The 51407-nt window shown below is 37.4% G+C and overlaps 2 protein-coding genes and 1 long non-coding RNA gene across 3 annotated transcripts; 2 read left to right on the top strand and 1 right to left on the bottom strand.

Moving 5' to 3' along the window:
* Nucleotides 1-13772: 13772 nt before the first annotated feature.
* Nucleotides 13773-33411, bottom strand: ids (iduronate 2-sulfatase). Its single transcript, XM_038306280.1, has 13 exons — nucleotides 33251-33411; nucleotides 32778-32914; nucleotides 27854-28031; nucleotides 27661-27749; nucleotides 24533-24730; nucleotides 20709-20879; nucleotides 20494-20620; nucleotides 19058-19228; nucleotides 18589-18695; nucleotides 14951-15067; nucleotides 14676-14786; nucleotides 14083-14208; nucleotides 13773-14016 (listed from the first exon to the last, which is right to left on the bottom strand). The coding sequence occupies exons 1-13, from the start codon at nucleotides 33321-33323 to the stop codon at nucleotides 13936-13938; spliced, it is 1686 nt and encodes a 561-aa protein (XP_038162208.1). The 5' UTR covers nucleotides 33324-33411; the 3' UTR covers nucleotides 13773-13935.
* A 1342-nt stretch (nucleotides 33412-34753) lies between these two features.
* Nucleotides 34754-41274, top strand: dcps (decapping enzyme, scavenger). The gene is made up of 6 exons (XM_038306264.1): nucleotides 34754-35029; nucleotides 35754-35904; nucleotides 39226-39371; nucleotides 39447-39560; nucleotides 40649-40759; nucleotides 40848-41274. The coding sequence occupies exons 1-6, from the start codon at nucleotides 34826-34828 to the stop codon at nucleotides 41112-41114; spliced, it is 993 nt and encodes a 330-aa protein (XP_038162192.1). The 5' UTR covers nucleotides 34754-34825; the 3' UTR covers nucleotides 41115-41274.
* A 9369-nt stretch (nucleotides 41275-50643) lies between these two features.
* LOC119797266 lies at nucleotides 50644-51202 on the top strand. Its single transcript, XR_005282572.1, has 3 exons — nucleotides 50644-50740; nucleotides 50862-50912; nucleotides 51017-51202. It is a non-coding gene; the product is annotated as an uncharacterized LOC119797266 (long non-coding RNA).
* The last annotated feature ends 205 nt before the right edge of the window (nucleotides 51203-51407 follow it).

Raw genomic sequence — 51407 nt, 5'->3', positions numbered from 1 at the left:
ATCTAGTCCTATTGGCAGACATCCATTTAAAATGTAGGCAACGGCATGAAAAAGGTGTTTCTACTTTTACTTTTATACTTTAATTAAATTTACAAGCCTGTACTTTGGTACTTTTACTTGAGTAAAGAAGTTTAATCAGTACTTCCACTTTTACCAGAGTATTTTTTAACACAAGTATCTGTACTTTTACTCAAGTACGGAAAGTGAGTACTTTTGCCATCTCTGCCAAAGGCTAAAAAAATGCCCCTCTGAGACCACCAAAGAAAAATCTCCAGGAATTTTGTGGGAAAATTTATATCTTTCTCTCATTATATATTAATATTCATATTTACTCACTATAAAAGTTTTCACTCAGTCTGTTTCTCTCTCAAGGCCACACCATTCCCTGCAGAATGGTGTTTGTAGACCAGACATAGCTTCTTCCCATAACAATCCAGATTCTTTCTCAAGGTTTATTCATAACATGTTACTGTTAAGCAAAGTGTGTGTAATTTGTTATGACTCTGACTGCTTTCCATTGTTGTAACATAGGGGGGGACGAACCCTGCCCAGATCAGAACAGAGCAGAATGCTATGCCATGATGACTCTTCTCTCTTTGCAAAGATTATTAATAAATGTGCCGACTGAGTGAAATCCATCGATCTCCGTTTATTTAACTAGGATGAATAGTTGAATACTTTTTTCCCACGACAAGGAACAATGTAAATATACTGTAGTATCCTGTTGATTTATTATTATTAGCCACGGTATCACACATACGTACTTGATTCTTTTCTACTCAACTTTTTTTTCTTTGGACCATATCTATGTTTATGCTGAAAAAGGGAAGAAAGCACCATGGTAGAAAATTCTATTTAATTCTTTATTTCTCCCTCTGTGGGGGATTATATCAGCCATACAGTATTATCCCAGTAGAAGAAGATAGATAAACACTAGACAATGTAACACTTAATTGAAGACATGGAATGCTTAGTAAGATCTCCGGGTACTCTATGGAGTGAATTTTGATCCATTACTGTTGCAGGCAAGGAACACATTTTGTAAATGGACATTTAAAAAAAGAAAGAAATTTTTTTGTAAAAGCTATTTTTTAAGTGATTTTTTTTTAGAAATAAACCTGAAAAGATACAATCCAGGAAAGAAACTTAAAATGAAAAAAAAAAAACTTCTTAATACAAAAAAAAATGTTCAGTAACTTCTCTGATTCTCAGATTATATTTTTTTCAGTATTATTATGATAACTCATGAAATTATTTAATTTATTTTTCTATTTTGTGTTTTGCTTTTTCTTATTTTATTTTGTCAAATTTTTTATTAATCTTTTCTCACACGAGGGGGGTGGTTGCCTAGTGGTTAGGGCATAGATCTTGGAATGCTGAGGTTCTGAGTTCGAGCCCTACTACTACAGACTGCCACTCTGGGTCCCTGAGCAAGACCCTTAACCCCACACTGCTCCCCAAGTGGAATGGGTTAAATGCAGAGGTAGATTTCTCCAATGTGAGATCAATAAAGTTCAATTATTATATTGTATTTAAAGGTATAGAGCAGGGGTCTTCAACGTTTTCCAGGCAAAGGACCCCAAACTGATGGTGAGATGCAGCGGGGACCCCCTAATTATATTGTATAAAATTGGGTTCCATCAAACTGGTCCTATAGTCACTCTATTACAGATGCAGTAATGTAACAAAAGTAATTTCACCCTGGGATTATTAAAGTATTTCTGATTGTGATTCCTGGTTGATGGGACAGGTGTTGTGAATGAAACGGTGCCCAGCTTGAAAGAGTTCCTGTGTGTCGCTGAAAGTGTGCATTGATGACTGAAAGGCATGTTAGTGGAATTAGTGGAAAAAATTGCAGGGGGAATAAAAAAAAAAAAATTTTTTAAAAGCCTAATTAATCAAAACTTTTGCGACCCCGTGGACCCCCGAGGGGTTGCAGACCCCCTGTTGAAGACCACCGGTATAGAGGATAATATTAAATTTCTGGGTGGATCATCTAAATAAATGGTCCTCCTAATCGATCATCCTGGTGATATGTTTACGTAAGGCACACGTAAGGCAACTGATAACAAAGATGGTGCAGGCACCGTACGGTGGAGGAGGAGTTATGTGACCACTGGGGAACAAAAAGCAGTGAACATCTGTCCGAACGGTCAGTGAGTTCACTATACAGGTGCTGGTCATAAAATTAGAATATCATGAAAAAGTAGATTGATTTCAGTAATTCCATTTAAAAAGTGAAACTTGTATATTATATTCTTACATTACATACAAACTCATATATTTCAGATGTTTATTTTGTTTAATTTTGATGATTACAAATGACAACAAATGAAAATCTCAAATTCATCATATCAGAAAATTAGAATATTACTGAAGACCAATAAAAACAAAGGATTTATAGAAATGTTGGCCAACTGAAAAGTATGAACATGAAAAGTATGAGCATGTACAGCACTCAGTATTTAGTTGGGCCTCCTTTGGCCTGTATTACTGCAGCAATGCGGCGTGGCATGGAGTCGATCAGTCTGTGGCACTGCTCAGGTGTTATGATAGCCCAGGTTGCTCTAATAGTGGCTTTTAGCTCTTCTGAATTGTTGGGTCTGGTGTATTGCATCTTCTTCTTCACAATACCCCATAGATTTTCTATGGGGTTAAGGTCAGGAGAGTTTGCTGGCCAATTAAGAACAGGGATACCATGGTCCTTCAACCAGGTACTGGTAGCTTTGGCACTGTGTGCAGGTGCCAAGTCCTGTTGGAAAATGAAATCTGCATCTCCAAAAAGTTGGTCAGCTGCAGGAAGCATGAAGTGCTCTAAAACTTCCTGGTATGTGGCTGCGTTGACCCTGGACCTCAGAAAACACAATGGACCAACACCAGCAGATGACATGGCACCCCAAACCATCACTGACTGTGGAAACTTTACACTGGACTTCAAGCAACGTGGATGAAGTGCCTCTCTTCTTTTCCTCCAGACTCTGGGACCTTGATTTCCAAAGGAAATGCAAAATTTACTTTCATCAGAGAACATGACTTTGGACCACTCACCAGCAGTCCAGTCCTGTTTCTCTTTAGCCCAGGCAAGACGCTTCTGACGCTGTCTGTGGTTCAAGAGTGGCTTGACACAAGGAATGCGACAGCAGAAACCCATGTCTTTCATACGTCTGTGTGTGGTGGTTCTTGAAGCACTCACTCCAGCTGCAGTCCACTCTTTGTGAATCTCCCCCACATTTTTGAATGGGTTTTGTTTCACAATCCTCTCCAGGGTGCGGTTATCTCTCTTGCTTGTACACTTTTTTCGACCACATCTTTTCCTTCCCTTCGCCTCTCTATTAATGTGCTTGGACACTGAGCTCTGTGAACAGCCAGCCTCTTTAGCGATGACCTTTTGTGTCTTGCCCTCCTTGTGCAAGGTGTCGATGGTCGTCTTTTGGACAACTGTCAAGTCAGCAGTCTTCCCCATGATTGTGTAGCCTATAGAACTAGACTGAAAGACCATTTAAAGGCTTTTGCAGGTGGTTTGAGTTAATTAGCTGATTAGAGTGTGGCACCAGGGGCCATCAATTTTGAACCTTTTCACAATATTCTAATTTTCTGATATGATGAATTTGAGATTTTCATTTGTTGTCATTTGTAATCATCAAAATTAAACAAAATAAACATCTGAAATATATGAGTTTGTATGTAATGTATGAATATAATATACAAGTTTCACTTTTTAAATGGAATTACTGAAATCAATCTACTTTTTCATGATATTCTAATTTTATGACCAGCACCTGTATAGTGATTGAGGGGTTAAGGCAGATGTTCGGACACAGTAAGGTTGTATGAGCTACGAGAACAGCAACTTTTAAACAGCGTGCACGAGGAGAAATGGGCTCATGCATGCTCTGGCACATGCATTTTTTCTTAAGTGAAGAGGACGGGTCTTTTTTTAAAATTTGCAAAAATCCTCAACAATACCTTTGATTTACAGATTGAGCTTTGCAAATGGCATTTTTTTAAATGACGTTTTCCGGATCCCATTCTCTTCACTGCTGGGTGCGGGCGTTTACTTCAACAATGGTGACTAGCAATTTTTGGTAGCTTTTTCAAAAACTAAATATAGCTGTAAAAGTCTGATATAATATGAGTATGTAGCATAAGGTTTTTAGCTTTTAACCACAGACTGAATATTGGAAAAATGCAATTTGAAAAAAATAAAATCTAAGAAAAAAGCAGTAATTAAAAATATGTTTTTAGGATTAAAAATTTCAGGTTTATTTCTGGATTGCATTTGTTTCAAATGTTCTACAAAAATTGTTCTTTGCTTGCAACCATATCCGAGCAAAATCCCCTCCATTATGCTCTGATGGACTCCTAGTAAAAAATTGGGAGATTTTAAATCCTCTTTCACATAAAGCAATAGAAACAACCACGCTACCTCTGTGTTAAACGGCAGGAAATACGGTTGAGTACATGTTTTGCTTGCAGCCACACTGCATTGACAATCTGAAACTTTTACATTGTGTTTAATTTGCTTCAGGAGTGCATCTAATTAGCTGACTAGTCTAGAGCTCCAGCAGAGAAAATTAAAAAGCACAAAAACAAAAAAGAAAAACCCTCCTTTGTGACAAAATACTCCTCAAATCAACTTCTTTAAATCCTCCAAAGGTCGTTAACTATTCTTGTATTTTTCCTCACAGTAAACACACACACACACACACACCTCTGAGTCGAGGCCCTGTCTCAGAGCAGCTGAGCTAAGCGCTTTCCACTCACAAACACACACACATATATATATAGTCTCCCCCTCTAATGTGATTGTATGTCGCCACTGTTAACAGAAAGTCAGCGTGACCTGCCAGAGTATGAGCCTACAGCTGTAATGCAATTACCAGTGTATAAAACATAATGATAGATGATGAGCGTGAGACAAAGACGGAGCGGTTTGGAGAACAGGGGCAGGGAGAAGATGGGGGCACAGCCGAGGGAGGGAGGACAACAGCAGGTAAGCAGTAATGTAATTGCAATTACATCAATTTAATTGTGGGCAGAGATCACTGCTGGTGATGATAAATATTGATCCGATGAAACCGGTGGAGCAGAAATTTAAGCCGACAGGAATGTAAACGGCAGAAGGGAGGATGGTTACAGCTGCGCTGACTCAGACATCTTCACTACCTCTCAATAAACAGGTAGGAAACTCATGGGGATTGCAAGGGAGCTGCTGCCTTAAGCAAGTGTCTGACATCCACAGTGATTTCCAACATTTACACAGCCCTGTTAGCCCTGGAACAGAAAAACTGCAGAATACCACATGTATAGAATTGTTTTCCTACTATATGTGGAACCCTAAAACACCAAGGCTCTTGCCCTTCTCAGGAGAATCAGCAGGTTTTCTTAAAAACATCAATCTCTTCATTGTCTGAATAAGTTTATTCCTTTCTAGGGTCTTAGGGCTGGTGCTTACCCTTGGTAGTCTCTGGGTTAGAGGAAGCACAGATACACACAGCGATGCATGAACACCTTCTCTCCTGAAGGGATTTATCAAAGCCAGAACCTCCAGAAAAAAAGCCCACAGGCAGAGAGAAAACATGCAAACTCTGTGCACAAAAGGCTTGACTTAAGATTCCTACCCAGGAGTTTATTGCTGCAAGGGAACAGAGCCAACAGCTGCTTCAGTGGGCAGCCTTACCTTTTAGTAGCGTACCAATAAAAAAAAAAATGTTTTCTCCATAATTATAATTTCAGACATAAAATCCAATAGAAAATGCTACGGAAGAGGATTAGCGCCACTGAAAAAAAAGAAGAAGTGATTTTTAAATATAATTTCAGTTTAATATGGGACAAAAGTTAGAATTCTGACTTTAATCTCAGGATTAAGACTTTTTTCCTCAGAATTCTGACTTTAATCTCAGGATTAAGACTTTTTTTTCAGAATTCTGACTTTCATTTCAGGATTAAGACTTTTTTTCTCAGAATTCTGACTTTAATTTCAGGATTAAGCCTTTTTTTCTCAGAATTCTGACTTTAATCTCAGAATTCTGACTTTAATTTCAGGATTAAGACTTTTTTTCTCAGAATTCTGACTTTAATTTCATGATTAAGACTTTTTTTCTCAGAATTCTGACTTTAATTTCAGGATTAAGACTTTTTCTCAGAATTCTGACTTTAATCTCAGAATTCTGACTTTAATTTCAGGATTAAGACTTTTTTTTCTCAGAATTCTGACTTTAATTTCAGGATTAAGACTTTTTTTCTCAGAATTCTGACTTTAATTTCAGGATTAATACTTTTTTTCTCAGAATTCTGACTTTAATCTCAGAATCTTAATGTAGATGGGCACTGTGAAGGAAGAGATGTGGGAGCACTCAGATTCACTGAAAAAGATATGAGTTGTTTGGGAGGACCAGTAACATGGTGGAAAATGATGGAATTGGGTGACCTTTTTAAGTGCCCGAGGGGTCCCCAGTGATGCTGTTTCATTAACGGAAGAGCAGAAGGTGATTAAAACAGGAGAGAGTTTAGTCTCTAAATCAGACATGGCTACGGCTTGATGCTAACATGTTAGCTGTCAGAATTCAGTCAGAATTCTGAGATTAAAGTCGGAATTGTAAAAATAAAATAAAAAAAAAGGTCGGAACTCTGAGATTAAAGGATTAAAGTCAGAATTCTGACTTTTTTGTCATATTATACTGGAACAAATTTCAAAAGTCCTTTTTTTTTTCTTCTTTTTTTCCGTGGCCCCAATCCTCTTCTGTAAAATGCTGCTTAAAGTGGTGATTCCGTTTTAGTCCTAAAATTTCTTACCTTGATTTCTTTATTTTTTTTTTTCTCATTTGGAACACCAGAGTCCATTCAGCTGGTCAGTAGTTCCACATTCCACACAATAGTTTTTATCAAAGTCTTTAAATGATTTAAAACTTCTGTGATAAAACAAGATCCAAGTCAAAAGCTGCTCCCCCCACTTTATTTTAATTAAATTACAATAAAGTGTATTCACATCTTCTAATTTAAATATAAAAACCAGATAAGAGTTGCCTTACGAGTGCAGTCTGGTATGACGAGTTGCCCCTGGAAAGCTTGAGATAGGGTGACCACACGTCCTCTTTATCCCAGACATGTCCTGCTTTTCAGACCTAAAAAATGTCTCAAACACATTACATAGCCTACAGTTCATTGTGATTAGATTGCCATTAGATTACATCGATCTGTAAAAGTTACCATCCTGTAACTTTTTTTTCTCTCCTCTAACACATCAGAATCAAAAGGCCCAATCCCCTCATTTATCCCAGCAGAGGGATGGTAACGAGCCACTCATTTGATTCAGGTGTGTTAAAAATGGGGCGCATCAAAAAGTTGCAGGATGGTAACTCTTGAAGACCGGACTTAAGCATCAGTAGATATTTGCTTGCATTAACTCTACAGCAATCCCTCATACTGAGCAAGCATGCAAGAAAAAAAAACCTTTTAACAGAAAAAAACTCTGGTAGAAGGAGAACCAGGTCCAGTATGAGCGGCCAGGTCTATTTAGAGTTGTGGATTTGAATCTAAGTTTGTTAAATCGGCTTTGTGAAACAGACCCCTGAGGTTTATGTAATGATAGTAAGTATTTAATTTATTGTTGAGCTAAACTGATCCTCAGTTCATGAGCGGATAGAGGTGTCCACCCATCCATCCATCCTCTCCTGCTAATATATACAGGTGCTGGTCATAAAATTAGAATATCATGAAAAAGTAGATTGATTTCAGTAATTCCATTTAAAAAGTGAAACTTGTATATTATATTCATACATTACATACAAACTCATATATTTCAGATGTTTATTTTGTTTAATTTTGATGATTACAAATGACAACAAATGAAAATCTCAAATTCATCATATCAGAAAATTAGAATATTGTGAAAAGGTTCAAAATTGATGGCCCCTGGTGCCACACTCTAATCAGCTAATTAACTCAAACCACCTGCAAAAGCCTTTAAATGGTCTTTCAGTCTAGTTCTATAGGCTACACAATCATGGGGAAGACTGCTGACTTGACAGTTGTCCAAAAGACGACCATCGACACCTTGCACAAGGAGGGCAAGACACAAAAGGTCATCGCTAAAGAGGCTGGCTGTTCACAGAGCTCAGTGTCCAAGCACATTAATAGAGAGGCGAAGGGAAGGAAAAGATGTGGTCGAAAAAAGTGTACAAGCAAGAGAGATAACCGCACCCTGGAGAGGATTGTGAAACAAAACCCATTCAAAAATGTGGGGGAGATTCACAAAGAGTGGACTGCAGCTGGAGTGAGTGCTTCAAGAACCACCACACACAGACGTATGAAAGACATGGGTTTCTGCTGTCGCATTCCTTGTGTCAAGCCACTCTTGAACCACAGACAGCGTCAGAAGCGTCTTGCCTGGGCTAAAGAGAAACAGGACTGGACTGCTGGTGAGTGGTCCAAAGTCATGTTCTCTGATGAAAGTAAATTTTGCATTTCCTTTGGAAATCAAGGTCCCAGAGTCTGGAGGAAAAGAAGAGAGGCACTTCATCCACGTTGCTTGAAGTCCAGTGTAAAGTTTCCACAGTCAGTGATGGTTTGGGGTGCCATGTCATCTGCTGGTGTTGGTCCATTGTGTTTTCTGAGGTCCAGGGTCAACGCAGCCACATACCAGGAAGTTTTAGAGCACTTCATGCTTCCTGCAGCTGACCAACTTTTTGGAGATGCAGATTTCATTTTCCAACAGGACTTGGCACCTGCACACAGTGCCAAAGCTACCAGTACCTGGTTGAAGGACCATGGTATCCCTGTTCTTAATTGGCCAGCAAACTCTCCTGACCTTAACCCCATAGAAAATCTATGGGGTATTGTGAAGAAGAAGATGCAATACACCAGACCCAACAATTCAGAAGAGCTAAAAGCCACTATTAGAGCAACCTGGGCTATCATAACACCTGAGCAGTGCCACAGACTGATCGACTCCATGCCACGCCGCATTGCTGCAGTAATACAGGCCAAAGGAGGCCCAACTAAATACTGAGTGCTGTACATGCTCATACTTTTCATGTTCATACTTTTCAGTTGGCCAACATTTCTATAAATCCTTTGTTTTTATTGGTCTTCAGTAATATTCTAATTTTCTGATATGATGAATTTGAGATTTTCATTTGTTGTCATTTGTAATCATCAAAATTAAACAAAATAAACATCTGAAATATATGAGTTTGTATGTAATGTATGAATATAATATACAAGTTTCACTTTTTAAATGGAATTACTGAAATCAATCTACTTTTTCATGATATTCTAATTTTATGACCAGCACCTGTATATATTTAAAAAAAACACTAGAACTGCCCCAACAAACTGCCCCTCATAGGAGCATATTTAGATGTTCTTATTTTATCTCGCTGCTCGTCCATCTTGGAAGATTTGAGAGCAATGGAAAAGTCATGATGGTTTACATAACCTCTGACAATAAAAAAATAAAATTATAATCTAGAGGAAGTCATGAAAGTTAGTTATAATTTTTAAACCTGTGTGTTTATGTTTAATTATAGCAAATGTCCAAGATGAGTAAAACAGATATAAATATTCTGAAGCAAGGGAATAATAATAATAAAAAAAACTAAATGAAAAGTACTAAATAACAAACTAATAATGGTGGAGGTGGAGAGCTGCCTTGCATTTTATTTTATTTTTTTCTGTTTTTAATTTTTGATCTGGAACGCAGATTATATTTCAAGCAGGCAATGATCCTGCAGGATTAGCAGGATGTTTTAAAACAGGCGTGAGGCAGGACTCACACAGTCTTTCAAAATGAAATTACAAAGGTTATAATAGCTTGAAAAGAATCTGTCACTGCCAGAAGGGCACAACTTTTCCAGAGGTGTATTAACACTAACAAAGATTATGCTTTGGAGGTGTTAATTCAAAAATAAACATGTTAAACAAGAACACCTCAGAAGACGATCCAGGATTCCCTTAGATCCCTCCACATGAAACCAGAGCTGCAAATGACAAAAGCTGACAGGCTAAACCGCGTTCATTCATCATTAGACCCCAAATTAAAGCTGGAATTGCTTTCTCCTAAATGGCCACAGCACAAAATGATCATGCACTGCAGCGGCAGTGAGAATGCAGCTACACTCCGTCTCATTTGAATTACACTTTTATGGGGGCGGCTTTTTCCTTGGTTCGTTCCAGGTCTGTGAATTTAATCTGAACCAACAGTTTTTCTGAGCAGAGAGGGCAAATAGCCACCAGTGCAAATGAAAATGTCATAGCGTAAGGCTACGGTAGAGAATGTTGAAGTCACTTTGAGCTGTTGTGGTAGAGAGAAAAAGACTTTGCTTAAAAGGTGACTGGATGGTGAAGCTTCAAAGCACTTAAAGGAAACTAAAAGGTTTCATTTGGAAATGGGATCCCCCTCATGCTGTGAGTTTAGAGTGTCAGGGCGGATGGATCTCAACCTCTCATTTCTGTAAACTGTGGTTTGTATACTGTAGCAGCCACTCAAAATGGCCCTTCCCAGTCAAACGCCAGCCGAATAGCAGCCCACTTCCCTGCAAATTCCAGTGAAATCCCCTCCAACTTCCAGCCAACGGAGTGACCTCCTCCTTCTCCTGGGTGTGCATATTTATTACTCTGACTCCACCTTTTCACCTTTTTATTATTTAGTAACATACTAGGTTCCAGTTTTATGTTTTATAAATACTTTTAAAAGTGGGAGAAAACCTTTCTTGATTTGGTAATTTAATGCAGCTGGTACAATAAATTAAAATATATTGATTGATTTTTTTATTTTTTTATTCTGCAAACAGAAAAAAAATAAAAAACTTTAGTCCTTTGTGTTGCACGAATGTTTTTAAGAAAATGGCCACTTAATAAATCAAGTTAATTAATAAGATCAATATATTTTAGATCTATTCATTAATAGATGATTTGCATCCCTAATGGAAACCCATTCCATGAAGCTCTCGATGCCCCGATCTTCAGATATCTGAATGGCGAATTGTGCTGTTTGCAATCACTTTCATTTAGTTATACCACTGACAGTTGACTGAGGAATATTTAGGAGTGAAAAAGATTTCCAGCTGAACTGTTGGCATCCTATCACAGTAACACTGGGATTCACTGAGCTTCTGAAAATGTCCCATTCCTTCTCAAAAGCTTTTATTAATAGTCTATATGCCTAGATGCTTTGTTCTACACACCTGAGGCTAAATCAGGTGAGATAATGACAGACGACAACCTAAGTGAAGTTGGCCCCCCCACCTTCTTCAAATCAGACAAAATTAGTGTCGAACATTTGTGCTGCTTTGTGCAGCAAAAATTTTTGTTTGTGCCGCTATCATTTTAAAGATATAAAGAAATATTTCTAGAGGTCATCAAAGGTCAACCAGCCCACACCTTCTTCAAATCAGACGAAATGGGTGTCAATTAACTCAGCTACATTTGTGCTGGTTTGTGCAGCAAAAATTTCCGTTTGTGCTGCTATCATGTTTTTACAGTTTAAAATGATATAATCATAGGTTAACAACTTATAATTTATATGAACTTCAGAGTTTCAGAATGAACAAATGTTTACTGACCTTTGATTATTATCATTATGATGATAGCAGTACAAAAAAATTTATATATTTGAAAATACATTTTTAAATTTTTTATATGTTTATTTTAAATATTTTATATTTTAAATAAATTTAAAAATTCTATATTTTTGTATGGCAAAAATTCTCATTTGTACTGCTATCATTTTAATGATAATATTTTGTAGAGGTCATCAAAGGTCAGTTAACATCCGTTTTTGCTGCATAAACCAGCACAAACGTTTGACACCAATTTTGTCTATTTTTATGAAAATGTGTGTGTGTGTGTGTGTGGGGGGGGGGGGGGTGGGGGGGGGCTGGTTGACCTTTGATGACCTCTAGAAACATCTCTTTAAAATGATAGCGGCACAAACGAAAATTTCTGCTGCACAAACATTTGAAGAAGGTGGGGGGGCTGGTTGACCTTTTGACCTTTACATTTTCATTAATATCTTCAAAGCACAAATAAAAGTTTTTGCTTCACAAACCAGCACAAACAGAGCTCAGTTAATTGATACCCATTTTGTCTGATTTGAAGAAGGTGGGGGGGCCAACTTCACTCAGGTCAGACAGCAGCCTAAATATCTAGGATCATACTGATTATCACCGAACTAGCCTAAATTATCTCCATAGCATAGCATTGTCCAAATAAGAAATTCCTGTACAATACATGAACATTTTCATTATAAAAGCTGTTTATTAATGGACTATTTACCCCTAAATCAACGTTTTCTTGCTAATAAACTGGATAAATAAATTATCAGTCCTGTCCACATATCCTAGTCTAAATAGACAATTTACGACGCATCTGTTCATAAACCTGCTTTTAGGTCTAAAATGTGTTTGGCTCCCTCCCTGGTTAGAAAGAGCTTACTGCATCAGATCCAAGTTTTTAGGATGTGACATCATTTAGGACAACTGACATCAGCAGCTCTACTCTGAAGACCTGTGGTTCTTTTAGGGATGAAAATAAAAGGATTTCCTTATATAAGAAAAGGACTATAAATCAGAGTTTTCTTCAATATGAAAGTTCATATAAAAAAGTAAATGCATATAAATTTGATAAAAACCAGTCTGCATCATCTATCCTGCTTTATTTAGTGACCTGAAAGTTTAGTGACCTTTATTTCTGTGACCTGAAAGCTATTTAGAAAAAAAAAAAGTGTGCCTCATCTTTCTAGTCCAAAATAATTTGTCATTTTGTATCAATGGGTTGCAAGAGATGAAAGTTGTAAAAAAACTATTTTTAGATCAAGTGTGTTTGGTTCAGATTATTGACGATCCCCACTAAAAGAACCGTACAGTATGTGGGCAGAGAGAGAAGAAGAAAAGACTGGAGAGAAATAGGATGCTGGGTCACAAAACTATCACTAGTTGTGTTTCCATTACAAATGTTCTATGGACATTCTGCCAATTTTGAAAATGCAAATTTTCTTAAATGTATTTTTTCTATTCAATAAGAGAATTAAAATGACATGTGAATACATTTGTTCACACTGCTGAAAACAGCATGGCATAGGCAGATGTACACACTTGCAGGACATATATCGATGTTTTAGCCACAGCTATAGTGATCATCACACTCATCGTCACAAACTAAACATGAAAAATACTCCGTTCCCCGTTTTCAGTTCTTCATCTTTTTATAAGGCAGTAAAGTCCAGCTGCAGATCATGTGAAAAAAAGCTTCCATTGCAGTTTTGCAAAATAAGAATTTCAATGCAACCAGAAAACCTTTTCAAAGCGTAAAATGTTTTTAGAGAAAAATATGAGTTTTTTTGGTTCTACATTCCAGTGTTTCCATTTTCAATAACTGAACTTTATTGATTTCACAATGGATAAATTTACCTCTGCATTTAACCCATCCCGTTGGGGAGCAGTGTGGGGTTAAGGGTCTTTGCTCAGGGACTCCGAATGTCAGTCTGTGGGAGTGGGGCTCAAACTCAGAACCTTAGGATTCCTAGCTCTAAGCCCTAACCACTAGGCCACCACTCCCCAAATAAAAAATGTGTGCCTTTTGTTCGTTAATGGAAACACAGCTACTGAAATTGCTCAACCCGCCATGATGGTGTCGCCGTAAATTGCCAGTGTACGGTTCTCTATCACCGCTGAGACGGACCCAGCTCTCACCCCTTAGCATGATCCAAGGTTCTCCAGGTTACCCCTTCCTGGCAGCTTCTTTCAAATGTTATATGTGGACAGAAGTAAGGCTCTGGATTAAGTCATACTTTTAATCAGTGAAAAAACCTAAATATTCAGGTATTAAATGTGAAACAATCAGCAATAACTCTATACAAACAGATTCATTTTTCCTTTATAGTTATATTCCCTTTGAACTGGTCCCTGTGAGTCCGACTGTTGTGCTTCTTGCTCGTCACACCGTCCCAGCGTTTCTCTTCAGTCCTGCTGTGTGGTAATAAAGCTGGAGCCTCATCCTCGTCCACACGCTCGCATTCTGGAAGATTAGCAACCAAATAAGCATTCAGTTCAACATTCAGACAGGAAATAATTAAAGACTTACATGAGGAAGGGCGTCCATCTTCTTCATAACAATGCTATGATCAAAGTCACTGTAGATGTTCTTGTCCTGACCGGGGTCATCTGCTAACATGTATAACTCACCACCGTGGACATCAGAAACATTCACCTAGATGGAAAGAGGAAAGAGTGACGGATAAATATCAGTCATCCTGGACATGGAAAACATCTGTGCTGCAAAAACTATCTAGAAATAAGTAAACAATTCTTAAATTGAGTGTTTTTATCCTTAATTTGAGCAGGTAAATATGATATTTTGCCAATGGAATGAATATTTTTACTCTTAAAATAAGATAACATGAAACTGAAATAAGACAATAAAACAGTTTTTTCTTATTTTAAATGTAAATTGTCTCACTTGCTTAATCAGTTCAAGAAAAAATGCACCTATTTTAAGAGAAAATGACTTATTCAGATTTCCGTTTTTTGCAGTGTGCGATGTGCCAGATGGATGATCCATCAGGCTCCGCCTCCCCAGGCAGAAACTAACCCATTTAGAGAAAGTGGAATAATAGAAAGCAGAGGATAAGGGGAAGAGCTGTCGCTGTGTGAAAGCCTGTGATTCCACAGACCTACCTGAAAGGATCTGGGATTGAATCCAAGCCACAGTGTGTATCTGTAGTCCCAGTTACGCAGAGAGTAACCCATCACCTTGATGTCTTGGAGATCAGGGAGGTCAGAGTTGTTCTGAAAAAACAAAATAAACCTCTTTTTTTTTTATATAAACTGGGGATATCAGTCTGCAGAGCTTGTAGTTCTGCAGCTGCAGAAGGAGCAGCTCAGGCAGCGAGCAGGGGGCAGCCATGTGATAGGGAAATCTAAATTTACAGGGAATCTCATGAAGCTCCTACCTGTGGAGTGTCAGCGGGTCGAGGGTATTGGCTGAAAGCCATGAGTTCGGCATTCTTTCCCCTTTCTTTGTGCTGAAAGGTGTGGACCAGATTCCTTCCTTCTGTACACAGCTCCACCTGGAAGGTAACGCACAAAACTGACTCAGTCACCTTCAGGTATGTTAGGGTCTCGTTAAAGTTTACATCACAATGCAGCATCAATTCCAGGAATATTAAGTCCCAGGAATATTACAGCTTCAATGAAATTCATTTTACACCATCTTGGACTTTGTTTAAAGCATGTGGTGTATTCAGGGCAGAGAGAACTCCAGGGTCAGGGTACTTGTCAAAAATACGACAATTCAAAGTGATCCTTTCAAGCACTTGTGTGTTTGTTACTATTTTTGTTCAGTGCAAAAAAAATAAAATAAAAATAATAATAATAATGGTTTGTTATCACTTTCCTGTGTTTGGGTCAGTAAATAAAAACAAAATTAGTTGTGTTTTTATAATTTTTTTCCCCAGCTTCAAATGAAAAAGTGATCTGCCTGAATAAACACGAACGCTGATGATCAGAGGTGTCAAGTAACAAAGTAGAAATACTTTCGTTACCTTAGGTAGAAATTTTGCCCATCTATACTATCCTGGAGTATTTTTTAGACAACTTTTTACTTCTACTCCTTAATTTTTTTTTTTTATTATATCTATTTTCTACATTTTGAAAATAGACCTTTTTGTTTCATCAGAGCTCATTTCTGTGATGGCATGTTGGTAAAAAACATCAAAATGATTTATTACATCCAGACAATTAATTTCTTAGCGTTTGGACTCAGTGCTGCCCCCAATTTGTTTTTCACCACAAACAAAAAAAAAATTTTTAAAAGATGATGCAAAGTTAAATTTAACACTGTTGCCATTAGTTATAAAACTAAGAAAATTACATATAAGGAAATTATCATTCAGAATTGTAGAAACATTTTACTTTAAAAGGCTTCTGTCCTTAACATCTTTTCCTGCATCACTTTTAAACTTAAAGTATTTTTTTAAATGGCACTTTTACATTTTTACTTGAATAAAAATCTTAAGTTAAAACTCTAACTTCTACAAATGTATTTTAACTGTAGGATTACATTTCTACTTGACTAATGAACATTAACACTTTTGACACCTCTGCTGGCGATAAATATCACTTTCTTCAGAATTGCTGACAGCAGTTGATAGAAAAGAAAAAAAAAAAAACTTTCCACGGATTCCCAGGATGTCAAATCTGGGAATCTTGGAAACTTTTACATCCAGCAGGTTAATACGAGACAAGCTTTGCGTCACAAGCAGTAGATTTTATTAACACTTGGCTCACCCCCTGCAGCATGCATTGCCTTTTATGTTTCCGGTAGAATAATTGTCACCATTTTGGCGTTATCCCATTGGTTGATTTGGACTGATGGGATTAAATAACCAGGTGTTGCTGTAGCATTTTAATCCACCTGGTTGCAGACTGCCCTTTAACCAAACCCAATCCTCAGAATAACTGTCTCAGACATTGCGTCTTTCCTCCAGATAGCATCTCTACAGGTGGTTTCTGCTCCCTGGTCGTCTGCTGAAGGCGGGCAGTGAGATCAGCTGCTGTTTGCAGGAAAATGAGGAACACAGAGGAACCAAGCTGCAGCTTTAGGTTCTCTTTAAACTCCAACTTTGCTCTCCGTCCACATTAGAGCTAAGCTGCTAAAAGCCAACCTAACTGCACAGACTTTGCTCTACATGAGTGATGCTAACGGTGTTGACCAGGATTTCTGTCAAAAGACTTATTTTCTACTTTATGTCAGAATAAACCTAATAAGCAAGCTAGTATTGTTTAATCTGGAGGTTTAAAATCTAATTAAGAAAAGCAACCGTTTCATATTGATTAATTTCTGTTTCCACTCAGTGACTGTGATTCAAATTACTTCTCATTAAGGATGCCGTGTTCAGTTGTTGCTTTTCTTTCAAATTCCTTAAAGCCAAGACTTTAAGGTAATGTATGGGGGTATTTTTTTTTCTCCCCACCAGAAAAGTGGCATTTCATGCTTAGCATTTTCCTTTTCTAGGCATGATGCAGAACTTATAAAAAAAAAAAATAGCTACAGAACAGGCCTGGGTAATCAATATATTGTATCGTTTTATCAAACTTAAGTTTTTCGATAAAAATTTATGGAAAATCTAGATTTTTTTTCCACCAATTCATTCCTTGGGCTTCTGTACCTCAGACTGATGTCAGTTAATGACATCACTTATTGTTCTTAGATTTACACTCATAACCGAGTATATCTCAGAGGGGAATGTATGTTTTTTGTTATTTGCAATTTAAAACTTAACAATTAATAATAAAAATTCACAATAAAATTAGTTAATCTTATTTGTTATGCAGAGAAATATCAGATTAGATTATTTAACCACACCAGTGCCCTACTACACAAATAACCGGGAGTCTAAAGAGAAATATAAAGGTTATTTTAAGAGTCCAGCTGGATCACTGACATGCTTGCCTTAAAATTTCATAAAAGGCAATGATATTCAGGAGCAAAAACTAACGAAACTCACGGTTGGAAACTGTTTTACATCCTTATTCTGCCATTGATCCAAAGCCAGGTGAGGTCACTATAACCCTTTAGTTACCCTCAAGGCTATGGAGGGAATTTTGTTCCATTACTGTTGCAAATAAAGAAAAGATTTTGTAAACGGAAATAAAAGAATTAAGAAATAGAACTTGAAAAATATTTAAATCAAAAAAGGTTTTGAGAGATTTCTCTTTTTCTTTTTCAAATGATTGATTTTGGGTTTTTTGTCATCTTTTTTTTTTCTTTCATTTTTTTTAATTATATTTTTTCAGATGGTTTTAAAAATCAACTCTTTTAAAATTGCAAGTCCAGTTCAAACATTAACTGTTGATGAACAAAAAAGTCCAGCAGATCAATAGAAAATAATCTTTGCTCCTAAATCCAAAGAAAAGCCCTCCCCCTCAAAGGTAAAAAGAATGTGATCTGGAAAAGGCTGTTTAAAAAAAGAATGATTTGTACAACATAAAATCTGTAGAAGAAAATTAATTATAGATCTGAAAAAAACGGCAAAATTACTAATCAAAATTAAATTTTTGATCAACAATTTAAAAATTTAGTTCCTGGATTTTTTTTTATTTCAAGCTACAAACATGTTCTTTGCTTGCAAAAATAACGGAACAAAATTCCCCCCATACAGGTCCCCTCCTTTCCAAGTGACGGCATCAAGAGGGCTTCATGAGTCTTTTCCAAAACTATTTCAAAACCCTAAATACGTCCAAGTATCAAAAAACTCAACCTGCAATCTGAGCTGCTAATATTTTTCTTTTTTTAACGGCACTAGTTTCTTCTTTTTCCAAAACCAGGTTGACAGGAAAGGAGGTATGAGAGGGGGGGAGACATGCAGCAAAGGACCACAGGTTGGATTCGAACCTGGGTCGGCCGCGTCGAGGACTAAAGCCTCCATACAGTGGGTTGTGCGCACTAACCGCTGCCACCTGCATGCCCTGAGCTGCTAATCCTATGGCATGAAAATCTTTCTGTGAACCACCAGGCAGATATCAGGTCTAAAGCAGAGACTGAACTAATCCCGTCTTTGATAAATGTGCTAATTTGGGCTTTAGGTACCTGGAGGGAGACGTCAGGGCAATGCTCAGGCGCTGGGAGGCCGGCCATGTAGGAGACGGTAGGAAAGACGTCCACCAGCTCCACCGTGTTACGGATTACCTTTGCATCTGAGCGCCAGAAATGTTCAGAAAGTTAAAAGTTTTATCCAGCTGATACCACCACCATAAAGATACCCTGAAAATACGATTTAGTTAATGTGCTGAAGTTTCATCATCATTGCAGCACTTTTACTTGAAGTAAGAACTATCCTCAGGCAAAATATCAAAGAGCAATCCTGTCTAAATAAGTTCTTTTCAAGTTCCCTGTGTACATCGAAGACTTCATTAAAAGTTTCATGGCTACATTAGAAAAGGTTTTAATAAGCTTCATGAGATCACTGAAAAATCCAACTAGTTTTATTAGTTTTTTCTCAAATATTCCCAGACTGTTCTATGCTGTTAAACAGGGTTCCTCTGCAGGGCATCCTTACTGGTGAAGCTGTACTCAGGTTGGCTAAAAACATCAATAAAGGGGAAAGTAGGCCCTTCTGCTCGGCTATAGGCAGCAGTGACACCGGGGACGAACATGATGAGGGGAACACGCGTTGCCACATCAAAATTGGAGTATTTGGCCCACTCTCCGTGCTCGCCTAATGACCAACCTGTTTGAAGGACAAAGAAAGAAGAGGTTAAGGTTTAATGATTTTAAGTTTACCTTTGTAAACAGAATTTAGAAAAAGGATAAATGAAAACCCTCTTTCCAAACATGAAACATCAGCAGAGCTTCAGATTACAGCAAATTTGCTGTTACAACACTGCCATCTGGTGGTCAAATACAATTACAGCAAACTATTCTTGAGCTGAAGGTGTAAAATCTTCCAAAGTGGATCTATTTATTGGCACTTTCAATAAAGAGATGTAAGACACATTTAAATAAACTGACAAGCCTCATACTAAAAAAACCTTCAAACTGAACTCTCTAGAAAATAATTTTTAATTTGAGCAAAACAGTAAAAAAAAAAATCCCATCTGGTTCAGTTTAATTAATACTTGCAATTTATTTCAAATAAAATTAGCTTGAACATTAAAAGAATGTTTCTTTCTAAATTTGAGCAGATTCCCCGGGAACTTAACACACCTTAAAGCTCACTGATTCGGAACGACATTAATGGAAGACAGATTGGTCTCCATATTATCAATTACACTCAAAATTGAAGCAGGTAAGTAAGACAATCTGTAATGGAATAAAAAGGTTTACATCTAAGATAAGAAAAAAATTAACTCCATTACCTTATTTCAAGCAGATCCTTTTCTTAACCATTTTTGGTCACTAGATATTTATATTACAGTAACATTCAAATTTCATGTCTACATATACTGTTGGTACTTAAAGAAATAAAAGAATCTGATATGTGCCTCTAATTTTTTGAAGCCAATATCACTTTTTCTTCCCACTTTATATAATAATAATATAATAATGACATAATCGCTACAAATGTTGAATTATTCCAATACTGGAGACTCAATTTAGTCAAAAAGAGATTTAAATAAATCAAATAAAAAGGTAACAGTGGGAATCAGATGGAGGAATTAGCGGTGAATGTGCTTCACGTGATCTCAGGGCAACGCACTACACCAAAGGATCGACAAACACGTTCTTTAATGGGCTGAAGTAAGAAAAAAATAAATAAAAAAGACTAATATCTGCCAGCAGAGGCATCAGTCCAACTAAAGAGAAATCCTAATGTGCCACGACCTGGTAGAAACAGTCAAGATCTTCAGGGATCTCACCACGACTGTAGGTTGATTAATTTTATTGTTCTTAACTTTCCACTGAAGGTGTCAATAAAGTCGTTCATATTTATATTAAAGAAACCTTTAAGATTCAGATTAAAATAATAATCAAAGGGAGAGAAAGTCTTCAAACCATGATCAGAGGTGAAAACCACCATTGTGCTGTCAGCCAACCCGAGAGCATCTAGCGTACTGAGGAGCCTCCCAACCTGAGCGTCCATGTAGGACACAGCAGCGTAATAGTGCTGACGGATACGCAGCTGGAAAAACAGGACAAAGGGTAAAACCATCTTTGTACCAGTTTAAACGACAAGGAGACGCTTTGGTGAGAGACTGCAGGATTTTTACCTGGAAGTCTTTAGGAATTGGTCCATAGGGGAAGCTAACATTAAGTTTCTGAACATCCTCCCGCTTTCTCACATCTGTCCAGGGGTTGTAGGCTACGGGAGGTAGGAGCTCGGGAACATCGGGGTCAGGAGCCAGGGTCATTTTATCTAAAGGGTAGAGGCTCAGGTACTCCTGTAAAACAGAGGGACAATAAAACCACAGAGAGCAAATTAATCCATTTTCACTTCTAGAAAATACTAACCTGTGTCTAAAGACTACCGGTAGATCACTCTGTCTCCACAGCGCATCATTACCAGTGCTGGTCCTTTAAACCCATCTAATACAAAATCAAAATCTAGAGAAGTCATTTTTTCTTAAAATAAGTGAAATTTGTTCTTGAATTGAGGAGATAAAAGATACAATTTGCCAATCAAACAAGACAATTTAGATTTAAAATAAGAAAACACAATTGCATTGTCTTATTTCAAGTGCATTTTATCCAATTATCTTATTTTAAGAGTAAAAATACTCATTCCATTGGCAAATTATCTCATTTACCTACTCAAATTAAGGGTAAATACACTTAATTTAAGACATTTTTACTTATTTCAAGATTCATTTCTACCAGTATGTGCATCATATACCAAAGTTGTCTCCAACTAGAACTCATCTTGACAAAATTTCTCCAAATAAACTACAAAAACATCAAATGATAGACCAGCTATGTTTTACCAACAAAGAAAGCCCTGCCCATCTGATTTAGCTTCAATAATAAACACGTCCATTTTGCCGTAAAAACAGCAACTACCTAACCTCTGTTTAAAAAAGAGAGACTTTATGCCACTGCAGAACTACAGGCCCATCTCAATCTCCCCCTCATCAGTAAGATTATTAAATAAGCTGCATTCAAACAGTTAAACACCTTCCTAACAAAGACCAGCTGCCTTAATATTTTCTACCAAATATTTCCACCAAAGTAAAGACTGTCCTCATCAAGGTGTTCAGTGACATCAGTATAAAGCAGACTGTAGAAGAACCCTAGTGCTGGTATATTTGGACATCAGAGTTGGTGCAGAGAGGATAGAGCGGCAGTCAGAGGCGGAGGATTTATTTTTTTCCCTCTTTTAGAGCACTTTGAATTAAGATTCATGCTGTTACTAACCATCTTAAACTACTTGTTCTTTCACACAATACTTAATTTTTCTTTCTTCCTTTGGGCTCAGCAGTTTCTTTTCCTAAAAAGAAAAAAAACAAACAAAACAAAAAAAGCTATTTTCCTCGTTTCTGCACATCGGACCTCAAGCCTTTTTCAAAAAAAGCCATTATTTCTCCTTGTTTCCCTAAAACCATTGACAAAGGCTTTGTGTCCGCCTCCGTCTAGGATTTAGGAGCATTTGTCCAAAACAACATACTTAAGCAGAGCCGCCTCCTCTCACAGGACAATAACCTCCCCATCTCCCACTCAGCTGTATTTGTGCCAGCAACAGACTGCTTGTTTAGGAGCTGAGAACCAACTGAACTGTTTATAATGAATCTGATTCAGAGTGACTCAATCGTCGTCTCTATGCCAGAATCAACCAGAACAATGTTTGCAACCAGTTTGGTGCTGAGAGATGAACATTTTAGAGTCCAGCTCTTTCGCTCAATTTTGGTCACATTATAGTTAAATGGAATAAGACAATACATTTCTCACTCCAGCCCTATAGGTGGCTGTAATATGCTTAAAGACTGATCCAATGTGGTGGACACTGAAGGGCTGAGACACACTTATTATAAGCATTCTGATGGCATTTTAACCAAAGTATTTTTTATCAAAAACATAATTAATGTGCACATATAAGGAATAGTTGTATTAGCCATACATGTAAAATGAGTTTTATGCGGCCCCCAGGAACTTGTTTTTCCTAGTAAACTATTGCTGCAAAAACTATTTTTGCATTGTACATATAAGTTTTGTATTTGTCGACCTTTTATCCATCTTTCACAATTACAAAAAAAAGTTACAATCAGTGAAAAGGGCAAACTGAATAAGGATAGGGACAGAATGAGATGATGATCATCTGATTAAATAAGCTTCTCTTCTGCTCGATCGGCTTCTAGCTCCCAGGAAAAAATGTGTTTTTGCTAAATTTTGTCATTTCAGTATCTCATCAGCTGAAGAAACAAATCAAATCATTAAATATATTTGGTTAAACTTGGGATGCATAAAAAGCATATAGTCACATGTGAATATGTTTTTTAAAGATTTTATCCATATATTTAATGGATTGTATTCACATGACAACATTTATGACTTTATATAGATGAAAAAATATTTAATTCTAAATTAGACTAATACTTTCACATATGAAAAAATCACCAAATCATGACTAAAAATAATAAACATTTGGTCCAAAAGACTAAAACTTGAAAAGTTCCAATAACACTGGATCCAAGAAAGGATGAGGAAGATTCTTTAAGTTATATTTTCCACTCTTGAAAAGTGGCTCTCTGCTTTCTTTAGCTTAGGCTTCTTGTTGGATGGTAGTGGAATCATGAAGAGAATTTAACACATTGTATATTTGTACAATAATGCTACATTTACACCCCACATGCTTTTTTGATGCTTGTACACATTAAGGAGCATATTTGAAACTCCTGAAGCGGGTCCAGTAAAGTTTGTACCGGTTCGTCTGATGCTTTCGCTGCTCCTGTGTTCAATGGCAGAGAGCGGCTTTGCTAAACTAGCTGCGATAAGCTGGTGAAAAGTAGTTTTAATGTGTCTTTAAGTGAGAAAGTCCACCTAAAAACCTAATCTTTGTAGTCAGTTTATCAAGATTAGGATCCTGCCTTCAAATATTTCACTGTCAGAGCTGCTCAGATCCCCACATACTGGCAGTGCGCCGTCACTGGGAAACCCCAGCAGCAGATGGGGGTTTTCCTCTACTCTTGGTGGCGGCAGGAAGTAGATGTTAGAGTTTTTCACGTATGTAATCCAAACTGCAGGCACCCGAATAATAAAACCGAACATAGTTTTAACATTTTAAGTTCATTTAGGCGTTAATAAACTGTTTCAGGGGAGTAGCGCTCTGCATCAGCAGTGCTGTGTCCGTCTCCCTGCCAGCTCACAGATCAGCTGCTCTGATTGGTTGATGTGGTGCGTCCAGCAGCTAAAGTTGAATATTTAAAACTCCAGCAGCTGCTGCTTGTGAAGCGCTTCACACGCCTCAAAGAAGCTCATGAGGCGCTGCTTCAGCTGCAACAAGATGCAGGACCTTTTGATGCACGTCAACCATCGACTTTGCATGTAAACCAGCTGCTTCTGCAGCGTCAGGTGTGAATGTAGCATGAGGGTTAAGCATCATATATTTCACATTATTTAGCCTTTACAGACTAATCGGTAAATATTTTATATCTATAGTACTAATATTTCAGGAATCACATTTCATTGCAGCCTTCTATAAAAACCTCTTGACCTTTTTTTGCCCCCCCACCCATACTCTCTGGTGCTGCCACTGCCTGCTGTGTGCCGTTTCAAACACCCACACCATCTGAGTGCGAGACAAACCATGTAATTTGCTGCAGATAACACTTTTAGGTGATTAAATTCTAACATATTCCCATTTAGCATTAGTCAACATGAAAAAACTCAGTGATGGCAGCTTCAAAATAGATTTGAATGTTACTTTTCTTTTTATTAATGCCCTTTTATCTGAGGTCAGGTTACCAGCCTTTTCCTCATTAGGCAGAGCGACAGTATGTCAACATTAAGTTCTGGCAAGTTAATGTCAACAGTCTGCATTTCTATTCCAATGTCTGTGTTTTCCCACAGCTATGTCCTGCTGGTTGTGTTATAATCTATGTACCTGTGGGATCCTGAAAGGTATGTGTGGTTTGTGAAATCCCACAGCAAGGAAGAAAGCTCCGTCCCCGACCCGACTCTTCAGCAGCCTCACTGCTTCATCCGTGCTCTCCAGGTCTGGCAGGGTTTCTCCGGGCTGCTCCGTCACATTAACCGCACACAGCAGGTTGGCGTGGAGCTGACCATCGTCTCCTTTACACATCTGAAAACAAGATGGTTACTTTAAGACATGATGTCAGCATCTGGGTCCAAACATTGTTTTGTCACACGTGTTCGAGTGCTGCTGTGGTCTCCACCTCTGCCGTAACTTTAGATGTGTAATAGTGTTTTATTATTTTAGTAAAGTGGCTAGATGTGGACCCTCGAAGGTACAAATATCCTGCAGGAAGGTGTGAGCAATAAAAAGTCAAGTATTAAAGGTTCAAACTCACAGTATATTCACCAATACAAAAAAAGATCAAGAATCATTAGATCCTGATAAAATCAGGTTATGTGTGCCAAGCATCCGCCCTGATAGTGTTTACATAGTCCTTTTTTAGCCTAAATAGAATGCCAGCACAGGGCAAGATGAACAGACAAACAGATGTGGCGCCATCTGCTGGCAGTACCACAGAATCAGTGTCCAATGCTGCTCTCTGAAACAGAGGAGGTCCAATAGTGTTCATTTAATCAAAACATCACGTATTGCTTTCACAAATGTTGAAACACATAAAACACATCACTACAGCGGGTGAAAATAGCTGATGTGAAGCCATCTGAAATTATAAACTCCAGAAATCAAGGCAAGAGTTCAGCACAGGATGACCGTTCTGACCAAATGACCCGTTTTCCCTTTGGAGGAAAACATCCTCACTGTCTTGCCACTGTCAGTTAAAAATTTTAACTATATTAAGCAAAGCATAAACTGTACAATTTTTTTGCCCTTTTCAGGACAATCTTCCAGTTGTGTGAGAATTTTTTGATCTGGCCGACTTTGAGCCTGATCGTGCGTCATGTAGTGTACAGAGGGTAACGAGGGGAGGGGTGATCAGCCTCTCACAACCACTTCCCCGATCAAGAATCATAAGTTCAGGAGAAAATCAAACAGGTTTAAATTCAGTTGGCCATCGTAACATCAGAGCTTCGGGGCGCACAGTGTAAGAACATACATCGTAAGCTTTGAACTTTTAAACCCTGCGGTTTCATCGTACAGTTTGAGCTGTAGCTGCCTGCAACGATTGAAAATATCGCACAGCGTATGCCCGGCTTTAACCAATCAGCATCATGACCTGCCCCTGCTGCATAGATCCCCTAAGAGCTTTAGCCTCACTGGAAGTGACATTTTTCTGTGTTATCCAATCAGGACTCTGCTTTCTCGCTGCTTACCTCAATAGACTGCGGCTCAAACCACAACAGGGATTTCAGAGCAGAGATGTGTAGAGCACCCAAAAAATTACTTAGCAGTTCAAAACAGATTCGAGATACTTCCTGACTGGGTTAATTCAGCTGCATTGCTGTCAAGGTGTTTCCTTTGATTTTCACTGGGAAATCTAGATGCTGGCTTTGCTGGAGGAGGAGGAGATGTTAGTGATGGGGTGAAGGGTAGACTGCCAACGGACAAAGTCCTCGGATGTTATTCTCGCCCCTCCCTCTTTACCCAGCATGCATCAAAGCAGACTTGTCCGTTCTGGAGATTGACAGCTGTCCGTGTGGCTGCAGGTTTTCTTTCAAGCTAAGCAATTGCACACCAGACTCCATGCACCTCATCAAGTCATCATGTTCAGACTGCAGTCAGTTGATGAGATGAATGGAGTCTGGTGTGCGATTGCTTGGTTGGAAAGAAAACCTGCAGCCACACGGCCCTTTCTGGAACCCGTTTGAGACCCCTGATCTAGAGATTATTAAAAGCAGGAGATGAAATGCAGCTCCAGAGGAGCAGAGCGTGTGGTGATGTCATCAGTGAGCTTCTGTTCCAAGGTAGCTGGAGCTGCTTGTTCAACTGCACCCTGTGAAACACAGGTTCACCGATCCACCCCATGATTACATGCAGCAGTTAGTGCAACTAAAATAATCATTTACAATTCTCTTAATTTCCAATTTCTGTAAACCCGCCTTTCACAAGACCCTCCAAGGGTTTTTTTTTTTTTTTTTTAAGTCATTCTCTTTTTGTTTACATAGTGGCTTAGATTAGGTGAGTTTCACCATTATATTCAAAGTGAAATCAAACTGAAATATGTTAGACTTTGAGCTGAATGAGTTTTGCTAATAAATTTTAATAAATATTTTGAACTGAAGTTGAGTGATTTATTTCATAAAATTATCCATTTGACCATGATTAGAGCTCAATTCACATCTTCATTTGTTCTAACACACAGTCAGTAGTAGGGCGGGAGTCAACGGACAATTATACGACGGTCCGAATATAATTTCATTAAATAACATATTTACCACCTCAATGGGGGGGGGGGGGGGGGGGGGGGGCATGCATATATAATTATTGTGTAACAGTATAAAACATTCTCCGTTTTGGATCAATGTTTGTCACAGAATCTGGTGTTCCTGACAAACTATGAAGGACCAACTCTGCCATATTCAAAAATAAATACAGAAATAAATAAATGTTCGATAAATAAATAAATTGGCCCCTAAAATACAATAAACAAATAAATGTAGGTAGGAATTAAACTATACAGTGAGACAAATGTATATAACTCTTTTAATTAGTATATTTTCCTTTGTAATAATAACCTTATTTATATATTGTCCGTTATAATCTTAAACTTTATTTAATAATTACTTTTTTCTAAGTATTTATTTATGTGCATGTTAAAATATTTTTGTCCGTTTTATTCTTCCTTTGTATTTTTTTACCCCATTTATTTCTTCAATTCTATTGATTTATTTCTGCCCGTCGTTTTTACATCTCTGTATGCATTTCTGCCTCATGAGGAAGGGGTGTGTCTTAGAGGGTCAACTTCTGCCCATTGGTTGGTTAGCATTTTACCGCATCGGTAATTATTACAAAGGTGAATAAATAAAGAAGCTAATAAAGAGATATAGACAATTATGTCTCACTGTATAATTTAAATTCTAACTAACGAACAGCCAGCTGTTAAAATGTCAATAATTGGGGTTTAGTTGCTTAATTCTTACCTTTTGCTTCTCAAATCTAAATGAAGACGGGTGATACGCAGGGACAGACCAGCTGTAGGGGTAGTCATCAGTGTGGTTAGAAGCAATGCCTACGAAGAGAGGCACAAAATAAGAGAGAGCAGGAAGAATTCAATTTAAAGTCGTTTTAAATCTCTTTTTCTCAGAAAAACATGCCTTTTTTTTTTTGAGATACCTGGATGGAACACCTTTCCCACTGACATGGTGTAGTAGCCTTTGGATTTAAAGTGTTGCGGCAGAGTAGTGTAGCTCCCAGAGTGGACCCTCCAGTAGGAGTTGAAGTCGTACAGCCTGGTTGTGTCCGGCCTGCGGCTGGTCAGCATGGATGTTCGACTGGGAGCGCACACGGCTTGCTGCAGAGTGGGGGGGGGACATTTCAGAGATGCTAAGCTTGTTTAAGCACTTTGTTTGCTCCTTTGAACAATTCATTTCCTTAGCATAGATTTTATTTAGACAAACTTCATATTGACAACAGTGGGACATATTTAGAACAAATGCACAGGCTGCACTCTGCAACCAGAGGGCTGCAGCCATGGGCGGTTCTAGACAGGGGCCAACGGGCCCCAGTGCCCCTGCAGATCATGTCATCTGTACTGAAGAAATAATACCATAATAAATTCTAATGATGATATGTGCAGGAACAGACATGGTTACTGATAGGTCCTTTGGGTCCATTTCATTTTTTTTTCTTTAAAAAATTATTTTTTACTAATTATTTAAAAACAATAATAAGGTGATAGCTTCAGTGGTATTGAGATAGGATCCCAGTTTCCATCTGCTAAATATGTTTTTCAAAACAAATGATAAAAAAAAAACAAAAAAAAACAAAAATGTAATTATTACAGCTGAATTTAACCAGTTTTTCTCAAGTTACAATTCTGGTTTTAGGTTAAAAATATGAAAAATTCCTAAATTATGAATCGATATTGAGCTTATATTCCAAATAATAGCTTTATTTGATCTATCAGATATCTACAGGTCATAAAATTAGAATATCATGAAAAAGTAGATTGATTTCAGTAATTCCATTTAAAAAGTGAAACTTGTATATTATATTCATACATTACATACAAACTCATATATTTCAGATGTTTATTTTGTTTAATTTTGATGATTACAATTGACAACAAATGAAAATCTCAAATTCATCATATCAGAAAATTAGAATATTGTGCAAAGGTTCAAAATTGATGGCCCCTGGTGCCACACTCTAATCAGCTAATTAACTCAAACCACCTGCAAAAGCCTTTAAATGGTCTTTCAGTCTAGTTCTATAGGCTACACAATCATGGGGAAGACTGCTGACTTGACAGTTGTCCAAAAGACGACCATCGACACCTTGCACAAGGAGGGCAAGACACAAAAGGTCATCGCTAAAGAGGCTGGCTGTTCACAGAGCTCAGTGTCCAAGCACATTAATAGAGAGGCGAAGGGAAGGAAAAGATGTGGTCGAAAAAAGTGTACAAGCAAGAGAGATAACCGCACCCTGGAGAGGATTGTGAAACAAAACCCATTCAAAAATGTGGGGGAGATTCACAAAGAGTGGACTGCAGCTGGAGTGAGTGCTTCAAGAACCACCACACACAGACGTATGAAAGACATGGGTTTCTGCTGTCGCATTCCTTGTGTCAAGCCACTCTTGAACCACAGACAGCGTCAGAAGCGTCTTGCCTGGGCTAAAGAGAAACAGGACTGGACTGCTGGTGAGTGGTCCAAAGTCATGTTCTCTGATGAAAGTAAATTTTGCATTTCCTTTGGAAATCAAGGTCCCAGAGTCTGGAGGAAAAGAAGAGAGGCACTTCATCCACGTTGCTTGAAGTCCAGTGTAAAGTTTCCACAGTCAGTGATGGTTTGGGGTGCCATGTCATCTGCTGGTGTTGGTCCATTGTGTTTTCTGAGGTCCAGGGTCAACGCAGCCACATACCAGGAAGTTTTAGAGCACTTCATGCTTCCTGCAGCTGACCAACTTTTTGGAGATGCAGATTTCATTTTCCAACAGGACTTGGCACCTGCACACAGTGCCAAAGCTACCAGTACCTGGTTGAAGGACCATGGTATCCCTGTTCTTAATTGGCCAGCAAACTCTCCTGACCTTAACCCCATAGAAAATCTATGGGGTATTGTGAAGAAGAAGATGCAATACACCAGACCCAACAATTCAGAAGAGCTAAAAGCCACTATTAGAGCAACCTGGGCTATCATAACACCTGAGCAGTGCCACAGACTGATCGACTCCATGCCACGCCGCATTGCTGCAGTAATACAGGCCAAAGGAGGCCCAACTAAATACTGAGTGCTGTACATGCTCATACTTTTCATGTTCATACTTTTCAGTTGGCCAACATTTCTATAAATCCTTTGTTTTTATTGGTCTTCAGTAATATTCTAATTTTCTGATATGATGAATTTGAGATTTTCATTTGTTGTCATTTGTAATCATCAAAATTAAACAAAATAAACATCTGAAATATATGAGTTTGTATGTAATGTATGAATATAATATACAAGTTTCACTTTTTAAATGGAATTACTGAAATCAATCTACTTTTTCATGATATTCTAATTTTATGACCAGCACCTGTATATAGCTACAATTTTTTTAGTTGCTTTTTTGCTCTGCTAAGGGAATTTTTTTTTTAAGGATAATCCAAATGAACACTTTCAAGCCAAAGACATGTGATTTTAATTTACTAATTTAATGGTAATTTAAATTCATGCAGCTCTCTTAATTGAATCCCTTGCCTGTTTTTTTTGTTTTTGTTTTTTTACTCCAGCATGTTTTCATGGGGCATGAAAACATGCTGGCCCCCCTCTGGCCACCTGGAACATTTGGTTTAGAACCGCCACTGGCTGCAGCAGCAGCAACCACGGAAAAACTATAAATCAGAGCTTTTTTTCTAATCAAATCACTAAACTATAAATACTTTTTGGCCTAATGAAGACAAGCAAGAACAAGCCTTCTCTAAAAACAGCTGATTAGGAACCCTGCAAACTGAGCACTTCGGTGACATTTAAACAGTCGGAGGATTTCCTAGAAATAGCTGCTGTATTTAAAGATCATCTTGCATGTTCTTCATGTGTCTGGTACGGTGACTATGGGGTAAAAACACAGAGAAAAATTATTTATAAGCAAATTCTAAGGTTCCTGCAAACATAAAACAAATGCTGAGAAGAAAAACTGCAACAAAATTAGGATTGGGCATCGAGAATCGATTAATTAGAACCAGTTCTAACCTTTTATTCCTTCAGGAATTATTTACATCTTTTAATTTCAGGTTTCTAGTTTCAAAGCCTAGTCCTCCGGCTGGAAATATAAGCTGCCTAATATCAGGGAGGAAGAATCCACAGGGGTGTGAACAACCATCTTTTATGCTGAAGGTTTGGCTTAAAGGAAGTAGGGGCAGGAATTGTTAAAGAACCCACATGTGTGTCAAGTTTCTTAAAGCTAGTTTGTGATGAAGCATTAATTATTAAGTATTAAATCTATGGGAAACATATTCCAGGACATTGCTTTTTTCTTTAAATGTTTTTTTCTGTACTATATACACTCTTTCTATATTGTCTGTTGTATTTTTATTATTAATGGCATCTTGCTTTAACTCTTTGTACTCTATACAGGGTACTGGAACCAGAATTTCCCTGAAGGAGTGATCCCAAGGGATAAATAAAGTTGAGTCTAAGTGCAAGTTTAATTAGAAACTAAAATTAACAAGCCCACCAACGAACTGAGAGCCTCGTCTTTGCAGCGTGTTGTACAAAGGTAGGTTCTCAAAGGGAAACTGTTCCACCTATAAATTCATAGCAAAGCTTCTTCAGGAAAAATCGGAGCCTTTTTTATAAAATCCTCCTACTTTATGTCTTAACAGATACCTGCCTTGATTCTTAAACGTTATGGATAGAATGGAGAGCACTTCAATTCAAAAATACTTTGTTAATCCCAAACGGAATTGCATGCAAGGGAATGAATACTTTTACACAATGCCCTTCTCAGTTTTGATTTGTAAAAAAATTTTTTTTAATCCTATAATTTTTTCTTTCCACATAGTCATTTAAACCACTTTGTGTTCGTTTTTCAAAATCAGATTCCAATAAAAATATATTTGTTGGCAACTTTAAAGTTAAAGGGGTGTGAATACTTTTGCAAGTCACTTTAGATTACACAATGATTCTTTCCTGCATACAGCAGCAGAAAACTTCACCCACACTTTCTCTGTAATTCCATTAACTTCATTAAAATGCTAATTTTATTGGTTTCTGGAATAATGATAACTTCCCTGTAGTTTCTGTGCTTCTCCTGTTAATACGGTAAAGCCCTGCAGAGCGTCCAGCACCAGGCTAGACGTGATACAGATAATCCAATGAGCTGCTGTCAGTCTGGGTTGCTGCTGCTGCTACTTTTAGACACAGCAGGCAAACCTGTGGCAAGCCGGGCGATCGGAAAGAAGGAGAAGATGATGAGAAAAAGAGAGCAGAGAAAGTGTGGACTGCTGGAAGAACTGTGGTGAACTGGTGAAAGAAAAGTGAAATGGTGCTCAAAGATGACCCTGCACATTTAGAGGATGTTTGGCTCAACCTGCTGCTGTGAAGCAGGATTCTCCACCATGAACAGAATCAAAAATAAATATGGATCCAGGCTCAAAATGAGCTCCTTGATATGTGCTTTAGAATGGCTTTGTCTCCATTCAAACCCAGGTTTAAAGCCTTGCAGGGCAGCATAAAGCCCACTGCCAACATTAAGACAGAAAAAAGAAAAAACAAACTTTCAGTTTAGGTGTTTTATAAAATGTGTGAATCAGGAAATTATCTATATATTAAACTAAATGATTGTTGTTCTCAACTTCAAAAAACACTTTAGATTTTAAAATGGAAAAATCTTCTATTTTTTTATATATATATTTTATTATTTAAAAATTCTATGTATAAGATGGATGCATAAACACCTGCTATTTATTTCAGTGTTAAATTCTGTTTAAAGTAACAGCTTATAATTGAAAATGTCTCTGGACCTTTACTGGTTGATGATTTTCTTTATTCTGACCCCTCTGATTTTAATTGGTTCCCCCTGGTGGAGTGAGGCAGTGAACCTGCGTGGGGCTGACCTGGGCATATGCATTGAGGAAGACTTGGCTTCTGGATGCCAGCTGGTCAATGTTAGGAGACTTCGCCAGGGCGTCGTCATAGCAACCCAAAGATGCCCGCAGATCATCTGCTATGATGAAAAGGACGTTCCTCTTCTCTGCAAACAGACAATCAAGGTTTAAACTCGGAAACATTTTAAATAAACGCACCGTTAGAAAGTTAACAAGCCTGGAAACCAGTGGAGCAGCTGACAGATCCCAGTTACTTCCACTTCTGCTAAAGTTATATTCAGAAGTGTCAAAAATCAAACCCACAGAGTAAGAAATCCGATTAAAGTTAACAAAATAAAAAAATAAACTTTCTAATAAAATCTAGTTAAAGCTATTTAAGCTAGAACATTGACATCATCCAGAGAATTAGTGCTAAACTACATACGGACAGGTTTATATTATTAAAATAAGGAAGCCTGTGAGGTTCAGTTTGGTGGATTTACCTCTTCTAGACGTAGCAGGTGTCAGTAAACAGAGGAGCAGCAGGAAAAGCCACGTAAAAACTCCCAGATTCATTTCTGCGCTGCTTTCTGACCCACTCTGTCTGCTGTGGACATTATAAACACATCCAGGCAGGCTGCTGCTGTTTAAATAACTTCCTGATAATGAGTCAGCAAGGTGCTGCGTGCTCATTGGTCCATTCGGCAGGAGGGGTGGGCTTTACTAGGTAATTGACGCGTCAATCATTTAATCAGCTACCAGTTTATCCACAATACACGACAACATTTTTTATTTCTTTACAGATTTTTAGGGAAGCTACTTGGCTTTTCTTATTTTTTCCACATTAACAAGAACATTTTAACAATTTATTTATTTAAAATGTTGACAAGAATCTCATGTCTACGCAAAAAAGAACGTTAACAATAACAACGAAAAGAGGTCTCACTATGAGCGAAATTTGATAAATATAAATCTCAGTCTTTTTTTATTATTATCTTAACCTTCTACATTTTAAGAACAAAACTTTTACGCTTTAGACCAAATTTCAAGTGCTGGAATAAAATGTGAATGTTTCACACAATTATTTCCAAGTTGATTATGAAATGAAGAATAAAGGTGGCTGATGAAAACATTTTATTTTACTATTTTGTTTATTATTCCATTTTTTAATACTTATTCAAATATGAAGATGTTAAACATCAGAATTGTGCCAACTGTAATAAGGCTGGTATTTTATCCTAGTCTTCCTATAATTATTAATCAAAATATTTCAGTGTGTTTGTTAAGTGTAGAGAACAAATGTGTAAATTAGTATTTTAAATTAAAGGAGTGTGACAAACGGCTTTAGGGAGATTTTTTTTTAGAAAGGAAAAAATATCTAAACAATAAACTTTATTTTGTTTATCAGTTGGATATTTAAAGAATTGATAAAAGCTTACGCCAGTTTTTCTTTATTCTGACATGGTTAAAGGGTGAAACGTTGTTGTTATGCCAGGTTATTGGGCAATTTGTTGTTATTAGTATATTTAAAGTCCCAATTTTAATCATGTCTTTGTTTAGTTGGCTTTTGATTTTATTTTTTCCTTCATTCGCTAATTTCTTTATTTTTTTTTTGTGTGTCCTTTAAAACACATATTTCTGCATATTTCTTTTTCAAGTAAATACTGGTAGTTGTAGATAATTTTCTCTTGTGTTTTAATTACTTAAAAAAAAAACTTTTCTGTCCTGTAAATAAAAAGAAAATCAGAAATTTTACTTTAAGTAATTAATTAGAAAATAAATGTAAACTATTAGGATATATATATATATATATATATATATATATATATATATATATATATATATATATATATATATATATATATATATATATAAGTTTATTTAACCGTATTCAATCAATTATTGTAAAGCCCCACCGATTTTCATCGACGTTCGTACTCCAGTTCGGTAGGTGGCGGTAAAAGCACCTGACGTTGCTTTGCCAACCGCGAGTCAAACTCTAAATGAAAACGATCAACCTTTTTTTGCGGGGTGAGCCCTGTTTTAAAATAGACGATCTTTGATCACAGCGGCTCTCGATGGCGAACGTCTCGACCAAACGTGAAATATCCAGCGCTGAGAGCGATGAGTTATCCCGGGAAGTTAAGAGGGTGAAATCGGACGACAAGAACGGAGAAGAGGAGGGAAATGAACCTGAGTGGGAGAACGTTCTGTCTGCGTTCACAACATCCAGCGTGCTGAGTGATTCAGCCCGAGAGAAGATAATGTTCGTCCATGGAAAGGTGTTTTTATCTGGGATTTCTCTGAAATTTTTGTGTTTTTCGTTTGGTTTGCTCCGGAAATTACTCAAGATCAGTTCAATGGTCGAAATAAGATTTTACCTTTCATTTTTGTTGAAAGCTGTGCGATAAAGCTGTAGGGGCATGGTGTCCACTTCCGATTTATTATTTCAAAATAATAGCCTATGTTGTCAGGATACGATAGAGTATTAGGGCCAGGATAGAGATTTTTTTATTTTTATTTTGAGAATGAAGTCGTAACATTAGGAGACAACAACCCGTTTCAGAAAGAAAGCTTGAAGCTCAGACCAGCAGATGACGACCGACCAATTCAACCAATCAGCAACCTGAGTCCACTTTGACATGCTGCCCAATTTGATGCCTGTGCTAAAAGATTTCATTATTTGTCAAACCAGAGCCAAAGTATAACTTCACATGATGATCAACATTCCTCATTTTAGGGTAGAACGTTCTTCTTGTCATAAAATACAACTTGGAGTTGTCATAAAATACAACTTGTTTCTCGTAATTTTAACTCTTTATTCTCTTAATATTAAGACTTAACATAATGTTACGACTTTATTATCATAATATTACAACTTTTTTCTAGAAATATAAAAAAAAAATCTCTATCCTGGCCCTAATACTCCGTCGTATCAGGGGTTTGTACTGATGATATCATATCTTGAGATCCAGGCAGAAACCGAAATGTTGAACATGTCTTCAGATTGCTGATAATGATGCTGTGGTGGTCCTGGAGAAGACCCCCATCAGAGAGGACTCCCTGGCTGAGCTCTTCAGGGGCTCCAAGCTCAGGCTGGAGATGAAAAATGACATCTACAGCTCCTATCGCCTCCAGGCCCCCCCTCACCTCAATGGTAAATCCACCGAAGGATGAAGTGCCTCCAATATGATAACTGTCGATAGAAATGTATCCATAGGTGTCTGACTTTATAAGTACGGGTCAATAAATTTAAGATTTCCTGTTTTCAGATATTCAGTTCGGAAGTTATGTTATAAAGTTGCAACTTTGCTAAAATAGAAGTACAAATCACGAGTTTACAAATGTCAATCTACAGCCCTGATGAGCTGTTCCACTCCTTACCAGTAGGTGGCAATAATGCACCTGAAGATTGTTCACTACAAATCTTCAAACGAGGACAGGAGAAAAACAAAACAGTCTGTTGAACGTTATACAGGTAATGCATTGTACCATCAGCTCATTTGCACATTCGCAACCAGATATAGATCCAGGTACTAAAAGTACTTATTTCTATCATTAAATAACAAAAAAAAAATAAAATAAATGACAATACATATCTTTAAAGATTGTTATATGACTATTCTGAGACATTTAATGCTTTTTTACATTTTACTTTTTTTTTTTCATTTTACTTTTTTACAGCTTGTCTGACATCATCATGGGACATGTTCAGAGTAGTCCGGCAAAATAGGATTAAACCAGGTTTATCTGCATTTTAGTTTTTTTCTTTCTTTAAATTACAAACTATATAACTTGTGCTTAACACAAAAGGAAAGCATGAAACTCAATGTCATAATATCCATATTGGGCTATTTTAAATGAGTGTCTGAACGTCTCGTGGATGAAAAAGTAGTGGACTCAAAATTTCCCAAAATGCACCTTGAAAAGTAGTGATCATTGCCACTAATCAATTTGTCCTGGAAGTACGATCCGTCCTTCACATGCACAAACAGATATACATCCGGGTCTCCATAAATAATGGTATTATGGTACTAAAATTACTTTTTTCTATCCCTAACTCACACATTGCCAAACTGTATAGACGCTGCATTGATACTGTCTCACAGAATACTGACACCTGCTGGACATTTAGAGACACTACAGGCAGCTTATTGGACAGACTAAACTGAATTGATTTGATGACCTGGAGCAATGATATCATTTAGATTATTGTAGGTTATATTGTATTATTTCATATGTATGTTTAAATTGAAAAATATTTTTAGATATATTTAGATGCAGTAAATAAATAATGTAAACATATAACGTGAAAATTTAGGGGGAAATGTGAATGAAGATGCTTGTGGACAAGGATTTTAAATAATGTTTTTAAAACAGTAAGTACATTAAAAACAGTAAATAAACTAAGAATCGATTTGAAATTAACTTCATTCAGAGAAGTTGAGTGATAATTGTGAGGAAAAGAATGACACAATGAGAATAAAAACACAATGGCTGAAACATTTCTATTCCTTTTAGGCTGCTCCAATATTCTTGATAGTTTTAATGATAAACCACAAAAGATGAAAACATTTTTTTTAGCAGATGCAACATGTTGAGATATGTTTTTAAACACAGTTTAGTGAGTCAGTCAGTTAGAAACAACTCCTGTATCGCTCACATGACTCTTGAAACAACACGTGCACCGATACAGTGTTTTGCTCTATTGGCTCCGATGCACCGATGTATTGGGATTGCTGGACCCATCACTAGCTAATACACATCCTTAAAAAATTTTTTATGACTTTTGTGAGAAAATTTTGATACGTTTAACATTTTCTTCATTAAACTGCTTCTCTGACATCATGGGACATGTTCAGAGAAGTCCGGCTAAATCTGATTAAACCATTTTTATCTGCATTTTAGTTGTTTCTTTCTTTAGATTACGCACTATATACCATAATGTTAACATGAAAGGAAAACATAAAACTCAAAAAGACTCGATACGAAAAAGTTAGCTCCCAGAAGTAGCGTAGGATCCCAGATCGGGCAGAGACGAGTGATAAAACAGAAAGGATTTTAAGGCATTTATTTTCTCAGGAAATACTTTATTAACCTTTAACACATTATATTTTAGTACATTTACTATTTTTTAGGAAAACGTAATTTAGGTATTTTTAGCTAAATAAAATCAAGGGCGACCTGGATGTATATCAGGATGCGCAAATGAGCTGATGGCGCATGCGCAAGAGGAATTGTCCTTTCCCGGATGGATCGGGTAGTGCCAACCATCCATGATCACTAGACGAGCGGATAAACCCGCAATGCTTTTCCTAGGAGAGCTCTCCTCGCAAAGCATCATGGGATTTATTGTCACAGTGACTCGCTAACACTGATATCTATTTATTCACTGGATTGCTGATAAAAAACTGAAGTCACCCACCGCCATCTTGGTACTCCCCACTCTCACAGAGTCGTGCCATGAAAATGCCTGTAATGTAATTACCATAGCAATGTAATCAATACATTTATAATACATGCACATCATCAACTTAGCACTTTTTAATAATAATACTTAAACTTTATTGATCTCACATTGGAGGAATTAACTCTCTGCATTTAACCCATCCTCTTGGGGAGCAGTGGGCTGCCATTGTGCGGCGCCTGGGGAGCAATGTGGGGTTAAAGGTCTCGCTCAGTGACCCAGAGCTGCAGTCTGTGGGAGTGGGGCTTGAACTCAGAACCTCAGGATTCCACGCTCTATGCCCTAAGCGCCAGGCTGCCACTCCCCCACGTACATGTAATATACATGTATTGATTACATTATTATAGTAATGACCTTACATTACAATAATTTTGTATGCCGCGACTCTGTGAGAGTGGGGAGTACCAAGATGGCGGCAGGTGACTTCAGTTTTTTCGTCCTATCGGCAATCCCGTGAATAAATAGAGATCAGTGTGCATAACTGTCGTTCTATGGTTCTCTTTGACATTTTCTTCCCAGCCCATGCTGCTTGATGAAGAAACTTCAGCTACATTACTGCCACCAACTGGTAAGGAGTGTAACGGCTTCATCAGCGGTTGTAGATTCGAACTTTGTTGTTTTCAATCTGTTGTCTTTCTTTTGTACTTGTAAATTCGTACTTGTATTTTTGCAAAGCTGCAGCTTTTAATTGTAACTTTTAAACTTTTATTTTTACAGATGTAACATTGGATGTTACATATTCATGTTTATTAACTTATATTTACCTATGAATAGGCAATTTTACTACATTAACATTCTTTGGTCTAAAAATAAAGTATTAGTAATATTTTTTTATTAAGTTTGACAAGCAGGTTAAATTTTCCTGCCACTTCACAATCACTTAATGAGTTGATCAGCCGCAACCTTTGGGCAAGAAGAACACCTTTCCAGGACTACGCTAATTTGTTCACTAATTTAAACGTATCATGCCCTGCTTGGTGATGATTTTTCTGGTTCTCTTTCATCGCTCAGAGATCAAGACAACAGTAGTGTGTCCTGCCACAGAGAAGCACGTGAAGAAGTACCAGCGGCAGGAGAGTTTCCTGGTGGAGGAGACGGGGGAGGACTACCGCTCCATCACTCTGCCTTACATCCAGGAGCAGAGCTTGAGTCTGCAGGTCGGTCGCCTGCAAATCACAGCATTTTCTGTTAGATGTTACAGTTTGGGGTAAACATCCATGTTTGGCTTCCAGTGGGTCTACAACATCTTGGAAAAGAAGGCAGAGGCAGACAGGATCGTTTACGATGATCCACACCCTGAGGTTGGCTTTGTCCTACTTCCTGATTTAAAGTGGGACCAAAAACAGGTGAGAGACCAGAACCTTTCCCACCAACATTCCTCTACTGTCAAAAAAATTACAAATAAAAGAAGTCATTTTACATATAGTGCCAATTCACAACACACATCATCTTAAGGCACTTTACAGTTCACCAGATCATACAGTCAAATTGTTTCAAAGTTTTCTATCTAAGGAAAACCAGTTGATTGCATCGACTCATTGACTTGAGCGCAATCCCTCATACTAAGCATGCTTGTAGAGACAGTGGAGAGGAAAAACTCCCTTTTAACAGTAAGAAACCTCCAGCAGAACCAGGCTCAGTGTGAGCGGCCATCTGCTGAGGCCGGCTGGGGTTCAAGGAGACAGAAGCAGAGATATAGGAAGAAGCAAAGACAAAAAACATAACTGTCAATCAGCTCCACAGGCGGCCCCGTCCAGGAAACACACAGCCAGGCAGACGAGCTCTGAGCCAGCTCCCATGTCAGAGGATGAAGAGAGCACATCCAGCCAGTCACAGTCAGAGAAACAGGACTACACTGGAAAACAGACAGTCTCAATCATCTGTAAACAAAGGTGTTGATGGCAGCAGCACAGCTGATATTTCTCTCTAGGATGGAGTCACAGCCAAACAGGAACAGACCAGATGAAGCTACTGTTACAAAAAACTTTAGAGAACAGCTTTACAGATTTAACTCAAAAATTCTGCAGAGTGGGAGAATTGAGATAGAATGAAGCAGAATGATGAAATAGGGGTCCCTATGTCCTCCAGAAGTCTAAGCCTATAGCAGAATAACTATAGAGATAGATCAGGATAACCTGAGCCACTCTAACTATCAGCTTTATCAAAAAGGAAAGTTTTAAGCCTAGTCTTAAAAGTAGACAGGGTGTCTGCCTCACGGACTAAAACTGGTAGTTGGTTCCACAGGAGAGGAGCCTGATAACTAAAAGATCTGCCTCCCATTCTACTTTTAGAAACTCTAGGAACCATTAGTAAATCTGCAGATAGGGAGCAAAGTGCTCTGTTAGGAACATAAGGAACAATCCTGTTTTGTATTGTTTTTTAATATGCTCTGATCAATATCTGGTGCAAGTCAATTTGATTTGTCCTCCTCCAGGTGGATGACCTCTACCTGATCGCTATAGCTCGTCAGAAAGACATCAAGAGCCTTCGAGACTTGTCCTCAGAGCATCTCCCACTGCTGCAGAACATCTTCCAGAGAGGAAAGGTATGCTGATGGTTCTTTGGCTCCCCCTAGTGGAGAATGTGGATGATTTAAAACAATCCAACACAAATGATGATGATCTGTTCTGCAGGAGGCCATCCTGCAGCGCTACGACCTTCCAGCCAGCAAGCTGAGAGTCTACCTGCACTACCAGCCTTCCTACTACCACCTTCACGTCCACTTCACCAAGCTGGGCTACGATGCGCCGGGCTGCGGCGTGGAGCGAGCCCACCTCCTCTCAGACGTCATCCAGAACCTGCAGGCTGACCCGCAGTTCTACAAAACTCGGACTCTGAGTTTCCCTCTGAGGGCAGACGACGGGCTGCTCAGCAGGTTCAAGGAGGCCGGGAGGCTCTGACGAAGACGCCGATCTTCCTTCAGGTGTCGGAGGTCCTCCTCTGCTGATGGCTCATCAGAACCGGATCTTCCTCTGATTTCTGTCATACACACTTTGTTTTAAACATCTTGTAGTTTAATGCTTTTTCATCTTAATAAATTTGACATTTTTCTAGGCTGAATTAAAGTCTTTTTTTATTGTTCTTTAATGTATTCAGCACCAAATTATAAGAAACTAGTGAGGGGGAAAATTGTATACGTAAACATCAGTCTGAAGAAAAAATGAACCATAGACATAAATCACAGGACGATATTTGAAGCTTAATTTGTTTTAAAATAAATGAAACATTAAAAAATCACCTCACCTTTATAATGATCAAAAGATCATTACTCATGTTGGTTTAAATCAGCTCTGGTAATATAAAGTTATTGTTCCAATACTGTTGCAACCAAGCAACCTGTTTTATAAATGGAAATAAATAGTCTGTTTTTTTCATGTTTATTAAAAAAAGTTAATGTTTTATATTTTTAAAGCAATTTTAATATTTTATTTTTTTCAAATTTATCTTGTTCAGATTGAAAATAAAACATCTGGAGGCGGTTTTCTTCTTGAGTGAAGAGTGAAGCTGCATTTCTATTGGTCTGATCGGACGATAGCAACATTTTATTGAGCTTTAAGATAAGAAAATGTGATCCGTAAAACAATTTGAAAAGAATGCAATTCGTAAAGCAATCTGAAAGATCAAATTTAAAAACAAAAATCTCAGTGTAAAAAATACACTTTTCAAAAATCCAACGCTATACCTTTAATGTACTAACATTAGATGTTTGAGAAACACAATCAGTTCATTTCTATGAGTTTCTGTTTGTATCAAAAATAAGCAGATGTAAAATGTCTAGATGTTGTGCTGTTGTTGCATATGTGTTGTCTGCATATGTCTATGTTGCATATGACAATGTTGCATATGACAGTGTTGTATATGTAGATGCTGTGTATCTCTATGTTGTATATGTCTATGTTGCATATGTAGACGTTGCATATGACAACGTTGTTTATTTAGATGCTGTGTATGTCTATGTTGCATATGTAGACGTTGCATATGTAGATGTTGACAGTAGGGGGCGTAATAGGCCAATGGACGCTAACTTTGTGGTTTTATGAAAGCCATTTATAACTGATAATACATATATTTGAAGGACATTTAAAATTATCAAAATGCCACCCATAATTCATAAAAAGGGGTAACTCAAATAATAGGTGAATAATGCATTTTGATGTTTAAAGTTATCAAAATATCACCCTTTTTTATTCAGAGGCTCTCGGGTATGGCCTCTTAGGCCCCCTAGTGGCAGAAAAATTGTTCGGTTGGTTGAGCTGCGATTGAAAATCCCGGTCTTCCAGACACTAGATACCATATAAAGCACTTTGAATTATGCCGATGCGAGCACACATTTATTCACAGGACAGATGCAGGGTCCCTTGGGGTTATTTTAAAGTTTTAAGCCTATAAATTAACGTATCCCCCCCGTCGCTATTTCAACCTACGCCTCCTCCTTCCTCCTTTGCTGTCCTAATTAATGCCTGAAGTAAATACGAGATTCACCGAAATCTAAACATTTCGAAGCTATTGAAAATGAAAAGACAATATTTCAGTAATTTCTAATAAACAAAAAAAAATCTACTTCCACTTTTTGTAATGGCGAGGGGAACAGGCATCACAGACCAACGATAAGGACCAACAGCTAAGAGCAAAGGCATTAACCAATGCAGCATTTAAATATGCAGCATCTACATATGCAGCATAGACATATGCAGAATCTACATATGCAACACATACATGTACAACCTAGATATTATGCAGATAACACATACTCAACAACAGCACAACATCTAGACATTTTACATCTGCTTATTATTGATACAAACCGAACCTCATACAATTTTTCGGCCACTAGGGAGCGTAAGAGGCCATACCCCAGAGCCTCTGAATAAAACAGGGTGGCATTTTGATAACTTTAAACATCAAAATGCATTATTATTGAGGCCTATTATTTGAGTTAACCCTTTTTATTAATTATGGGTGGCATTTTGATCATTTTAAATGTCCTGGAAAGATATGTAGCCTATTATCAGTTATAAATGGCTTTCATAAAACCACCAAGTTAGCGTCCATTGGCCTATTACGCCCCATAGTGTCAACATGTACATATGCAACATAGACATACACAGCATCTACATATACAACATTGTCATATACAACATTTTCATATGCAACATAGACATATGCAGACAACACATATGCAACTACAGCACAACAACTAGACATTTTACATCTGCTTATTTTTGATACAAATGGAACCTCATACATTTCCTCTTGTGATTTGATGAATATTCATTAAACTATAAAATCCAATAAAATGTTCTGCTACATTTACTGGAGAAACATGACATGGTTTGACAATAAAAGGTTTGCAGTTACCTTGTATGTAAAAAATATGATAATTATGCATTTTTCCTCCAGAAATTGCAAAAACCTAATTCCTTGCTGCCAAGTTTTTATTCTATCGAATCTTTGGTGATGCAGGATCAGTGGATTCATGGGAAAGTGTCATTTTTTCTTGTCAAAGTATTTGGTGGTTCATGTTTTATAACTAAAAAGAGGGGTTTTAGATTTCTCTCAGTCTGCATCCTCTATTAGTGCTTCCTAAATAGATCTGCTATAGAGTGTAAACATTTGGTCAATGAACTCGTTCATAAATGGAATTGCTAAACAAATATCAAAAAGTAATGCAAACCAAGAATAAAACTTTGAAAAACTAATTAGGAAAAAGTTTTGAGAGTAACTTTGCTGTTTTCTCCGATTTTTTTATGATTTATTTTTTTCACAGCTGGGATACATGCCAAATTCGCAAATGTCAACATTTTTAGGATGGAACAGCTGGGCACCGTGACGATAGTTTTTTAAAACACAAATATTCTGTGGTTTTACTGCAAGAACTTAATTGTACCTGAGTGCAGATCGCTTCTAGATCGATATCGTTGGTATAAATCCCCAGAAAGTCTCACCGTGGTCTGAGTTTTTGTGACAACTGAGGCCTTTAAACTCGATCAGCAACATGGAGACCCCTGCTCTTGTCCCTGGAAAGCAATGTGATGTTTAAAGTATATGAAAAAGAAACAGGAATGCAAATTCAGAGTTAAATTTTAGGGAACCAAACGTTGCAGCAGAGTTATCTTATATTAAAGGTAGCATATAGTGGAGGATTTTATTTTCCGGGTGGATCATAAAGTAAGCGGTTCTCCTAATTGTTAATCATTCTGGTAAAAAGGTTTAAGTTCAGCCGTCCTGCGTGCTCGATCCCGTTTCTAATTATTTTCAGTCTAACATAGTGGAAAAATTGCAAATCTTCTTTTGGAAAGTGAGCTTGTACGAGGGATGCAAACTTTTAAACACAGCGTGCACGAGGAGAAATGGGATTGTGCACGCTCTCGCACATGTTTAATAGGTGTTCCCCCTTGGGTTCAGGATTGTGCATGTGCAGATCGCTCCTAGATAAACATCGTTGGTATAAATCCCCAGAACGTCTCACCGTGATTTGAGGTTTTGACAACTGAGGCCTTTAAACTCGGTCAGCAACATGGAGACACCTGCTCTGGTGTCTGGAAAGTGATGTTCAAGGTATAAAAGAAACAGGAATGCAAATTTAGTTAAATTTTAGGGAACCAAACGTTGTAGAGGTGTTATATTAATATACTAACATTAGACGCGTTTGAGTAACACATTGATGATGATGTTATTTGATTAACGTTCATTAAATTGTAAAATCCAAAAAACTTGTTTAACTACATTTAATGGGAAAACATTAAATGAGTTGACAATTAAAGGTTTGTAGTTACCTTTATGTAAAAAAAAAATTATTATTATTTTTTTATTATTTTTCCTCCAAAAATTGCAAAATCTAATTCCATGGTGCCAAGTTTTTATTCTATCGAATCTCTTGTGATGCAGGATCAGTGGATTCATGGGAAAGTGTAATTTTTTCTTGTTAAAGTATTGGCTGGTTCATGTTTTATAACTAAAAAGAGGGTTTTAGATTTCTCTCAGTCTGCATTCTCTTCCATTGCTTCCTAAATAGATCTGCTAGAGTGTAAACATTTTTCCAATGAACTTGTTCATAAATGGAAATGCTAAACAAATATAAAAAAGAAATGCAAACCAAGAATAAAACTTTGAAAAGCTAATTAAGAGAGTAACTTTGCTGTTTTCTCCTATTTTTGTATGATTTATTTTTTCAAAATTTATATTTTCACCCATTTTTTCGAAATTGTTTTTAAACAGATTTAAATTTTACAATTTCTCTTTTTCAGCTATACGTTAATCAATTGCATTGTTCTCTAATCACATGTCCCAAACCCCATTCATTTCACTCCAAGCCCAATACTACAGCTTTGAGAACCTGGAATCACAGCTGGGATAAATGCCAAATTCTCAAATGTAAACATTTTTAGGATGGACAGCTGGGCATCATGACGATGGTTTTTTTAAACAGAAATATGTTGTGGTTTGATTGTCAGAACTTCATTTTACCTGAGTGCAGATCGCATCTAGATCGTTGGTATAAATCTTCAGAAAGTCTCACCGTGGTCTGAGTTTTTGTGACAACTGAGGCCTTTAAACTCGATCAGCAACATGGAGACCCCTGCTCTTCTCTCTGGAAAGCAAGGTGATGTTTAAAGTATATGAAAAAGAAACAGGAATGCAAATTCTGAGTTAAATTAGGGAACCAAACGTTGCAGCAGAGTTATCTTATATTAAAGGTATGGTGGAGGATTTTATTTTCCGGGTGGATCATTAAAGTAAGCGGTTCTCCTAATTGTTGATCATTCTGGTAAAAAGGTTTAAGTTGGGCCGTCCTGCGTGCTCGATCCCATTTCTAATTATTTTCAGTCTAACATAGTGGAAAAATTGCATATCTTCTTTTGGTAAGTGAGCTTGTACGAGGGATGCAAACTTTTAAACACAGCGTGCACGAGGAGAAATGGGCTCCTGCACGCTCTTTTTAAAAGTTTGCATCCCTCATACAAGCTCACTTTCCAAAAGAAGATTTGCAATTTTTCCACTATGTTTAATAGGTGTTCCCCCTTGGGTTCAGGATTGTGCATGTGCAGATCGCTCCTAGATAAACATCGTTGGTATAAATCCCCAGAAAGTCTCACCGTGATTTGAGGTTTTGACAACTGATGCCTTTAAACTCGGTCAGCAACATGGAGACACCTGCTCTGGTGTCTGGAAAGTGATGTTCAAGGTATAAAAGAAACAGGAATGCAAATTTAGTTAAATTTTAGGGAACCAAACGTTGTAGAGGTGTTTTATTAATATACTAACATTAGACGCGTTTGAGTAACACATTGATGATCCTGTTATTTGATGAACGTTCATTAAATTGTAAAATCCAAAAAACTTGTTTAACTACATTTAATGGGAAAACATTAAATGAGTTGACAATTAAAGGTTTGTGGTTACCTTTATGTAAAAAATTTTTATTATTATTATTTTTTTTTTCCTCCAAAAATTGCAAAATCTAATTCCATGGTGCCAAGTTTTTATTCTATCGAATCTCTTGTGATGCAGGATCAGTGGATTCATGGGAAAGTGTCATTTTTTCTTGTCAAAGTATTTGGTGGTTCATGTTTTATAACTAAAAAGAGGGGTTTTAGATTTCTCTCAGTCTGCATCCTCTATTAGTGCTTCCTAAATAGATCTGCTATAGAGTGTAAACATTTGTCCAATGAACTTGTTCATAAATTGAAATGCTAAACAAATATCAAAAAGAAATGCAAACCAAGAATAAAACTTTGAAAAGCTAATTAAGAAAAGGTTTTGAGAGTAACTTTGCTGTTTTCTCCTATTTTTGTATGATTTATTTTTTCAAAATTTATATTTTCACCCATTTTTTTTTTAATTGTTTTTAAACAGATTTAAATTTTACAATTTGTCCTTTTCAGCTATACGTTAATCAATTGCATTCTTCTCTAATCACATGTCACAAACCCCATTCATTTCACTCCAAGCCCAATAGCCTACTACAGCTTTGAGAATTTGGCAGCTACCTGGAATCACAGCTGGGATAAATGCCAAATTCTCAAATGTAAACATTTTTAGGATGGACAGCTGGGCACCATGACGATGGTTTTTTTAAACAGAAATATGTTGTGGTTTGATTGTCAGAACTTCATTTTACCTGAGTGCAGATCGCATCTAGATCGATATCGTTTGTATAAATCTTCAGAAAATCTCACCGTGATTTGAGTTTTTTTGACAACTGAGGACTTTAAACTCGTTCAGCAACATGGAGACCCCTGCTCTTCTCTCTGGAAAACAAGGTGATGTTTAAAGTATATAAAAAATAACAAGAGTTAAATTCTAGGGAACCAAATGTTGCAGAAATGTTATCTTATATTAAATGTATAGTGGAGGATTTTCTTTTTCAAGGTGGATCATCAAAGTTAGTGGTCCTCCTAATTGTTGATAATTCTGGTGATATGTTTAAGTTGGGCCGTCCTGCGTGCTCGACCCCATTTCCAATTATTTTCAGTCTAACATAGTAGAAAAATTGCATATCTTCTTTTGGAAAGTGAGCTTGTATGAGGGATGCAAACTTTTAAACACAGCATGCACGAGGAGAAATGGGCTAGGCACGCTCTCGCATGTGTTTAATAGCTGTTCCCCTTTGCGTTCAGGGTTGTGCATGTGCATTTGTTTTTTTAAGTGTAGAGGGCAGGTCTTTTCAAAAATATGCAAAAATCCACAGCTATACCTTTAATGTAGTAACATTAGATGTGTTTGAGAAACACAATCAGTTAGTTTCCTCTTGTGATTTGATGAACGTTCATTAAATTATAAAATCCAATAAAATGTTCTGCTACATTTACTGGAGAAACATGACATGGTTTGACAATAAAAGGTTTGCAGTCACCTTGTATGTAAAAAATATGATAATTATGCATTTTCCTCCAGAAATTGCAAAAACCTAATTCTTTGCTGCCAAGTTTTTATTCTATTGAATCTTTGGTGATGCAGGATCAGTGGATTCATGGGAAAGTGTCATTTTTTCTTGTCAAAGTATTTGGTGGTTCATGTTTTACAACTAAAAAGAGGGGTTTTAGATTTCTCTCAGTCTGCATCCTCTATTAGTGCTTCCTAAATAGATCTGCTATAGAGTGTAAACATTTGGTCAATGAACTCGTTCATAAATGGAATTGCTAAACAAATATCAAAAAGTAATGCAAACCAAGAATAAAACTTTGAAAAACTAATTTAGAAAAAGTTTTGAGAGTAACTTTGCTGTTTTCTCCGATTTTTTTATGATTTATTTTTTTCACAGCTGGGATACATGCCAAATTCTCAAATGTCAACATTTTTAGGATGGAACAGCTGGGCACCCTGACGATAGATTTTTAAAACACAAATATTCTGTGGTTTTACTGCAAGAACTTAATTGTACCTGAGTGCAAATCGTTTCTAGATCGACATTGTTGGTATAAATCCCCAGAAAGTCTCACCGTGATCTGAGTTTTTGTGACAACTGAGGCCTTTAAACTCAATCAGCAACATGGAGACCCCTGCTCTTGTCCCTGGAAAGCAAGGTGATGTTCAAGGTATATGAAAAAGAAACAGGAATGCAAATTCAGAGTTAAATTTTAGGGAACCAAACTTTGCAGAGGTGTTATATTAATATACTAACATTAGACGTGTTTGAGTAACACATTGATGATGATGTTATTTGATGAACTTTCATTAAATTGTAAAATCCAAAAAACTTGTTTAACTACATTTAATGGAAAAACATTAAATCAGTTGACAATTAAAGGTTTCTAGTTACCTTTATGTAAAAAATTTATTATTTATTTAGATTATTTTTTCCTCCAAAAATTGCTAAATCTAATTCCTTGGTGCCAAGATTTATTCTATCGAATCTTTGGTGATGCAGGATCAGTGGATTCATGGGAAAGTGTCATTTTTTCTTGTCAAAGTATTTGGTGGTTCATGTTTTCTAACTAAAAAGAGGGTTTTAGATTTCTCTCAGTCTGCATCCTCTTCCATTGCTTCCTAAATAGATCTGCTATAGAGTGTAAACATTTGTCCAATGAACTCTTTCAGATAACCAGAGCGTCTCTGTTGGACCCAGCAGCCGTCTGGATGAACCAAGCTGCAGAAAAAGAAAGGCGGAGGCTGTCACAGAGTTGGACAACAAGAAGTTATTCAAACAGAGTTGCAGCAACTTCAGCCGCCTCACCGCTGGACAAGATCAGTCTGTGTCCGTAGAGTTTGTGAGAGAGTACCAAAAGGTACCAAAATAAATACCAAAAGTACCAAAATACATATATATATATACAGAAGAGCTATATGTGTATATATTTTATCTCTTTTTTATATTTATCTTTATTATCTTGTTTTGTTGGATGTGTGCATAGATATATAAAACTGTAACTGGAGCGTGTAACAAAAGTAATTTCCCTCTGGGATTATTAAAGTATTTCTGATTCTGATTGTGAAAAGGGAAAGAGCAATTCTACTGGACGGGCACCAGCCAGCATAATAGAGATAAGCAGCCCCAGTATCAGCCTCAGGGAGCCAGAGGAAGAGCTGGAACCCATTAGGGAGAGGAAGAGAAAGGCCGATGTCCCTGAAGAGTCCTCTAAGAAGAGGCAGAGAGTCTCTGAGGCAGAGCAAGGCACCAGCAGCTCGGTTTCTGACAAATGTGAGCCCAACACTGAAATAAATGCACCTCAGCAACTCCTGAAGTGGGAACACAAACATCCTTCCCTTTTCTGCTTAGGCTAAAGACAAGCTATTTTACTCCTTCTCAGTTTTAGTGTTAAGAGAGGAAATGTTATAACTTCTATGTTTAAAGGTTTAATTCAAAGCCAGACAGCTTTTAATAGCAAAGCTAGAGCTAACAGTAATAACCCCCTTAATCAACCATTGGCAGTGTAAAGTAGGATGGTGGCAGTGTCATGCTGTGGGACTGTTCCTCTTTAGCAGGCACAGGGAAGCTGGTCAGAGGGCGTAGATTTATATCAAATTCTGAAAACCATGCATCAATTTTTTTTTACCTCACAGTTACTTGATGTGCAACTCTGACATCAGTTCCCATAAAACTCATTGGTTTGTGATTAGAGAGTAAATGAAGGTGAAAAGTTACAGAAGAGGGAAAAGTTTCGCTTGATCCAGTATTAATGAACCATTTATGGGAAAATGATCTTCATATGAATAAAGAACTTGATTCTGAATCATTGACAGCCTCTGAATATTTCTAATGCTCAAATAAGAGAATAATTGCTGCTATAATCAGGTTAAAATAACAGAGTTCCTGCACAAATGGTTCAAATGGTCAAAGTTAAATTCAACTCAGTTTAAGAACTTGAAAAGTTTTCAATATTTATGAAAGTATTTGTAATTCAATCAGGTCGTCAGCATAGATATCAGTCAATAATCTGACAGTATTCACAGCTTTATTCTAATCAGCTGATTTCTCTGTTCACTCTTAGCTGAGTTTGAGAGAAAATATAAGCAGCTTGAACTGATTGGCAGAGGGGGCTTCGGATCCGTCTACGCTGGCCTTCGCCTGGAGGATTCATTACCGGTTGGTATTATATTGTGTTCTTGGCCTTCTGTCTGTCTTTGACTCAAATCTAAGCAGCATCCTGAAAGCATCACTGCCCATGTCTGCAGAAAGGATAAACACTTGTGCTTGTGTCCAACAGGTGGCCATCAAGTACGTCGACATGAAGATAGGTCAAATCAGACAGAGTGAAGTGAGTGAACTGGTTTAGAAGCAGCCGGCCTCCCAGTCATCTTAGTAGACAGTATTTCTCCTTTGCTGTTAGTCACACAATCAGGTCATTGTGGTTTTTTTAAGGTGGACGGTGTTCCCCTGGAGGTGGCCCTCATGCAGAAGGCCGGAGGTGAGCCAAATGCAGTGGGGGTGTTTGCTGCCGTCACCCTCCTGGAGTGGTTCCACGTGGATCAGGACCTGGTCATTGTGATGGAAAGGCCACCAGCATCCATGGATCTTGTGGAATACGTGAACTGGAGTGGAGGTCGCCTGGAGGAAGACATGGCCAGGGTAGGGAGGCTGGAGGTTGGATGTTTTTGCTACGTCTGCATTCGCTGGCAGACTAAGAGCTTTTCTGCTTTTTCCATTTAACAGCTGCAGCAACAACTTTGATGATGGTTTATCTTTAATAAACCATCATTTCTTAAATAAATGTGTAACATAATAAAAAGGACCCACTAATAATAACTAAATG

This window comes from Cyprinodon tularosa, unplaced genomic scaffold (genome assembly GCF_016077235.1).
Source record: "Cyprinodon tularosa strain WSP-4 unplaced genomic scaffold, ASM1607723v1 ctg578, whole genome shotgun sequence".
Lineage (NCBI taxonomy): Eukaryota > Metazoa > Chordata > Actinopteri > Cyprinodontiformes > Cyprinodontidae > Cyprinodon > Cyprinodon tularosa.
The sequence above is the reverse complement of the archived record's forward strand: the minus strand, read 5'-3'. Positions and strand labels throughout refer to the sequence as shown.

Bases quoted from the DNA above. Each gene is read 5' to 3' on its own strand.
- ids (XM_038306280.1), bottom strand. From the start codon at position 33,323: ATGAATCTGGGAGTTTTTACGTGGCTTTTCCTGCTGCTCCTCTGTTTA. The intron at 28,032-32,777 runs GTCAGCCCCACG...CCCACTCTGCAG, and splicing joins TCCTCAATGCATATGCCCAG to CAAGCCGTGTGCGCTCCCAG. The intron at 18,696-19,057 runs GTAAGGATGCCC...TCTGGCGCTCAG, and splicing joins ACCTGAGTACAGCTTCACCA to ATGCAAAGGTAATCCGTAAC.
- dcps (XM_038306264.1), top strand. From the start codon at position 34,826: ATGGCGAACGTCTCGACCAAACGTGAAATATCCAGCGCTGAGAGCGAT. The intron at 35,030-35,753 runs GTGTTTTTATCT...ACATGTCTTCAG, and splicing joins TAATGTTCGTCCATGGAAAG to ATTGCTGATAATGATGCTGT. The intron at 39,561-40,648 runs GTGAGAGACCAG...GTCCTCCTCCAG, and splicing joins TAAAGTGGGACCAAAAACAG to GTGGATGACCTCTACCTGAT.